General features: G+C 40.8%; 1 protein-coding gene across 1 annotated transcript; it reads left to right on the forward strand.

Moving 5' to 3' along the window:
• The first annotated feature begins 26,675 nt into the window (after positions 1–26,675).
• On the forward strand, positions 26,676–60,371 carry LOC134217913 (elongation of very long chain fatty acids protein AAEL008004). Its single transcript, XM_062696750.1, has 4 exons — positions 26,676–27,019; positions 58,542–58,816; positions 59,789–59,951; positions 60,027–60,371. Exons 1-4 carry the CDS (start codon positions 26,962–26,964, stop codon positions 60,329–60,331), a joined length of 801 nt encoding a protein of 266 aa, XP_062552734.1. The 5' UTR covers positions 26,676–26,961; the 3' UTR covers positions 60,332–60,371.
• The last annotated feature ends 8,618 nt before the right edge of the window (positions 60,372–68,989 follow it).

Raw genomic sequence — 68,989 nt, forward strand, 5'->3', positions numbered from 1 at the left:
TAGAAGGAATTCTTGTGGGAGTATTCGAAGGAGTTCCCAACGGATTTCCTGCTGGATTTCCTATTGTAAGTGCTGGAGCAGAGGAGGATTTTCAGAGGAATTCCTAGAAAAGTTTCGGAAACAAATCTAGGAGAAATTCTAAAAAAAGAAGTTTTATTTAAATGAAGTTCATAAGGAATTTTCAGAGAAAAATATTTTTAAATTTCCAAACAAATTTCAAATAAAGTTATGAAATAATTTCAGACTTTTAGTAGAGTGTTTAGATCGCCATCCAATAATTTAGTTTTTTGACCCCCCTTCACCCTTTAAAAGATTTTTTCATACAAATGATTTTTTATTTATATGGTGCCTAAGAAAATGGAGCCCCCCCCCCATAAGTGCTAACGTTATATGTATACGGCCCCTTATACTCATCTCAGTGTTAATACTCATATAATTACGAATCATAATGAAGGTTCCTCCAAACCAACGCGATGCGTCAGCTGCTATGGTTGGCAGTTTGTCGCTTTGGTAAGACATTCCAAATTCATTCATTCCCATAAAATCTATAGGGGAAATCCATAAAGTGCGTCACGTAAAAATTAAGCAATCTATCAACCACCCCCAATCGTCGTTTTTTGTATTAACATGTATAATCATGTACGATGTGTAACATATATTTAAAACATTACTCCTGCAAATGTCACGTAATTTATGGATGTTCTAAAGCATTAAAAACAGTACATATTTTGTAGAAAAAGCCTCACATGTACAAAGACGATGATTTAGCTCAATGCTACATGTAGGCACCATTTCAAAAAAAATATGGGTCCTGTTGGTTCCTTGTGTACTATACTAAATACAAATATGCTTAGAGCACAGAGCCTTCTATCGAAATTTTGACTTCCGGATGGTTTCATGAACATTCTGCTATTCCTAAATAAACAAAAAGGCAAAAAAAAATTTTTGATCGAATTTTTTTTTTGCTTCGATAGTACGTACGCTTCGATAGTACGTACACTAAAATTACGCAGGTGTACGTACTATCGAGGTATGCCTGTAATTTGATTGTAATGCGCTCGAGTAATCAACCCAAATGGTTCTCTACCCTATTATTAAGCCCCTGCTTTGGCAAAAAACGTATTAAAAATCTTAAACTTTTCTATATAAAAAAAATAGTTTGCATATCCTTTGAGGCAATATAACTATCGAACGGATGGATCAATTTACAAGATTTTCTCAGTAATTGATTCGTTTTGAGATCAGCTGTTTGTATTAATGAAAAGATGAAAACTCGCTTAACTTTTCAAAAGGACCTAAGTAACATTTTTTTCATGATTTAATTTGAATAGCGCAATCAACAGAAAAACGTGAAAGCTTTTGATTGCAGTACTCAAATTAATTCATGAAAAAATGTTACTTAGGTCCTTTTGAAAAGTTAAGCGAGAAAACTTCCACCGGGAAAGTTGAAAAATTGTCAAAATGCAACGTTTTCATGAGTTCTAAGGGAAATCATCAAACTTGAACTGAAATCGATCTACAGTGCGACGCTGTATTTAAATAAAGGATTAACAATTTGACAGGTTTGACTGGTAATTAAATTACATTATTATTTTTTTACTTGTTTAGAACGTAATAGAAATTATTTCACTAAAAATGAATATATAAATAAATCTTACTGAGGAATAATAAATCATTCGTCGAGAAATATTATAGATTATCTTGTGAATAAACAACTACATTGTGAGTGCTCTATCGATGAAACATAAGACCACATAGGAAATTCCAAGGGAAAATATGTAGTCCTTATTTATACACAGCAGATTATTAAATATATTTATGAAACAGTTTCCGTAATTCGAATCCGATCTCTTGATTAGTTTGTCAGAGCAGCGATTTCCACCACGGTCAAATGTATTAATTTTAAATAATCCTCCAACAAAGCGGTCATGTGCTTTTCCTGTTCAAGATTATGCGAGAAAACCGAACGGGTCCATTCATCAGTACAATCTCAGGTCAGGAAGTTACCCTGTGATACCGATCCTGTGAGTTTCCACGTTACAAACGATCCAAACAACCAACAAATAGTACTTGTTTGCGTCATGTTTGGAAACGAAGATTTGTTTGAAGGAAAAAAATGTATCGGAGTACAAAGGGTTATTATCCCTAATCTCCTGATGACCCACCTGTTTGGCGCTGCATGGTCTTTCCGTAGGTCCTCAGGACTATGGCCGATGTGATCGGATTGAACCCGATTGGCCAAGGAGATTTAAAAATATCATTCACATCATTGCTCTGTAAAATCATGAAATTTGAGATGTCACACTTAAATTTGTAAATAACTATCTTTTTCGGGGACAACTGACCCCAACGAAATTTAGAATAATTCTGAAACCGTATTGTGGATTGACTAGAAATATAAATCGAAAATTGGAATCCATCCTAATGAAATGCCGACAAGTGGACTTGTTTTACCATATTCCACCAAAAAAAATCACACTTGAGACAATCATTCCTAATCTTGATAACCAAGCATTAGCTGTTGAAATATGTCTGGCAACGCGCAATGAATGGTCTACAGTCCAGGTAACATTTTCCTGTTTTTCTCCCGTCTCACTAGAAAATGGTTTCGCTGGAAGACCCAGTTTAGTATGACGATAAATTTGTTCCGTTTTTCCTAGTTCCGTCCAGTGCATCCGGCCAGCACAAAGTAGGCAAGAGGCAATTAAACAGAGGAGCACATAGTTACAGTTTGCCCAGACGCATGGAAGCCCTGCAAAGCAGCTTACAGTAAGATTGAGTATTGCAAACCTATCAGCTACCACAGCATCAGTAGCCAACGCCGCACCGCACCATCGTCGTTTGGTTTGGTTTTGTTGTTGGGATTTCGATTCAACCAACAGGACAATGATGAAGCCCAACCAAAGTCGTCGCCGGACATACGTTGGAGGACAAGGAAATCGGAACCAGTGCAATCGAAGCGGGTGTAACAGTTGAAAGCAAAATGTTGTCAACACGAAACGGGGATTACATTTTAGTTGGTAACTGCTAGAAACCGTGTACGGCAGTGCTGTAAAGCTTTGTGGAATAGGAAAATACTGAATCTTAAAAAAATATTTGTACGATTTGTTGCAATAATGGTTATAATAAAATGTATTGACTTTTTCACAGAATTTAAATTGAAAAGTTCATTCCTTAAAATGATTTGCTGTCGCGACTGCTTTTTACATTTTGGCAACAATCCATACAGCAGGATAACGTTCGAGTACATGCTGGGTTGAACGGTTTTGCTTCAATTCAAGCCGACGCACGATGCAAGACAGATTTGCGTTCGTCACCTCACTAAACAAGAACAGCACTGGAACCGTCTGGATTTGAAATCGCTTTACTTACATGTCCCACTTGGTCACCCGTTCGAATAAGTTGAGATGTGGCATTCTGTCTCTAGACCTACCACACTGACTGGCCACTGGAGTTTGTACATGGCGAGCCCATGTTATTGTTCAGGGATGCGAAATGTGCATCGACAGTTCACAACACAGTGGTTTTAGTGGCTGTTGTTCCTGTAAACAGACCATTCAATGCTATCTGGCACCCCCTTGTGGGAGCGTTAGTTGAACTCGAACGCATTACGCAGCTCCCCGTGAACATCCGTTTGGGCGGCAGTAATCATCCACTTCCAGCTGGTTGGAATGTTATTTCATGTCGACAAGCGATTATTGGAACGGCGACTTTGAATGAAATTCTCGGAAGTGCGATAGTGCAAATATTTGTACGTCATTTACCCATTTGGATGTGAAACACATGAAGCTTCTCACCAAGATCTGTTTGCGAATGGATTTTGAAAACGGATGTCATCACGGTTTCAGACAATCCCGTTTTCTGAGGTCAATTGAAATCACGGGACTGACACTTGTATACCTCTACCACAGTTCATTTCGTAGCCAACATAGAAAATTCCGCACTGACAGCCATAAGAAGAATTATGGGAAAGAAGGAGATAGGTGCGTTCCACACTGACAGTTCCATAAACGACAAGCAGAAGAACGGAGACTGCATCTACACTACGAAAACACAACCAAACATCAGACCCCCGATTGAAATAACTTCAATGCAATTTAAAATTACTACGCACTTAATTGATGAAATCGTCTGGTATATGCTGAGATATGTGGATCAAGTTACACCTTTCGAGTAAGCGTGTATGACAAAGAATGATCTACATCTAGGCGGCGTGATTTAACATCGCACTCGTCCAAGCGCTGCCTTCTTGCATGCAACTTCTTTTTCGTGATCTGCTTTATTCATTATCATTAGTGGAAAAGGGTGGATCATATTCTTGATTTTGAAGAAGCAGGTAAAACCATTCTCGCAGAAAAATGAACCATTTATTTAAAAATGTGCTTACGCATGGAGTGGATTAATGAAAGAAACTTGCATACGGAGAAGTAAATGCGTAAAAAGCTTGTGTGATGTCGAACGACTGATTGTTGATTCTTTGAAATCAGAAGGTTTATTATAAACAACTTAAAAAAACTAGAAGTTGTGTTGTAACAATGAGCGAAGTAATCGCATAACAGCTATTTTGCAATGATTTTAGTGATAAGACAAGTGAATACATTCCACTAAAAGCTTAAAATAATTGTCTTATTTAATTTATTACGAGACGCAGAGAATACACTATCCGAACACTTATCAGAGCTAATTCAACAAAATATAGTCATGTTACTATTGTTCTGATGTTCATTATGGCACCCAATTGAGTGTTATAATGGATTTTATGCAACTCATTTGAGTTGCATAATGATCATAAGAGTATTCATTTCATTGGTATGGAAAAGTAGGCCATTTTATCACTCAAAGACGAACCATAAATCAAGTACCCTAGCAGCACAATCCAGATCGATTTGGTTGCAGCAACTCAAATGTGACTAAATTTGGTTGCATATGGGTCACAGAAACTTTTGTGCAACATGTGTGCTGCTTAGGTATTGTGATCAGGACATTAGAATCATTTAGATTTACATACTCATGCACTGCTGATACTAATACATTAATTACATTTAAGCTTGAGCATGATTGACTGCTCGTAGTTGCTACTCCATTATGACCAGATCAGCTGTTCTTGCACAGGGAACCAACAGATGTTTGCTTGGGACTAGCACACATCTTCAATGTACAAGTATTGGCGATCTCATTTGTTAGGTCATACTGCCGCCTGCCACGTCAGAATACAAGTCAATATAGGGAAGGGGGAGGAAATGATGATGCAATCACTCGCCCACTGCAAGCCGAGTATACCTCTGCACTTGCCACGAGTTCATGCAAAATTTGTTGGAATTTCTGGGTTAGGTTGGAGAGGCAGAGGTCCGTCTTGGTTAACGAGCTGCCAATGTGATAGATAGGAGAAGGTGTCAGGCCATTAGGCCGAATGGCCATTAGGCCGAATTAGAAAAAAGAAGCAAGAAGTGAAAAATTAAAAGTTCTTTCTTCCTCCACCCTTTCCTTGTTTCTTCTTCCTTCTTCCTCTTTCCATCATCCTTCTTTCTTCCTTCTTCTTTCTTTCTTCTTCCTTCTTCCTTCTTCCCTCTTCCTTTTTCCTTTTTCCTTCTTCTTTCTTCCTTCTTCCTTCTTCCTTCTTCCGTCTTCCTTCTTTCTTCTTTCTTCTTTTGTTTTCTTCATCCTTCTTCCTTCTTCCTTCTTTCTTCTTCCTTCTTCCTTCTTCCTTCTTTCTTCTTCCTTCTTCCTTCTTCCTTCTTCCTTCTTCCTTCTCCCTTCTCCCTTCTTCCTTCTTCCTTCTTCTTTCCTCCTTCTTTCTTCTTCCTTCTTCCTTTTTATTTCTTCCTTCTTCCTTTTTTCTTCTTCCGTCATCCTTCTTCCTTCTTATTTCTTCCTTCTTCCTTCTTTCTTCATTCTTCTTTCTTCTTTCTTCTCCCTTCTTTCTTCTTCCTTCTTCCTTCTTTCTTCTTCCTTCTTTCTTCTTCATTCTTTCTTCTTCCTTCTTCCTTCTTCCGTTTTCCTTCTTCCTTCTTCGTTCTTCCTTTTTCCTTCTTCCTTATTCTTTCTTCCTTCCTTCTTCCTTCTTCCTTCTTCCTTCTTCCTTCTTCCTTCTTCCTTCTTCCTTCTTCCTTCTTCCTTCTTCCTTCTTCCTTCTTCCTTCTTCCTTCTTCCTTCTTCCTTTTTCCTTCTTCCTTCTTCCTTCTTCCTTCATCCTTCTTCCTTCTTGCTTCTTCCTTCTTTCTTCTTCCTTCTTTCTTCTTTCTTCTTCCTTTTTTCTTCTTCCTTTTTTCTATTTCCTTCTTTCTTCTTCCTTTTTCCGTTTTTCTTCTTCCTTTTTCCTTTTTCCTTCTTCCTTCTTCCTTCTTCCGTTTTCCTTCTTCCTTCTTCCTTTTTTCTTCTTCCTTCTTCCTTTTTTCTTCTTCCTTCTCCCTTCTTCCTTCTTACTTCTTCCTCCTTCTTACTTCTTCCTCCTACTTCCTTCTTCCTTTCTACTTCTTCCTCATTGCGCTTTACTCACTTCTCACTCCCCAGTTCTTATTCGGCCTAATGGCCATTCGGCCTAATGACCGTTCGGCCTAATGACCATTCGGCCTAATGACCATTCGGCCCAATGAACATTCGGCCTAATGGCCTTCGGCCTAATGACCTTCGGCCTAATGACGCAGCATCATAGGAGAAGGTAACTGATGGAATTTCTAATTGGATGTAGGAAACGAGCTCTATAGTTCATTTCCAATTCTAGCAGATTACTGTTAGAATACTCAAGTTGAAGGTATAGGAATAGTAATAGAAATGGTATGGAAGTCCATTTCCAGTTCTAGCGATTGCTAGAACATGAGAAATAAAGAGAAAGATACAAAATAGGAGAATGGAAAGGACCTGGGATTGAACCCAGGACCTCCTGCGTATGAGGCAGAAGCAGTAGCCATATGACTACCAAGCCCGCTTTGAAACAAGAGAGATCACGCACTGAACTCTCAATTTTATCCAAAGAACTCCAGAATAAAAAAAAGTCAAGAAAATCTACGCGATGCTGCTGAACGTTCGGATCGAGATAAATTTGTCAAGGAAAATTCATCTAGGATGGTGTATCTTTGAATGTAAATGAACAAGAAGGATGTTATTTTCTGTTCGAAAGTCCGTTCCTTTTTACATCTATCGCGACAACGTGCCTACAAAACAAAAACCAGCTCCAACAGGGGGGCGATGCTGTTTTTGAAATCAGATGTTTCTTACGTCGCTTGTGGGCTCATATTAGCCCACCGACGCATTCCAGCGCCACTGATGCAAGCAGCGAATATTCTTCTTTTATTAAATGGCGCTGGATTGCGTTGGTGGGCACAGAAGAACTAATGCCATCTTTAAACAAACGCGTTTGCCCGGTATAAGGTGAAAGAGGAGATGATGGCTTCTGCATGCGTCTGCCAGGTATAACAAAACAAAATGTCTTCTTTGAATCAATGTGTCTGCCCGCAATAAAACAAAAAGGAAAAAAAATCTTCTTTGAATGATCGCGTTTGCTCGGTATAAGGCGAACAGAGCAGATGATGCCTTTGCGTTTTCCCGATATAAGGCGAACGAAGGTGACCCAGTCGACACAAACTCGTATATGATGCCACACAAGTTACCAAAGTGGAGGTAATATACGCTGATTAAAAATCTAAAAACCCTAAAATCTGAGAATCTAAAAATCTTAAAATCTTGGAATATAAACACTTAAAATATAGATATCCAAAAAACTAAAAATATAAAAATATAAAAATCTAAAAATCTAATAATCTAAAAATCTAAAATCTAAAATCTAAAATCTAAAATCTAAAATCTAAAAATCTAAAAATCTAAAAATCTAAAAATCTAAAAATCTAAAAATCTAAAAATCTAAAAATCTAAAAATCTAAAAATCTAAAAATCTAAAAATCTAAAAATCTAAAAATCTAAAAATCTAAAAATCTAAAAATCTAAAAATCTAAAAATCTATAAATCTTAAAGTCTTCAAATCTGAAAATCTAAAAATCTAAAAATCTAAAACTCTAACAATTTAAAAATCTAAAAATCTGAAAATCTAAAATCTAAAAATTTAAAAATTTAAGAATCTAAAAATTTAAAAATCTAAAAATTAACAAATCTAAAAATCTTAAAATCTTAAAATCTTAGAATTTTAAAATCCAAAAATCTTGAATTCTAAAAATCTAAAAATCTTGGAATCTAAAAATCTAAAAATCTAAAAATCTAAGAATCTAAAAATCTAAAAATCTAAAAATCTAAAAATCTAAAAATCTAAAAATCTAAAAATCTAAAAATCTAAAAATCTAAAAATCTAAAAATTCAAAATCTAAAAATCTAAAAATCTAAAATTCAAAAATCTAAAATCTAAAATCTAAAAATCTAAAAAATCTAAAAATTCAAAAATCTAAAAAATCTAAAAATCTAAAAATCTAAAAATCTAAAAATCTAAAAATCTAAAATCTAAAAATCTAAAATTAAAAATCTAAAAATCTAAAAATCTAAAAATTCAAAAATCTAAAATCTAAAATCTAAAAATCTAAAATCTAAAATCTAAAATCTAAAATCTAAAAATCTAAAAATCTAAAAATCTAAAAATTCTAAAAATCTAAAAATCTAAAATCTAAAATTCTAAAAATCTAAAATCTAAAATCTAAAAATCTAAAATCTAAAATCTAAAAAATCTAAAAATCTAAAATCTAAAAAATCTAAAAATCTAAAATCTAAAAATCTAAAATCTAAAAATCTAAAATTCAAAAAATCTAAAAATCTAAAATCTAAAAATCTAAAAATCTAAAATCTAAAAATCTAAAAATCTAAAAATTCTAAAATCTAAAATTCAAAAATCTAAAATTCAAAATTCAAAATCTAAAAATCTAAAAATCTAAAAATCTAAAAATCTAAAATCTAAAAATCTAAAAATCTAAAAATTCAAAATCTAAAAATCTAAAAATAAAAATCTAAAATCTAAAATTCAAAAATCTAAAAATCTAAAATCTAAAATTCTAAAAATTAAAAATCTAAAAATCTAAAATCTAAAAATCTAAAAATCTAAAAAATCTAAAAATCTAAAAATCTAAAATCTAAAAATTCAAAAAATCTAAAATCTAAAAATCTAAAATTCAAAAATCTAAAAATCTAAAAAATCTAAAAATCTAAAAATCTAAAAATCTAATAATAAAAATCTAAAATCTAAAATTCTAAAAATCTAAGATTCTAAAAATCTAAAATCTAAAAATTCAAAAATCTAAAAATTCAAAAATCTTAAAATCTAAAAATCCTAAAATCTCAAAATCTTAAAATCTTAAAATCTCAAATCTAAAAATCTAAAATCTAAAAATCTAAAATCTAAAATCTAAAAATCTAAAATCTAAAAATCTAAAAATCTAAAAATCTAAAATCTAAAATCTAAAAATCTGTAAATCTAAAATCTAAAAATCTAAAATCTAAAAATCTAAAATCTTGAAATCTAAAAATCTAAAACTTTGAAAATCTAAAAAACTAAGAATCTAAAAATCTAAAAATCAAAAATCTAAAATCTAAAATCTAAAAATCTAAAAATCTAAAAATCTAAAATCTAAAAATCTAAAATCTAAAAATCTAAAAATTTAAAAATCCAAAGATCTAAAAATCTAAAAATTCAAAAATCTAAAAATTAAGAAATCTAAAAATCTAAAAATCTAAAAATCTAAAATTTCAAAAATCTAAAAATCCAAAAATCTAAAAATCTAAAAACTAAAATTCTAAAAATATATAAGACCAAACATCTAAAAATCTAAAAATCTAAAAATCTAAAGATCTAAAAATCTAAAAATCTAAAAATCTAAGAATCTAAAATTTCAAGAATTCAAAAATTTAAATATCTTAAAATCAAAAAAATCTAAAAATCTAAAAATCTTAAAATCTAAAATTCTAAAAATCTAAAAATCTAAAGATCTAAAAATCTAAAAATCTAAAAATCTAAAATTAAAAATCTAAAAATCTAAAAATCTAAAAATCTAATCTAAAAATCTAAAAATCTAAAATTTAATAATCTAAAAATCTAAAAATCTAAAATTAAAATCTAAAAATCTAAAATCTAAAATCTAAAAATCTAAAAATCTAAAATCTAAAAATCTAAAATTAAAAAAAATCTAAAAAATCTAAAAATCTAAAATCTAAAAATCTAAAATCTAAAAATTCAAAAATCTAAAAATCTAAAAATCTAAAATCAAAAATCTAAAAATCTAAAAATCTAAAAAATTCAAAAATCTAAAAATCTAAAATCTAAAATTCAAAAATCTAAAATCTAAAAATTCAAAATCTAAAAAATCTTAAAAATCTAAAATCTAAAAATCTAAAAATTCAAAAAATCTAAAATCTAAAATCTAAAAATCTAAAATCTAAAAATCTAAAAAATCTAAAAATCTAAAATCTAAAAATCTAAAATCTAAAAATCTAAAATCTAAAAATCTAAAAAATTCAAAAAATCTAAAAATCTAAAAATCTAAAATCTAAAATCTAAAAATCTAAAAATCTAAAAATCTAAAAAATCTAAAATCTAAAATCTAAAAATTCAAAATCTAAAAATTCAAAATTCAAAATCTAAAAATCTAAAAATCTAAAATCTAAAATTCAAAAATCTAAAAATTCAAAAATCTAAAATCTAAAAATCTAAAAATTCAAAATCTAAAAACTAAAATTCAAAAATCTAAAATCTAAAAATCTAAAAATTAAAAATCTAAAATCTAAAAATTAAAATCTAAAAAATCTAAAAATTCAAAATCTAAAAATTCAAAAATCTAAAAATCTAAAAATCTAAAATCAAAAATCTAAAATTCAAAATCTAAAAATTCAAAATTCAAAAATCTAAAAATCTAAAATCTAAAAATCTAAAAATCTAAAAAATCTAAAATCTAAAAATTCAAAAAATTCAAAAATCTAAAAATCTAAAATCTAAAAATTCAAAAAAATCTAAAAATTCAAAAATCTAAAAATCTAAAATTCTAAAAATCTAAAATCTAAAATCTAAAATCTAAAAATCTAAAAATCTAAAAATCTAAAAATCTAAAAATCTAAAAATCTAAAAATCTAAAAATTAAAAATCTAAAAATCTAAAAATCTAAAATTTAAAAAAATCTAAAAATCTAAAATCTAAAATCTAAAATTTAAAAATCTAAAAATTTAAAAATCTAAAATCTAAAATCTAAAAATCTAAAAATCTAAAACTCTAAAAATCTAAAATCTAAAATCTAAAAATCTAAAAATTCAAAAATCTAAAAATCTAAAAATCACAAAATTCAAAAATCTGAAAATCTAAATATCTAAAAATCTAAAAATCTAAAATCTAAAAATCTAAAAATCTAAAAAATCTAAAATTCAAAAATCTAAAATCTAAAAATCTAAAATCTAAAAATCTAAAAATCTAAAATCTAAAATCTAAAAAATCTAAAAATTCAAAAATTTAAAAATCTAAAAATTCAAAAATTGAAAAATCTAAAAATCTAAAAAATCAAAAATCTAAAAATCTAAAATTCTAAAATCTAAAAATCTAAAAATTCAAAAATCTAAAATTTAAAATCTAAAAATCTATAAATCCAAAAATCTAAAAATCTAAAAACATAAAAAAAAATCTAAAAATCTTGAAATCTAGAAATTTAAAAGTCTTAAAAATTAATAATTTTAAAACCAAAAAATCTAAAAAAAAATATAATCTAGTAATCTAAAATCTAAATATTAAAAAATCTTAAAATCTAAAAAATTAAAAATCTAAAAATCTGAAAATCTAAAAATTTAAAAATCTGAAGATCTAAAAATTTAAAAATCTAAAAATTCAAAAATCTTAAAATTTTAAAATCTAAAAATTTTAAAATCTAGTGATCTGAAAATCTTAATATTAAATAATCTTAAATTCTAAAAATCTAAAAATCTGAAAATCTAAAATCTAAAATCTAAAAAATCTAAAATCTAAAAATCTAAAAATCTAAAAATCTAAAATCTAAAAATCTAAAATCTAAAATCTAAAAATCTAAAATCTAAAATCTAAAAAATTCAAAAATCTAAAATCTAAAAATCTAAAAATCTAAAAATCTAAAAATCTAAAAATCTAAAAATCTAAAAATCTAAAAATCTTAAAATCTTAAAATCTTAAAATCTTAAAATCTTAAAATCTTAAAATCTTAAAATCTTAAAATCTAAAAATCTAAAAATCTAAGAATCCAAGAATCTAAAAATCTATAAATTTAAAAAACAAAAATCTAAAAATCTAAACATCTAAAAATCTAAACATCTAAAAATCTAAAAATCTAAAAATCTAAAAATCTAAAAATCTAAAAATCTAAAAATCTAAAAATCTAAAAATATAAAAATATAAAATATAAAAATATAAAAATCTAAAAATCTAAACATCTAAACATCTAAAAATCTAAAAATCTAAAAATCTAAAAATCTAAAAATCTAAAAATCTAAAAATCTAAAAATCTAAAAATCTAAAAATCTAAAAATCTAAAAATCTAAATCTAAAAATCTAAAAATCTAAAAATTTAAAAATCCAAGAATCTAAAAATTTAAGTATCTAATATAAAAATCTAAATATCTTTTTTTAGTGTGTGTGTGTGTGTTTTTTTTTCTTCCTAAACAATGGAGGGGGAATCTGCTCAACAGACATCCTGGGTTGACCAGGAAGTGCTGGGTTAGGGGCCACCTCCAATGAGGGAGGCAGGGCTGCATCCCCGACCAGCTAAACCGTTTCCATTTCCGCCAAGCCCATCATCCCTTCGGTACAACCAGAAAGTAATGCTTCAAAGGGGGGCCAGTGCATGACGCACCCTCGAGGTTAGCTGCGTGTCCTTGCAGCATCGAACATCGTGACTCGCTTTTTTAGAAGAACACCATGGTATCGTGCCAGCGCATTGCCGGCTTTCCAGGTGGCCTTACCACGCCCTATGTCCTCGGAAGGTGGGCAGGGTCGACTTCGTGCCTGCTTCCCTCTGCACGACTGGTGTCAAGAATGATGATGCCGCGTGCACCCCAAATTGGCCTTTCCGCGATAGGGCCTAGTCGCCAGCACACAGAGGGACTTGCCGGCGCGAGGCCTACGCCTGCCCCAGCCTTGACGAGGACCCCTTTCCGTCCTCGGGCTCGGAACCCGCCCGGTTGACCGACGCCGCGAAAGCGACGATACCATGTTGTTCTTCGCGCGGCCACTTGTTCGATAAAAGGATCGAGTTCGACCACAGAGCATGACCACCGGTATGACCCATGAAGCCGACTCCGATCCCTTGGACCACCTCTTATTTGCGCCTGAACTAGCCATCCTTGAGTCCACGCGCCACCTTCTGTGTAGCTCCGAGACGATTTGGGCGATAGCCGATAAAACGGCGTTCCAGCCAACTCCGAACTAGGTTGTCCGGGGTAGTGTCCAGACCACATGTAGCAAGCATGTGGTCACGCATTGCGCGAAAACGTGAGCACACGAACAACACGTGTTCCGCCGTTTCCTCTAAACCTGCGCACACCAAACACTCGGGCGAAGCCGAGCAAGCCAGCTGCTTTACCTGCACTTTGATTTTGCAGCACGCTTAAACGCCGGGCACATCGAACCCCCCCTGGGGTGCTTGCTGTTCACAGCTTTGCTGGAACAAATCAAACAATTGGGAGGGTTCGTGCAGCATTGTGCCTTATGTCCCTCCAATCCGCAGCGTCGGCAGAGATTGCTTCTGTCAGGGCCTTTGCAGTCCCATTGCTTGTGCCCCGGTTCCAGGCACTTGAAGCAAACTTCGGGTTGCTCGTATATGCGCACAGGGCATACCGACCATCCCACCTTGACGCTCCCTAACTTGACTACCTTGAGGCGTCCGCTGCAGATAGCCGAACCAATGCTACCTGCGTCCCTGCCGGACCTTTCCGTAGCCGAACGGCTGCGGTGGGCGTCTCCACTTCACACTGTCGCCGCAGTGCCGTGACGAGCTCTTCGACTTCAGTGATCTCGTCCAGGTCTTTAACCCTTAGATTCACCTCCGTCGTGAGTGCCCTCACCTTGACCGTCTCGCCTAGGACCTCCTCCGCCAACTTCTTGTAGGCGGCGCCCTTTTGCGAGACGCCCCGCTTCAGCTCGAGTATCATCTTGCCCATCCGGGTACGTCTTATTCGACGAACGTCGGCGCCGAGTTCACCGAGCTTGACGTCACTCCTCATCGCCTTCAAAACATCCGAGTACTTAGCCTCGTCCGCCGTGATGACTAGGGCATCGCCCCTGGAGCGATTGGCGCCTACCCTAGACTTCTTGCTACCCTCATTCGCCTGGGCCTTCTTTTCGGCCCTTGACGTCTTCGGTTTCCGCTTGTTCTTGACCAGGGTCCAGGAGGCGTCATTCCCCTCTATTCCCCTGGTCTGGTGCGGCTGAGAACTTTCAGCCTGCCGTAACCCCTTACCACCGTCTTGCCTGAGTGGACGGACCTTTCCAGGTCCTTCCTCCCCCGGTTTTGGAGGTACCTGACCGGAGTTCAGCTTCCCAGCCCCACTACCCTTGTTCGGGGTAGTAACCCTCCGCGTTTTGGAGCTGCCCCCAGGGAGCTCATAACCTGGAGACTGTCTCCCCCGTTTTTGTGTCTGCTCCGTTGGAGTAGTCACCCCCGACGTACCCGCAAATACTTGAGCCTCAGTCTGGGTAGACTTTGGCACCACCGTCTTAGCTGGCACGCCTTCGGTCGATTCGACCTTGCCCGAGTCCGCGAATCCTTGGGCCTCAGTCTGGGTAGACCTCGACTCCACCGATTTCACGGGTTTACACCGCCCTCTCCAGCTTGGCGTCCAGCATCGACTTTCGAAGTTTCTGCAAGCTCCTCTTGAGGTCCTTGCTGATATTATGCTTCGATGACGCAAAGTCGATGATGGCGTCCAGCTGTTCCGTCGCCACCTCGAAGGCCGAAAGCCCATCGCGTTTGCGGTTCATCGCCTTCACAAGCCATGGGCCGTCAATAACCCCTTCCGGCGTTTTTATAGCCGAGAGGAAGGTTGAGTGACCCACGCTGGCGCTGCGCACTGAGCTGCCGACTATTGCCTCTGGCCTCCTAGGCGGAGACCTGAACAACTCACCTCTTGCGAAAGGGTTGTCGCCTACTCTACTACCACTAATTGAAGAATTGACTTGGTTTTCCATTTTGGTCCCACGAGTTGCTCGGGAAAAGAGGTCCACCACGCCAGAGCCCAGCATAACGCGGTAAGGGACAATTACTGTGGAGGGTGCCCAGGTACCCCACAGGCTCCGTTAAAGGCCTAGCTTATTATTTCACCCCCCTGGCCATGCATCCCCTCGGCACGGGTCGCTTGACGCCTTGGGATTAGGGGTTAGGGACGATGGTCCCGGTCTAACTCGCAGTGGCCATGGGGTCGTCAAGCCCTTGGACAAAGTCCCTGCTGCCCCCGTGTGTTTTTTTTTTTTTTTTTTTGCAAGGGTTAAAGGCCATCAAAAATCTGCGCGACAGACACCTCGAGCATCCACACTATGCTCGAAGGCGAACAGGGATGGGCTCCTCCCGACCTGCTAAAAATGTGCCTCCCGGATAACCCGGGTCCCTTATCCTCCTTGCCTCGATCCCCCCGGGACCACTGGATGCTGCGACTACTTCGGGGGGAGCTGCCCCCGTGTGTGTGTGTGTGTGTGTGTGTGTGTGTGTGTGTGTGTGTGTGTGTGTGTGTGTTTTCTGTGTGTTTCTAACTCATTTTATTGGCACTTATCCAAACCGATTTGCTTGTGACATTTTTTTCATAAAAAATGTGTAGAAATTACTCACTCGAAAGAAACGAGAAAGGGACCATCACCGCCAGGTGGATTGGGCTGGTTTTTTTGAGGGAAATAATTTTTTAGATCCCTAGGTTTTGAAACTTTTAGATGTTTACAACTTTAGATTTTTGTTTTTTTAGATGCGAAAATTTTCGGTAAGCAATTACAAAAATTTCATTACCGCAACGGGATTCGAACCTAGAACATCAACAAAAATGGCGATTGGAGACGATTTTGAATTCATTTGAATTTCGGTAGAATATCAAAAATTTTATGGCCTAATGTGGTACAAACTAATTGCTTCTTCCATCAGGAGCAATCAACACAGTTGTAACTTTTGATCCAGTTGAGTTATTGACGAAAATTCAAATCGATCAATGGAGTCACGTACGCGATGAACCTATACATAGCTAATAAAAAATCACGATAATAAAGGAGAAAAAGTGTAGTCACGACCTTTTTATGAGTTTTTTTTTACATTTTAAAATTTATATTTTTGTGGTTGTAAAATTTGTTGAACTCGACTCGAGTCGAGTCAAGTACGAAACACTGAAGACGGCCTTACTGTTGAGGTAGAAATACGTATCTATCTAATTAAGAGGTGGAATTAAATGGGATTGTGCAAACTCGTCTTATGACAAGGGAAACTAAAGATATGTTCTCTATCAAAATATAACAATTATAGCAATTTGGATGACGGACCAGAAAAATCGCCGATCAGAAGCTTACCTTTGAAACCGACATTCTGTTGCAGTTTACAAACAATGATTTCTTTTCCATAAATCGTTACTATACTAAGAGGTTCAAATTTGTCGAACGGAACTGGTGTTCATGGCGTCGATAAATTTTGACCACATCATGCTCGTGGAGGTTTCTTCAAACTTACATCTCATTGAACTGAAATTACTGAACTACTACAGTCGACTCTTTACATCTCGATGTTCTGTATCTCGATATCTCTCTCTATGTCGATGGTTTCCTCGGTCCCTTCAATTTACATACATTTGGTCATTCTACATCCCGATAACCTCCCTATCTCGATATCTCTCTATCTCGATGTGTTCTGATCATTATATTGTTTTGGATTCACTCTCCCTCTGTCGATATGTTCAAATTTTTAGGCTACCTGACCATATTAGGACAATAACAACATATCAACAACAAAAAATGACATTTGTTTTGTTACAGTTTTTCATAGCAACGAGCTTTTTTTGGAACTAGTACCCATTTAAATTTTTCTCCCATTCATCAATCTTTCCCTATTTCGATGGTCCCTTCAATATCGAGATGTGGAGAGGCGACTGTATAAGCAAATAAATTAATGCAAATTCCAAGCTTGACGTAAATTTAGGTTTTTCTCGAAGTAGGGAAATTGCTTACACTACTAAAAATCCACACATATTTTTTGGCAAAATCCATAGATTTAAATTATGATGTATATCAGCGCACACATAACCATTCTCCACGCGAACTACTAATAAAATATATCCAAATAAACTTTATGTGTATTCTCGAATTAGCAATTATATATTCTATATCGATTATATTAGGGTGGAGCTATTGCAAAAAATAATAACGGCGACACATATATCTTATATAGATATATTTGGCAATGTATATGTACGAAACGAGAACGAGAAATTAAATCTGTTTAAGGGCACTCCTGACGGAATCCAAGTTCCAAAGTGCTCGCGTTTTCGGGGGCACATCACTCGATTCAGAGGCGGCGCACAACTGTCATTTTTGTTGATTTAGCTTTGCTGCGTCGCAGCATGCATGAAATAATAAAAATGACAGTTTTGCGTTGCTTCCGTATCGAGTGGTGTGCCCCCGAAAACGCGAGCACTTTTAATCTTGGATTCCGTCAGGAGTGACCTTAATGTTTAACCACATTTCAAATAAGTAGCGGCAATTTTTTCACGTTTGGGTAAAACAATATAGTTGCTTCGGAGAGAAGTTAGCTGGAGTCTTTAGCTTTCGTTTGTTCATATCACCATTGACTTGAGAAAAAGTTTTTAGCGAAAAACGTAATTACGCCCGCAATTGGAGACACTTCTCTACTGTTGAGTTCGATATAATATATAGTGGTGCAATTAAATGGGATAGTTGTAACTCGTAATATGACAAGAACATAGAATAGGGGAAGATGGGGTAAAATGAACAGTTGGCTATATTTAGATTAAAACACTATTTATGCGTATGTTAAACATGCACAAGTCTCCTTGAAAATAAAAAAAGGTACCTGAGCTAATATTTTGGTTTTGAGAACGAACGAATAGCTATTACTATCCAAAATATCAAATGAGGCCGTAAAAATTGGGTCCGAAGTAATTTTCAACCATTTTTCCGTAAGCTTTAAATCTTAATAAATTCATCATAACATTGGTTCAAACTACAGCGGAAAATAGGACAACTTTCTCAAAGATATTGCAGAAGTAAATAGTAAAAATTTTGTTTCGTATCGTTATAGGAAGAGTTAATTATCATACATATATGGCATGTATGCAGCTAAAATGGACACTTGATTGAAACTTACACAAAATTATGATAAAAGTTGTGCAAATGTGGAGCGGAAGTTCGAAAAACAAACCATATCAAATAACTAAAATAAAACTTTGACAAACTTAATTTCAAAATAACTGATATTCCAAAACTTTATTCTTCTTTTTATTATTTTCAAAATTAAGAGCATTTCAAATGTTATACTAGTTATACCAGGCTCTCGTAATCTCAATTGGTTATATTTACGGTGTTGGAGTTAAAAAACTGAAAACCAAATGTTTCAAAGGGTTCTAAAGCGATGTTCATTTGTTCACTATCTTTGTTCATACAAAATTTCGATGTTTTTTTTATTTCGAAGAAAAACTATATAAAACAATGTTTATTTGCGAAACAAAATTTCAATACAATATAAATATGAGCTATTTTGTTGAACTAAGTGTTAAAACTAGCAAATTATCCCCTTTTTATGTTTGAATTCAACGTAAGTCCTTAACGTGTTAATTTTACCACATTTTCCCCTATAGATGGACCAACTTCCATACAATCCGTGGTTTGCGATGCCTAACTATTATAGAGCATAACAAAGAAAACTTTTCAATACTGCACTTTTGAATGACCCTGGTAATAAATCGATGAATGGATGCTTTTTTCCTACATACTTTTATATAATTGTGTTACTGAGAAACAGGTAGAACCAAAGAGAGCCCAGGGCTGCAAGCCTCTGAAATAAATGGTATTGAATCAAAATAACTATTATCACAGCTACTAGCGTAAGCATCCAATACTAATTTCTCCCTTATTGATTCGTTGATCTACAATGAAAATAAAAACTCTATTCAAGAACACCATCAAGCATGAGCGGTGAAACTCATCCACCGTCGAAGCATCGCGAACTCCTCGTTCGAGTGGTTCATTGAAACCAAGGCTTTACGCTCATAGCACCAACCACCGACGTACACCGTAAGGACAGCGAATTGGATAGACGGATGCAGATTGAACACTTCATCAATTCCACATTTTCCACTACGCTCTGGTAGGGAGGTACAAAGTGCATGCCGGTTATTGTGCTCTTGAGGAGTCGGAGAATGGGCGCTATGGAAAACCTTTCCTTCGCCCGGGGTTGCAACACACATCAAATCGCGCGGTGTTCGAGTAACATTGGCAGCGCACCCATCACCGGCGCCGCACAATAGCCGAGATAAGTATAATTGATTATATTTGCACGGTCAGAAAGTGTAATGGGCATGCATACAAAACTATGTTGGTCTGTGCACTTTTCTCGCAGCGACAAAAGCGCAACGGAAAACTTTCTTCATCATCGTCGTAAACTGATGACAATTGACGGATTGTTGATGACGGTCCTTTGTCTCGACTTGCAGAATGGTGCACTTTGTTGGATTGAATTTACAGGAACTATGGTTAAATTACTATTGCTAGAAAATTAAAAAAATAAATCACCTACATACAATATTCAGTAACTAGCTGAGATTTCTATATCGGCTGTAAATAATCTTCTGTGGTCATGAATAGGCACCGACGCTAAAAAATGTTAAGTTCACGGTATTTGTAGGTTCAGAACGTTTTAGACTATGAGGCATAAAATGCTACCACATTCAACATCTTCGGACTCGCGCTTCATCTATCACCCTTTCGTATAACAAAACTATTCTAATTATTCAATTTTAAAAACTACATCTATTCGACCTGTTGTACTTGTTGGTATTGCATGTACTGACAAAACTTACACATGATGATCTAATTAGTTATAACATTGAAAATGTTCATGAGGTTCAAAGCATCAATTCAGTTTTCGTTCTTAAGCATGTCGCACAAACGGTCTGTGCATCGGAGAATTCACCTAAATCAGCAAATTTACTCTTGGTTTATTTTTTTCCAACCGATTAAACAACCAACACCCCATATCCGTAAACAGTAAACTCGTCAACATCAATATGACATACATAATTTCCACTGACTGCCACCTGACCACTTCTGACCAGCCGGCCCCAGCTAGCATATGCATGGTCGGTCAATCAAAACCTGTCTCATCGAGTGCATGCGCAGTGCACTTACACAATTGTAAGGGAATCGCGCGGGGTGCTTCGTCGCACTTTGACCACAACCGAATCGCGAGCACACTCTAAAAAGGCTTGTGGGGAGCGACGCAAAGGGTGGAATAATTAACGGATCTCGTTCGGCTTCCCGCTTTGTCCTTACCGTTCCGACTGACTCGGCGCATTGTCCCGCGGAGGTCATTACACACCAGCTCAACCGGGAGGGACGAGGGGAAAATTTCACTTTCTTTCAGGAATTTTGCACTGTTAAGAGGTCTCCATGCACTATGAACTTGTTGCCGGCTCTGTTATGCCTGGTATGACGACATGGAGGAAGAAATGTTTTTTTTTGCAGATCGTTCGATCTGCTGGGCCAGTGCAGTGGAAGTCTTCATGGTGTTTTAAACAATGAACTTCGATTGAGTCACAGCGGATAGGAAGCATAGGTGGCTCAAGGGGACGTTACGTTCGAACAGAAATTTATTGCTTAGCAAATTTATCATTTTTAGGAGCGCTACAGTACGTAGACATACATAGACCACAGAATCCGGATCTCAATCATGTTATATGACGTAGTTCCCAGTTCCTCGTTTCCAGGCAGTTTTGTTCTACCTACCTGGATACCCAGTTGGCTACAGCGTATTGTAGAGCTCCTTAATCGTCGGTCTTGGGCGATGTTCCTCCAGTTTCCCCGAACGTTCAGGGTCCCCAGGTCCGATTCCACCGCGTGCAGCGAGAATGATCGAGGCCTTCCACTAAGTCGCCGGCCCCTACCGACATTCGCACTAAGTGACCAGCCCATTGAAGTCTGCCGTATTTTATACGAATCACAATATTTTCTTCCATGTATAAGGACTGTTCAGTTTATTGAGAGGACACTTTCACATAACAATATAAAACAGACAGATTGGTCAATTTTGATAGAGTTTGCTCTATCGTATATTATAATACACTGTCAATCATCTGTAATTTGAAAAGAGATTAAACAGTTTGAATCCAACAAAATGGTGTTTATTGTCAAAGCTCCTCGAATTTCGCGTAAACATAAGTTTCCCAACACATTTTTACAGTTGTAATAAAAAAATGTAAATCGGGATGTCAACAAAATCATCAAGAAGATCAAAAAGAAACACACTGTCATTGATTTGTCGATATCCACAAACATTGGAGCCTGTGGTAGCTCGAAAACGGAATATAAACAATTTGAGCTGTTGAAAATCCAATAAATTGAGTTTTTTTTAAATATCGCAGATTTCTGAGTAAGAATTGTTTCGTTGATAATTGGATTTTATTTCTAGAAGGTCAGATAACATATTCAACAAAACAAAATAGATTTCTAAAAAGATTGATGGTTTAAAAAACATCGACAATACAATGCGTCCTCTTTATAAACTGAACAGTCCTTACTTGATACAGGTCATGAATCCTGCGTCTGCGCCACACTCCATTTTCTAGTTTTCCTCCGAGTATTGTACGCAGCACTTTTCGCTCGAAAACTCCGAAAGCTCTCCGGTCTTACTTACTTACCTATGGATCCTGTACACCTCCGGTGGTGCAAAGGGCCGACTTGAAAGATCTCCATCCTGAGCGTCAGATTTCACGTTAGAGTGGAAAATTCGTTTTTTGATGCGTTCACTTATCTGCCTGTTTTATCCAGATATTTCTTAAACTCGCAAAGGCAGCCCTTGCTTTCGTGATCCGTGCGCCTATGTCGATCTTGGTACCGCCGTCTGACGCCATTTGGCTACCAAGATATTGGAAGCTTTCAACATTCTCCACTGGTTGCCCGGCTATTGTGAAACTGGAAGGAGTCACCGTGTTTACATCCAACGATTTGGTTTTGTTTACGTTGATGACTAAACCTGCCGAAGAGGAGCGCTCGGCAAAGTCGTTGAGCTTACTCTGCATGCAATGTGCAACGGAGTGCAACGTCATCAGCCAATTCGAAGTCGTTTAGGTGCTCCATGGTTATAGGCTGCCATAACAGCCCGCAGTTTGGTTCACGGTCAATCGCATCCACCAGAATCTCATCGATTACGATGAGGAACAGTAACGGTGATAGAATACATCCTTGCCTCACACCAGCTACGACCCGGATAGGGTCGGACAAGACCCCATTGTGCAGCACTCTACACGAAAAGGCCTCGTACTGTGCTTCGATGAGGCTGATGATTTTCTCAGGAACCCCCTTGCGTCTCAGGGCGCCCCACATATTCTCGTGATTGAGACGGTCGAAAGCTTTTTCGTAGTCAATGAATACCAAGTAAAGGGACTCTTGGAATTCGTTGACCTGCTCCAGAATGATGCGGAGCGTGACAATATGGTCCACACAGGATCTTCCGGCACGGAATCCAGCTTGCTGCCGCCGGAGAGTTGCATCGATCTTTTCCCGAATCCGGGCTAGGATAATTTTGCACAGAACTTTGAGAACGGTTCACAGCAACATAATGCTTCGCCAGTTATCGCATACAGTCAGGTCACCCTTTCTGGGCATCTTCACTAAGATACCTTGCATCAAGTCGACCGGGAAAGTTGCGGTGTCCCAGATATTACGAAATAAACGATGCAGTAGTTGAGCGGATGTCATGGGGTCAGCTTTGAGCATCTCGGCTGATATGCGGTCGACCCCTGGGGCTTTATTCGAATTCATGCTTTGGATGGCTGTTTGAATCTCTAGCAGTGATGGAGCTTCGGTATTGACGCGTGTTATACGTCGGGTCCTAAGCAGATCATGCCGAGGTGGTGATGGCCTGGCTGGCACTTGAAAAGTTGTTCGAAGTGCTCGAACCAGCGTTTAAGCTGGTCAGTTGGGTTGGTCAATAACTGATCATTCGCGTCTTTCACAGGCATCGTTGCATTCATCTTCGCCCCGCTTAAGCGTCGTGAGATATCGTAGAGGAGGCAAATGTCCCCGATTGCGGCGGCTCTCTCTCCTTCGTCGGCCAGAGAGTCTGCTCACGCTCGCTTGTCCCGTCGACATGAGCGTTTTACTTCCTTCTCAAGAACCGCATATTGTTGACGGGCTAAAACTTTGGATCCTCTGGCTTTCGATCGCTCTATCGCGGCTTTGGCTTCTCTTCGCTCCTCTATCTTCCTCCAGGTCTCATCGGTGATCCATTGTTTTCTCTGGGTGCGTAGTTCGCCCAGATTGTTCTCGCCGGTGGCGATGAAGGCATTCTTGATGGCGGTTCATTGGTCTTCCACGCTGCCACCTTCCGGAATATCTGCAGCACGCGTCTCCAGTTCTTCAACGAAGGACCGTTTCACCGTGGCATCTTCCAGTCGGCGTGTGTTGAATCGTCGTCCAACTCTTTCCTTCTGCCGACGAATCCGCGCAATGCACAGGCGTATTTCGCCGATGAGGAAGTAATGATCAGACGCGATATCGGCTCTACGTTTTTTCCGTACATCAAGAAGGCTCCGTTTCCATTTTCGGCTGATGCTGATGTGGTCGATTTGATTTTCTGTAAAGCCGTTACCGGAGACCCACGTGACCTTGTGAACCGGTCGATGAAGGAAGAGTGATCCCCCGATCACCATGTCGTTATTACCACAAAATTCTGCGAACAGCTCTCCGTTTTCGCTCATTTCACCGAGACCATGGCGTCCCATAATGCGCTCATGGTTCGAGTTGTCGGATCCGATCTATGCATTGAAGTCGCCCAAACAGAACTTGATATCACCTTTCGGAATTCTATCTACGACGGCATTGAGTTGACTGTAGAAGTTCTCTTTGTCTTGCAGATCGGCAGCATTGGTTGGCACATAACAAGAGGATGAATGAGTATCGATGAATTTTATATAATGATTCAGTTATGGTAAATTATTTTTAATCCTAGAAGCTTTATGTCCTTTATGTCAATGTTAAACTGAATAAAGATTATTAAAAGCTAGGCCGTAAATACTAAACATTTAAAATGTGTTTGTTTTTCTCTCTTTGGTGATGTTGACGTATTTATTCCAAGGTATTTACTCGCACTGTTTTCGGTCCATATAAAGATTTTTTTTAGATTGTTGCTCATCAACCTGGTGTGATTCAATGCCAACATGTCTGGATCCGGAAGTCAAGACAACATCGAAGTGTGTTTCTCATACCTATCATGCATCGACTCAACCGCTAATGAACAACAAGGACACGCAGTTCATCTGATTCATCTTTACGTCGGTCCTGCTGCACCTGATATATGTTTACTTCACTAATACAATCCCTGTTTCCCGTAATATTTATGAGAGGTCGTAGAGTTCTCTGCATCTCTCTCAAGTAAATGTTGAACTAACATTCCTTTCCCATCCTTACCAGTTGCAAGGACGTGGCCAGGACTATTCAGGGCTGTTGGAACAAGCAATGTCTTCGCCTAAGAGTTAATAATTAATACCAAATTATTACCTTTCCAAAAACGGGTGGAACGTTTGCTTTGCTCTTAACAATGGTCTTGAGTAGTACCACCTACGATATTGTGCAACTTGGGCAATGCTAATGCTAATTTTTATCTTTCACTCTGGCGAATGTCTTAGACTGCCAAGAATAGGTATTCTCCCCTACGTCTTTTTAACGCTGAGTTGAAAAAACGCCACGTGGGCATCGGCCCTAAGATGCGCTTTGCGCTTTGTTTATTGTTTTATTGCCCCCTCCCCCCGTGTGGCTTATCGTGGTTATTTTCCAAACCGCCCTCCCCCCATATGTGACCACGTGGTTTCTGGACGGCCCATAAGCCGTGTCACACCGAGAATTAGGGGTATGGTAGACTTTTACCACTGGAAAAGGCACTCCGTAGCGTTATTCCTTGCCAGATGTCCAGCTGCCGACATCACACGGCTATCTGGGCTGTTCGTGGAGAGAAGTTGACATTGACTTTACGTTAACTCTCAATGTGGCCGAACAGCAGTATATGCGACAATTGATCGAGAGAGCTAATTCATGAACACGGATTTCCGGATAAACTGATACGGTTGGACATAACGACGATGGATCGGGTGATGTGCGTAGTTCGAGTTTCAGGGGCATTCTCGAGTCCATTTGAAACGCGCATTAGAAAGCTGTTCATGGTTAACGAATTCAGGCTAGTACGATGCTGAAAAGTACTGTGCAAATAGATAGGGCACGGAATGGTCGTGGAATGATTCCGCTCTTGAAATTTGTAACGCTTTTAACGCCTGCTGGGTAAAGTAAATAGAGCTTTCATTTTTTCTTACGAAAAATATTGCGTACCATTATTTCGCACGGAAAAGTTACATTTATCCCATATGGAATCAGTTGTTCTTTGGCAATTTGATAAAATTTTTCCGTGAAGCCTTTCCGTATGAGCAGCGTACTAGGCTTTATGATTCAAGTGGAGCTATTTTCAGTATATTGATGTACAACTATTTAAAAATATATGCCTTTTCGACCTAGGATAAACAATGGATCGATGTGTACATTTCGGTATATATTTCTTGATGATCCGTTTGAAACATTCCCATTATGGGATTCTAGAGGCGTACTGCGTGCGAATAAGTCTTGTTTAATTATGATACTCATTCGAATCTATCGTGAATTCCGTAACAAAAGTCAATTAGATACAGCAAAAAAACTTAAATTATAATCGTATTCTAACTATCCCAATCACATGTTTTTGCGTTAGTACAGAACAAGCCTCCGCTAAATGCCGGTTGTTGATACATAACAGACAAGCATTTGCACATTAAACTACGCACGATACCGATGAAGATGATCAGAAGCTGAGATTGTATCTTGAGTGAGAAGATATTAACTCGTAACAGAAGACGATTGTGTTGATTAATCGATCGAGGACAAATCTACACTACAGTAATGGCGCAAGCATTTCCCATTGCGACCTCCTGATTGTATAACTGATTACGTCAGAACTTTCTATGGAAGAAGTTTCAACCGGATGAAAATTTACCTATTCATTCCTTAATGATATGCAACAGAAATATTATATGGTAAATGGAATTCGAAGAGTTTTGCTAAAACTAGTTCTATCGCCAACTCTATATAAGATGGTAGATAAACACCTGCCAATAAACAACAAAATGATGAAGCAAACAAAAAATATTCAAATTTGTTCGTGCCTTGTGCTGCCCTTTTTTTGCTTCCTTGTATGTCCACCGCGGTGTAAACGGCCATCATCAACCGGTGCCGGTGCTCGGTGGCTCTGACACTGACTTTAAGAGCGCGCGCGTCCTGCTTATGACCCAAGTCTAAGTACCAAGTACACGATGCGGCGACGGTCGGCGGCAGCGTCGCCATCGAACGGTTTAGCATTGAAATGGCCCCAAACAATAAATGGCTCCTCTCCCCCCAGGAACGAACCCCAATCATCGCCGATCGAGCGTGCGATGTGAGTTTGAGTGCCTATAGACAGTGTCGGTCAGGTCGGTGGCGGGTGCGCAAGTTTTCTGGTCAGCCTTGCAGGGAAATGCGTTGCAGTCTTAGCTGATGCTCGCTGGCGTGCGGATGCTCGCAGAAAACGAAAGTTGTTTGTCTTAGGTTATTGGTCGTTGTTGGTGTGGAAGAAGTGCTGACCTGTGCACGTGCTGCCTAGAAGTTACGCTTGGCGATTTGTTACCAGTCGGTAGTCGGTCGAGTAGTGCGTTCTGTGATTGAAGTGTTTGGTACGGGTGGCGAGTTGGCGGAGTTGGCTGTTAATCGGCAATAGGATGACGAGCTTAGTGGTGTCATTTTCCAGTCAATATGAGAATATCACCAAGGGAGCAGGTAAAAATGAAGTGCTAAATTGTGGCAGTTGTAATTACTTTTTTAATTAGGTTTACATAAACTTCACGACAGGGTGATAATTGATAAAATGGTAGCTGTGAATATCTCAATTGGATATCCCATTGATTCGTCAAGGCGATTTGAATTACTGCCAGATGTGTTTGTCAGCTAAGTTGTGTTGACATCTTTACCTCTGTCATAGAAAATGATGTACCGTGAAGCCGTAGGTTTGTTCACCGTTATGTATTTCGGGTGCGTTATGAAAAAAAAACGCATCCTTATTTTAGCAAGACAAGATACTTCATCAACATTTATTTACGTACTTACTTTTATTTCTACCCTGGGAAGCTATTGCGATTTTTCACAACATTTTAAAAGACAATTTTACGGTTAAAATCAATTTTTATCATTTGCATTTTAATTTGCAATTTTCAAGTAATCTCACATGTTTATGGTAAATATTTGTCAACATCTATTCCTATTATTAGGTTTTAATGCATTTACCGAAGGCAGTAGTTCCCAAGAAAATTTAGAAGACATTCATGGGAAAATTCCTTGGAAATTAAATTAGTTTTACATGAAAAATCATAAAAATCCACCTTGGAAGTTCCGAAGAAATGAAGAATTGCCTCAGAAATTATTGAAGAAAATTCCTTAATAAGATTGGACTCGGAAAAAATGATACATACAAAAATGTTCACCAAAAATTCATTTTAAATCGGATACTTCTAAAATTTCCAGGGACTGTTAATATTAACTATTAATATTAACTATGTTTTTGCATAATTAATTTATTGAATTTCCTCCCCCAAGCTGAATACTCGTACATTTATCTTAATACTGCTCATGAGATCTTGAGCGAGGCTTTGCCCATCTTCCTTACACAATTTCTCCCAGTTTTTCTTCAAAGCTTCATGTTTGATGCTTGAATGTTTTTCCGCTTTTCTTCAACTTCTTCTTCATTATCGCCCAAAACTTTTCGATCGGACGAAGTTCTGGTGTATTTGGCGGGTTCGCCTCCTTTGAGACCACATTAAGGCCCTTCGCTTCGTACCAATCCATTACAGGCTTGGCGTAATGACACGGAGCGAGATCCGGCCAGAACAGCGTGAAATCACGGTGAGAACGAAGGAAGGGCAGCAAGCGCTTCTGCAAGCATTCTTCTCAATAAATCTGCCCGTTTATGATGCTGGTTGTAACGAATGGCTTGCTGCACCGTCCGTACTCGCAGATCGCCTGCCGTGGCCAAGTTGCGCACGCAGAAGCTGTACCGTGATGTATGTCATGGAGGACGAGACATTCATCAAGACGGACACCAAACAAATCCCCGGCCTGGAGTTTTTTTGTTGGTACGTCCCGCATAGAGGTTCAGGAAAAGTTCCGGAAGAGAAAGATGGACAAGTTCGCGAAGAAGTTCCTGTTGTGGCAGGCGATCTACGAATGCGGACGGTACAGCAAGTCGTTCGTTACAACCGTTGGACGAACCATTTCGACGAATTGACCTTTTTGGCCACGTCTCGGGTGGAAAGGCTCGGGTTATTCTTACAGTACTGCCTTATCTTTCGCGCCTTCTCTGGGTATTCCGTTTTCGGTTTTTGGCCGCTTTCAGTGCGTCGCTAAATGGTCTTCGTCTCCTGGAACAACTTCACAACGCGGGACACGGCGGAATAGTGGATTCCAAGCTCTTCTTGTTTCGAATGCATCTTGAAAACTACTTGGCAGATCACGATCAAATTTTGCACACATAAACATAACACTCTAAACTTGTATTACCCAAAATTTCCTTCTACCACCGCGATAAAAAGTTACACCCAAAAGTGTCGCATTTTTTCCGAGTACAATCATGCTGGACAATAAATTTCCTGTGGAAAATACGATAAATTAATTTGAAAAATTTCCCCCGGGAATGCAGAAAAAAATCGAGGTATTCGATGTAAACTCTTAAGGTCACTCCTGACGGAATCCATGTTTCAAAGTGCTCGCGTTTTCGGGGGCACACGACTCGATACGGAAGCAACGCACGCACAACTGTCATTTTTATTATTTCACGCATGCTGCGACGCAGCAAAGCAAAATCAACAAAAATGACAGTTGTGCGCCGTCTTCGTATCGAGTGGTGTGTCCCCGAAATCGCGAGCACTTTGAAACTTGGATTCCGTTAGGAGTGACCTTAAGAGTTTAGATGTAGAGAGACTCAAGCAATTCAAATACTTTTCAGTGTAAATTCCGAAGAATGTCCATAAAAATGTGAAGAATCGAAGCCACGCATTATCCACGTATTCTGCGTATCCACCTTGCTCACTAAACAATTCGCCTTCTTGTGCCTTATTTCCCGCATTCTGTCGACGGTTCGGCCCACCGTAGTCTTCCTAATGTTACGGTGTAAACGATGGATTTTTGGAAATTTTGGAAACGATTATTTTGGAAATTATATTCCCCCCACAACCAAGTTCATCTTTTTGTATTGCAGACTCTTTTTTTGTGTAAACCGTGACGCTCTGCTTAATCTTTACCTTCCCTTTAGCGTTACGTGATTCGTGAACAGTCCCTAATAATACTGGCTCAGATGCACTAATTTCTTATATTTTTAAATGAATACAAGACGGACTCGATTGTCCGGAGACTCGTTTAACCGGAGAAAATGGCTCGATTATCCGGAGTCATATATTTATCCATCATACAAAGGGTAAAATATTAGTCGTGTTTGGCTAGGCTAATCAGACCAGAATATTAAATTAAATGAAACGGTATGAAAAAAATATCTCGAAAGACATTCCACTCAACATAATTAATTTATCACGGAAGAATCCGGAAGAACACTTTCTTTTCATTGATTGTTGAAAACCTGGAAATAACTGGTTTACTGGAAAATACATAACAGCATACATAGCATTTGTTTTACGAAAACATACACAGCATGACGCAGTTCAACATCTCATCCTTTTTTGGTGGTTTTCGTGCATTTGTTGTATATTTTTAATCTCAGCTAAAAATTTTGAATTTGTTTGTAAAAAAAATTTGAAGTTTTTTTAGTTCAATGAAAAAACGGGACAAAATGAGGATTTTTTAGATTACGACGGGACAGTACAATAAGGCCTGAAAAACGGTACTGTCCCGTTAAATACGGTACGTATGGTCAGCCTATGTTTGGCACAACATAAATAACACAAAATCAAGGCAAACGCAGTCGTAACGCACCCAATATGTGCCAAATTTATATCAAAAAGCCAAATTATTCCACTTAGTGGTGATAGTGCCTTTCTCGCTTTTCTAACGGATCCAAAATCAAACATTCATAAAAAAGGCAAATTCATGAACTTCATTTCAAAGCACCAATTTTTTTAGAAACATTTGTAAGTTCATTCTGAGTACGGCGTTGGTATTGAGACTCATGTCCAGAGTGTAAAATAATCGAAATTTTTTGGTGCAATCCACCTTTCTTCACTTGTCAGCTCACTTCCAGACACATTCATAGTCGGCTCTGAACTGTCAATATTCGGTTGAATATTAGTCATTGAATTTTTATGCACAGTTTACAAATTGATAAATTATCTGAAATCTAAACACGTTTCAAATGAGTAAAGTCATTTGTCACATAGAACTGAATCTGACTTTGATCCGCGAGGCACTTTCAACGGTAAACATCAACATAAACCATGCTAATTATATTTTTTTCTGCACATAGTAAGCACACTCAGTGACAGTCGAATGAATGAATTGGTGGAGTAATCGTCTGACAATGTTATTTTATGTTTTGAATATTCATGCGATGTTTGTCAAAATTTGGACCGAAGTTGCTTCATGTAGATGAATATTTTAGGCTCTGCGTCATGCCACCGAATGTTCCTCATGAATATTTATATGAAAGAAATGGCTAACCACCACAGGTGGGCCATGTATGAATTACAACACCAGCTCCACACTCATAGTAAGAAAAATTGTGCTTGTCATCACGATGAAATGGATGATCCGTATTTTCCAAAAGATCACTACAGAGACCACACTGGTCTTAGTTTGAATAAATGAAACATTCCATTCTATTAATGTCATTGAAATGATGCTTTGCAATAAAATTTTATAATTTGGCATTTCGTTGAAATTTCGAAAAAGCTTTCCATAAAAACTAAGAAGAACTTTCAATGGAAATTCCGAAGAATTTTTCGTCGAAATCTAATGAATTGCTTCAGAAATGCCGAAAGTACTGCAATTCAAATCCTAAGTACATTTCCGTTAAAAATTTGGAAAAGCTTACCGTGGAATTTATGGATAATTTAGGTGCTCTTTCCAGAAAATTCCGAACAATTTCCCATGAACTTTAAAAAAAATATCCGTGCAAATTTTGAACAATTTCTTTTGAAAGGCCTTTGTAAATTTCAATAAATTTTCTGTGGAAATTCTCAAGGATTTCTCATTAAAACCCAAAGAATTTCACTTTGAAGCCAAAATTTTTAAGGGAGAGGGCCGTTTGATCGAAGGTCATAAAGCCAAAAGCTGGTCGGACATGTCATTGCCGAACAAATCATTAGACCGAAACTCGTCTGATCGAAAATAATTTGGGAGAGATAGCCGTATGGCCAATAATGTCGTTTTTCAGAACAGGTCATTTGGCCGAAAAAGTAGTCTGGTGTAACATGTCATTTAGCACAAAATGACGTTTTGGACGAAATGGTCGTTTGGCAAAAAGGGCCATCTGACCTAAAATGTTATTTGACCGAAATGGTTATAGCTTAGCATAGCTTAGCTTAGACTGACTGTACATATCAATGGTTATAGGGCGAAAGTGTTGTTTGGCCGAACTGCTCATATAGCTTGAGCTTGAGCTTGATTGACTGCTCGTAGTTGCTACTCCATTATGACCAGATCAGCTGTTCTTGCACAGGGAACCAACAGATGTTTGCTTGGGACTAGCACACATCTTCAATGTACAAGTACTGGTGATCTCATTTGTTCGGTCATACTGGCGCCTGCCACGTCAGAATGCAAGTCAATGTAGGGAAGGGGGAGGAAATGATGATGCAATCACTCGCCCACTGCAAGCCGAATATACCTCTGCACTTGCCACGAGTTCATGCGGAATTTGTTGGAATTTCTGGGTTAGGTTGGAGAGGCAGAGGTCCGTCTTGGTTAACGAGCTGCCAATGTGATAGATAGGAGAAGGTAACTGATGGAATTTCTAATTGGATGTGGGAAACGAGCTCTATAGTTCATTTCCAATTCTAGCAGATTACTGTTAGAATACTCAAGTTGAAGGTATAGGAATAGTAATGGAAACGGGTATGGAAGTCCATTTCCAGTTCTAGCGATTGTTATAACATGAGAAATAAAGAGAAAGATACAAAGTAGGAGAATGGAACGGACCTGGGATTGAACCCACGACCTCCTGCGTATGAGGCAGAAGCAGTAGCCATATGACTACCAAGCCCGCTTCGTTGGGCCGAACTGCTCATATAGCCGAAAAATTCGTTTGGCCGAAAAGTTCATCGGGCCCAAAAATATCGCTTGGTCGAAATGCTCATTTAGCAGAAAGGGCCATTTAGCCGAATGAGGTTATATGTCTGTTCATATGACGATAAGGCAAATGACATTTTCAGACTTTGGGCCCGTTCGGCCTAACGACATTTTTGGCCAAACGCCAATTTCGGACAAATGATCTGTTGGAGAAAACAACCTTTTCAGCCAAATTATCAGTTCGTGGTTCGTATGACCACTTCGCCGGTATGTCACTTTCAGCCAAATGCCTTTTTTTGGCAAAACCGTTTTCGACCTTTTAACCGTTTCGCCCTAATTTCCACCCAACGACTTTCGTCAATCGACGAGAAGGACCAAAAGGCCACAAACCCTCCTGGACGACATTTTTGGCCGTATTACTTGTTCAGCAAGTGACATTTTCTGTGGAAATTCCGAAGAATATCCCTTAAAAATTTGGAGCCATCCAGAAACCACGTGGTCATATTTTTGAAGATTTTCAACCCCCCTCCCCCTATGTGGTTTATCGTGGTCATTTGGCAGACCCCCCCCCCCTTTGACCACGTGGTTTTTTTCAAGTACAAAATTTTTTTTAAAAAAACCTTATATAACTAAAACATATGGTTAATCCGATCAATTTTGAAGATGGACATTTTTAAATGATTCAAAATCAAACTAAACCTAGCATGGAAATTATAAATTTTCATGAATTCGAAGATTCTGATTATGTTATAAAGTTGTAATGTGTATTAGGTATCAGTATATCTAGAACTCACACACCTTCGATGCATCAGGAGGATACAAAAAAAATGTGGACTCGCGAATATGTTATAAAAATTTCGAGAAAAAATTGTAATGGTTTAGAAATATTCCAAAATATCCAAACATTCCATAAATAAATCAATATTAGAAAAAAATAATTACAAATTTTTTAACAAAATAAATGTTTTTTTTTACCTTAAATTAAAACCTTTCCACAAAAAAATCAATAAGGGGCATTAAAAAAAAAAGAAAATTTTCTATTAAAAAATATAAAAAAGCAATAAAATAAAGCATTTTTCCATAAATTACCCCTTCTTTAAAAGCGTTTGAAGCTCATGGAAAATTTTTTCAATTTGATTGCTTTTCTTTCTTATTTTTTATTGCTCTTTATTGATGTGAAAGAAACCCAGCATTGCCCAGGTGTTGCAAATGTCACAATGAACTATTTGCAGCACCGCACTCTAGATCAATTTGCGTGCGTTTGTTTTGTTTTCCTCAACAGCTGACCCAAAATTGTATTTTAATGACTTTTTACATTTCCCCGTTAAATTCACCAACTTTTTGTATTTATATACAAACCTTGCGGATCCCAAAACGAATCGACTAGGGAAATATCTTGCAAATCGGTCAACCCGTTCCCGAGTTAAATTGTCAGGAAGGAAATCTCAACTCATTTTTATTATACACAGGATTTTGTTTTTACACGATTTTTTTCGCTCGTATTTTAGATCGTGTGACTTCAATTTGCTACCAAACTCTTCGAAACATGTTTCAAAAAAAATAGAATAAATCAATGAAAAATCACATGATAATTAATGTGCGTTAAACATTTAGGATGAGTGGCAAATTGAGAAAATGTAAATCGTGTAAAGACAGAATCCAGTGCATAAAGATTATGTGGAGAAAAAATATTTATTTTGTGAAAATGTTTGTAATTGTTTATTGCTAATATTGATTTATTCATGAAAATTTTGTATTTTTTTTTTCGTGGAACATTTTGATTTCTTTATGGAAAATTCTTATTTCACAATTGCAATTTTTGCTTTTAAAAGTGCTAATTTATTATCGTTGAAATTTTTTTTCGGAATTTACGCTGGAGATGTTTTGTTTTTTTTTCGTTAACAATTTGTAGCAAAATTTCCAAGCAAAATTTTTCAGAGAGAATTGTTCTAAAATCATGCCAGCATTTTATCAGGATTGTATGAAGTAATGTCAAAGTTTTTACAGGAAATTTCTTTACTGGATTTTTCCTGAATATCCATAAGAAATTATTTTGAGGTTTTTCTCTTGGATTATTGTAAAAACATGAACATTTTTCAAAATTGTAGCCGCAGTCCGCTAATGCAAAATTGTCGGCGGCGTGATGCTAAAAGCCATCTGCGGCGGTGGCGTGGCGCGACGGATTTTTTTAAAAATATTTTCCCATTTTTCCTATCCAATTTTTTTATTGAAATTGAGACTGAATCGCAACCTGTTGTTTCGGTTTTATTTTTGAAATAGGCTAAGGCTAAGATGGTCAAATAACGCCGATATGCATCGGCGTTGCGACCGACGCTGCGTTACCGGTTATTTTCGATGCACACCTACGTCTTTTCAACGCTGAGTTGAAAAGACGCTACGTGGGCATCGGTCCTAAGATGCGCTTTGCGTTTAATGATTTGTATTTTTACACCGCTATTGTTATTCACCAAAAGCTTTTCGTATAAAAAAAAACACGTGGTTCGAGGGCAACACCCTCCCTCCTCCCATGTGGCTTAACGTGGTCATTTTCCAAACCTCCCGGTGGCGAAATGGTATTCGCCTTGACGCCGAAAACGCCGCCGACCAAAAATTATGACAAACGCTGCCGCCGAACATTTGCGGATCGGCGCATATCTCTAACGGTGGTCAAAACCGTCAGAACCAAGAGGCAAGTAACTCTAAACTTTGCGATAATGTCACGCACCGTCTCGCAATAGTAAGTATTTCATGATATGTCTAGTATCCACGATTTTCGTCAAACAATTAAACGGTTGCCATCTGGGTCCCTATCGCTATTTCCGGGCCCTATATAGCGACCCACTTCTACACCGGTAGTATATAAAAGGGAATGTAAAATGAGAACGCAACTCGAAATTAGCCGTGAGTTTCCAAATTTAGCTCCCCATATTGGGTTGCTAAGTTTCTATACAGGGTTGATATTCTGTGAAACGCAAGGTGAAACGTCACTTTAGTGTTGATAAAAATTGCAGAAAATCCGACTGAAAATCTGTATTTCTTTTTCAGCAGCAATGAATTATTGGCAGTGGCTGATTTTCTTCCCGCCGCTGTCACGTCCAGGCGCTATAGTATATGCGCAAAATAGTCAGCAAGAGTTAACCGCCAGAAATTTGTATGGTGAAAGTCATCTAACGCGGGTTTTCTCAAAATAAGAAACTTTTCATGAAAAACTATTTGGTACCGATTATGTAGGCTAGGAAGGTGTCCGCTACCATGCCCACCAAATATTTTTTTGATGAAAGTGCTTAATTTTGAGAAATCGAACCTTAGATGCCTTTCGCCATACTGATTTCAGAAAGTTAACTCCTAGTGTGTCGCTGTAAGCACGCTCAAAGCAGGCGATTCATTTCGGCGTATATAATCAAATACGAAGGGAAATAGAAGTAACTACAGTAATAGATCAGCTCGATACACAACGGTGCCCGCTAGAGCCCATAATATTTATGGATTTTCTGTGAAAGTTATTCAAGGAGGAGGTCTTTCAGGAATCCCTCAGAAGAGAACTCAGAAGGTTCTTTTAATAATTGTTTAGTATGTTCTTCAAGGAGTTCCTCCAGAAAATCTCCCGCAAGTTTCGCTCTTCTGTCGTTCATCATAGGGAAACTGTTCCGATCTCCATCTCACTGAACATATATTAATCTCATCGCGAAAGAAAGGAATACGGCATCAATTTCGTGGTTTCTTTTCAAAATCATAAAATTTAATATTAAAATAAATCAAAAATCTTTCCATTGCTTTGTTTTTGATGGGATGAACATCGGAGCCATGAGATGAAATCCACGAGCAGTTCCCCTATATGATTTGCTTTGGAAATTCAACTAGGATCCCTGGAAGATTTCCCGGGAGTTCCCTAGCAATCATTGAGTTCTTTTAAGTATCTTTAGCAGTTCACAGAATAGTTTAAGGGTTTTAGGATTTCTTCCAGAATCTCTTGGATTTTTTTATTGGAATTGCCCTCCCGCATAATTCTGGACTATAATTGGACCATCTCTCAGATCATTGCTAATAATAAATTACGTTACTTCTACTATTCAGTTTGTAGTTTGAAAGGATGATAAACCAACCTCTACAGAAATGGTTTTTACTGTATAGTATACTGTGTTTGGCAAATCAACCATATGAGTAATGGGCGGTTAAGTATAATTACTGTACAAAATAGGCTGTTTTCCAGTACATTTTTTTCGATGCACAATATATGCTATGGTTCACTTACAATCCTCGTTTTTCGATAAAACAGCATAGGTTATAATATAGATACAGTAAAATGATATATGGATAAAATCGATGGACCGTATCTCTTATCTTTAATTAGTAGGAGCAACCATTGGTATTTTTTCCTTTTTGTGATGAAAACACGATAAATATGCAACATGCTAATTATGCTTTATTATCCACAAACATCACTAGTATGAAAGGCGGAATGTTCCTGATTAAAGTAATTGGATATTTTATTATATATACTTGAATAGAAGCAATAGCATAATTTTTTGAAACCGGTAGTTTGATACCTGTTTACAACGACGAAAACCGCAGCCGTTTTCTTGGTATATTCGCTTTTCACCTTGAACAGAGTTGCTTGTCATCCAGCGGTACTGCGTTCCCGCGTCTTCATGCGGTCCTTGTTAATATCCAGCTTCAAAATGAGGCACCTCACCTTCATCTTCGATTGGCATCGATCGGACACTAAACTACAGCATCATAGTTCCTCGGGTAAAAACTTCCTGCCGTTTGTGTTTCTTGCGACGCGATGCGGTATCATTTTTGCATCAGTACCTGGGCAGCCGCATCCCTTTCTTCAAACTGCAGGAAACTGTGGGAAACAACAGGATGAATTATTTATTTTGTTAGAAATTGCTTTTTTTAGCAGACAAATTTGATAATATTCTTACCTTTTTAATGGCGCAACAAACTAATTACTCTGCACAAACATAAAGACTTGTTTGAGAAAACCCAGCATTAAACACATCAAAACAAAACATGACAGTCGTACGTCTTTCAAAAGATACACACACTTATTGCAGAAGAAAAACGCTTAACATAGTTTTATCATTGAACGATACGGTTTTGCAATGTATGTGTGGAATCGCAACGAAATATGATTAGCTCCAGAGGATACATGATTATATCATAGCTTCATTCAGTATTGTTTTTTGTTGGGGCGTAGAACCACTGCGTCCATTGAGTTGAACTTTTGTGGTAGCCAGTATTGTTACTATATCTGTTGATGGACAGCCACATTCAATTACCATTTTCTTCTAGAACAAAATCAAACATAGATTATAAAAAACTGTATAGTAACAATATATTACGAAATTACTGCATATGGTGTCGTAGATGAATCTATGACAAAAGGTCGAAAGACAAAAGGTCGAAAGACAAAAGGTCGAAAAGACAAAAGGTCGAAAGGACAAAATGTCGAAAGGACAAAAGGTCGAAAGGGACAGAAGGTCGAAAGGACAAAATGTCGAAAGGTACAAAAGGTCGAAAAGGACAAAAGGTCGAAAGGGACAAAAGGTCGAAAAGAACAAAATGCCTAAAGGGACAAAAGGTCGATAAAGAACAAGTTGGGTGTATTCTGAAGGAATTTGTTAAATGCATTTATTTTCAAGCAGAAATAACACACTCATCTTATCAATCAAAGTTGAAGAATGAGCAATTTTCAAAGAAGGAGTAATTACTATAAACCAATATTATGAATATTTAGATAGTCCTGTTAGAGGTAAAAAAGATTGCTTATTTAACCTTCTTCGGATATTAGAAAAAACTTACGAATAAGATGTTGGGGTCATATTGACCCAGAAATGTAAATGTTTATAAAACAGTCAAATTATAACCGAATTGTAAAGTTTATATACCGTTCGAAAGATAAACTCATCAATTTTGTGGCTATGTGGTGATATGTTGGTCCAGGAGACAATGGCCACTGGGAAACGACTTCCACGGGAACCTTGTCGGTCATATAAGGGGAACATAAAAATCGCACCATATATGCCATTCGATCGCTAATTCTTCATAGATTCTCTTAAAACGGTAATGTATGGTCCATGAGAGAGCTTCCGATGAAAGTGGCCACTCCTGGTACATGCAAGGTGCCCCCGGGGAACCCGCAGGAGGGGACATTTCCGTTTTAGCACCAAAATATGCCGTGCGGCGGCTCTGTCGTCGGGATTTTCCACCATACAGTTGGTTATGCGCTTGAAATCGATAAGTGATCACATTGGCCACTCCTGGTACATGCAAGGTTCCCCCGGGGAACCCGCAGGAAGGGACATTTCCGTTTTAGCACCAAAATATACCGTGCGGCGGCTCTGTCGTCATGATTTTCCACAAAATATATGATAATGCGCTTGAAATCGCTAAGTGACCACATTGGCCACTCTTGGAGCCTATGAGGTGCCCCGTGGAACCCGTAAAAGGGGACATTTCCGTTTTAACACCAAAATATGTCGTGCGATAGCTCTTTCGTCATGATTTTCCACAAAATAGATGATTATGTGCTCGAAATCGATAATTGACCACATTGGCCACTCTTGGAACCTATGAGGTGCCCTTGGGGAACCCGTAGAAAGGAATATTTCCATTTAAACTCCAAAATATGCCATGCGGTGGCTCATTCGTCATGATTTTTCACAAAATAGATGATTATGCGCTCAAAATCGATATTTGGCCACATTGGCCACTCTTGGAGCCTATGAGGTGCCCTCGGGAAACCCGTAAAAGGGGACATTTCCATTTTAACACCAAAATATGTCGTGTGGCGGCTCTTTTATCATGATTTTCCACCAAACAGTAGTCATGCGCTTGAAATCGATAAATGATCACATTGGCCACTCCTTGTATATGCAAGGTGCCCCCGGGGAACCCGTAGGAGAGGACATCTCCGTTCTGGCACCAAAATGTGCGGTGCTGCGGCTCTTTCGATAAGTGACCACATTGGCTACTCTTTGAGCCTATGAGGTGCCCTCGGGGAATCCGTAAAAGAGGACATTTCCGTTTTAACACCAAAATATGCCGTGCGGCAGCTCTTTCGTCTTGATTTTCCACAAAATAGATGATTATGCGCTTGAAATCGATAATTGACCACATTGGCCGCTCTTGGAGTCTACCAGGGGCCCTCAGGGAACCCGTAGAATGGGATATTTCCGTTTTAACACCGAAATATGCCGAGCGGCGACTCTTTCGGTATGTTTTCCCACCAAAGAGATGGTTATTCGCTCGAAATCAATAAGTGATCACATTGGCCACTCTTGAACCACATTGGCTACATTTGAAACCTATGAGGCTCCCTCGGAGAACACGTAGAAGATGACATTTCCGTTTAACACCGAAATATGTCGTGCGGCGGCTCTTTCGTCATGATTTTCCACAAAATAGATGATTATGCGCTTGAAATCGATAAGTGACCACATTGGCCAATCTTGGAACCAATGAGATGCCCACGGGGAACCCGTAGATGGTGACATTTCCGTTCTTATACCGAAATGAATAAGTGACCACATTTTCCATTTTGGAACCTATGAAGTACCGCCGTGGAGCTCATAGGAGAGGACATTTCCGTTCTTACTCTTACTTAGGGCCGATGCCCACGTAGCGTGTTTTCAAGCTGCGTGCACGCCGCGTCCACGCAAGGTATCCGGCATCAAATGTAGTCGTGCACACGTTTACGTGTTTTTTTTTTTTTTTTTTTTTTTTTTTACAAGGGAGAATGCATTTACACACTAACCCAGTACACGTGCATTGTAGTTGCCAAACTACCACACGGAAGTGTACTGGAGTGTCGGACTCGACCATACCGGTAATACCGACTAAACTCCCTTGGGCTCCACCATCGTTTCCCCCAGGAACTACCTCGCAGTACTACTTCTGGGGGGACGGCAGTACTAAGCGTACTCGCTCATTATCGCTCACACAGGCACTCGTCCCACGCGAGACTGACTTGGGTGCTCGCTCTATCGCACCCTCAAACACACCCTACATACTCTGTTGCACCTCTGTCATGCCGTGCGGGTCTAACTTGTGTGCCCACCCTTCTCATGCCATGTGGGTCTAACTTGTATGCCCACCCAAACCCTTGATTCATGCTCATACGCTCCATGCTTGCACACACATTAACGCTCCTATGGGTCTGACTTGTGTGCCCACCCTTCTCATGCCGTGCGGGACTAACTTTTGTGCCCACCCTTCTCATGCCGTGCGGGACTAATTCTATGCCCACCTTTATCGTACCATGTGAGACTGCTCACCTCTTTCATTCAGTTCGCGCTGACACATACTACTCGAGTCATTCGACCTAACACTCCCTCTGGCATCCCTTGTGGGACTCTTCGCTTAGGTTCCCACTTCTGACATACCATGTGAGTCTGACTCACCTCATTCATGCCATATGAGACTAGCTCAACACGACTCAACTCATTCCTTTCGTACCATGTGAGACTGACTTGGATGCTCCCCACACTCCTCTGCCACGCCACGGGGTATAGTCGTAGGAACCAACATTCCTGCGCTACTCCCAGCGCGGCGTGTGCAGTCCATGCATACACCTATTCATTCACCCTTCTGCCATGCTTCGAGGTGACGATCTCGGTTGCCACCCGCTGCGCCATTACCTCTGCATGGGCAGACCACACACTTCTTCGCGTTCGGCACTTTCGCTCTAACTTACCAATCATAAGTTAGTCATGCTTGTCGATTGTTGCTCGGCGCGCCAGATTCTCTGCAAGCTGCAGGCAATCTGAGTGGTTGCAGTCGAGACTGCGTTCCACTTCTCCACCGCTTGACACATCCTTTGGATAAGATTATCCGGAGTTGTGTCCCGGCCGCAAACGTCTAGCATTGCTCTTCTTTCGACGTCGAAACGAGGACATACGAACAGTATGTGCTCTGCAGTTTCGTCAACACCTGGGCAGTCAGGGCAGACGGGGACCTCCGCGTGTCCAAACCTGTGGTGGTACTGTCGGAAACAGCCATGGCCTGACAGGAATTGTGTCAGATGGAAGTGAACCTCCCCATGGGGTCTCCCCACCCAGCTTGATATGTTAGGAATCAGCCGGTGGGTCCACCTACCTTTCGAGGAGTTATCCCACTCGCGCTGCCATCTGGCAACCGAAGTCACCCTGGTACGCTCGCGAGCTCCTCTGGTGCCACGTAGGTCAAAACACTCCTCGTCCTCCCGGATGACCAGCCCGACTGGCATCATACTCGCTATCACGCAGGATGCGTCGCGCGATACCGTGCGGTAGGCCGATATCACCCTGAGACACATCAAGCGGTAGGTGCTCTCCAGTTTCTGCAGGTAACTGGTTACCCCAGTGCTTTTGCCCAGGACGGGCCGCCGTACCTAAGAATAGATGCGGCAACGCCTGCCAGTAGCCTACGTCTACTGGCGCACACCTTGGAGCTGTTGGACATCATCCTCGATAATGCCGCCACAGCAGTCGAAGCCTTCTTGCACGCATATTCGACATGGCTACCGAAGGTAAGCTTGTCGTCTATGATGACCCCAAGAATCTTCAGACTCCGCTTTGAAGTGATCGCGACGTCTCCCACGTGTACAACTGCATGTTGTGCCGACTTACGGTTGCTGACGATAACCACCTCCGTCTTATGTTGAGCGAGCTCAAGGCCTCTCGCACTCGTCCAGTCCGCCACAGTGCTGATCGCGTGTTCTGCGGTTAGCTCTACTTCGGGGATTGACTCGTAGACCTCTAGGGTTACATCGTCAGCAAAGCCGACGATCTTCACACCAGGAGGGAACTTTAGCTTCAGAACCCCGTCATACATCAGGTTCCATAGTACCGGACCCAGGATTGACCCTTGCGGGACTCCTGCGGTAATAGGAACACTTTTCTGACCGGCATCGGTCTCGTATAGCAGCACACGGTTCTGGAAGTAGCATTCCAAGATCCGGTACAGTCCCACCGGCAGGCTAAGCCGGTGTAACGAGAGCGCGATGGCATCCCAGCTTGCGCTGTTGAATGCGTTCTTCACGTCCAGTGTCACCAACGCACAGTATCGAATTCCTCGCCTTTTCCGTTGGATCGCTACCTCTGCAGTCTTGAGGACTGAATTGATAGCGTCCACCGTGGACTTACCCTTCCGAAAACCAAACTGGTTACTCGACAGGCCATCCGTACCCTCTGCATACGGGGTGAGCCTGTTGAGGATGATCCTCTCGAGCAGTTTACCCGTCGTGTCGATCAGGCAAATTGGTCTGTACGCCGATGGGTCACCCGGAGGCTTGGCCTTCGGCAGCAGTACCAACTTCTGCCTTTTCCATCTCTCAGGAAACAACACTCATCCAGGCATCTCTGCATAGCTAGCCTGAACATGTTCGGGTTCGCTATGATCGCTGCCTTAAGTGCACTGTTTGGAACTCCATCGGGGCCTGGAGCTTTGTTCATCGCAAGGGTGTTAGCCACTGCGAGTAACTCTTCGTTCGTCACCGGAGCCACCATTTCGGCCACACTCCCAGCGCCTTGCAGCGCAGGAGGAGGCCAGGGACTTGTGGCTCGGGACGGGAAGAGTACTTCGATAATCCTCGCCAACCGGTCCGGTGACCGTTCGGGGGATGAAGAGCCCCCTTTGGTCTTGGCCATCACGATCCTATAGGCGTCACCCCACGGATTCGCATTGGCACCCTCGCACAGGTTGTCGAAGCACGCTCTCTTGCTGCTCTTGATGGCCTTGTTAAGGGCCAGTCTCGCAGCTTGAAACACTTCCCGGCAGACCGCTCTTTCCTCCTCGGTGCGGGCTCGTTGCGTCCTACGTCTAGCCGTGAGGCAGGCTGATCGTAGGGCTGCAATTTCGGCACTCCACCAGTATACCGGGCGTCTGCCATTTCTTGGCAGGGCTTTCCTCGGCATAGTAGCGTCGCACGCGCGTGATAAGACAGCTATCAGCGCATCCCCGCTTAGACTGTCGGTGTTGGCCTCCAGTCCCAGGGCCGCGGTGAAAACTTCGCTGTCGAAGTGAGTGGTCTTCCACCCACGGACCTGACAGGGATCACCTGCCCTCGGACGCTGCACACCATAATTGATCTTGAAGCGAATTGCTAGGTGATCACTATGGGTGTAGCCCTCGTCTACCCTCCAGTCCAGGTCCGAGACCAGACTAGGGCTGACAAACGTTACATCTATCCATGACTCGACCCCATTCCTACGGAATGTGCTACTGGCTCCGTCATTGACAAGCACTGCGTCGAGTTTTGCAAGTGCCTCGAGTAACGCTTGTCCCTCTGATTGGTGCAGCGGCTGCCCCATTCCACTGCCCAAGCATTAAAGTCTCCCGCTATAACGAACGGGCTCCGACCTACTAGGTCGGCCGATAGCCTGTCGATCATCTGGTTGAACTGTTCCATTGGCCACCTTGGTGGGGCGTAGCAGCTACAATAGAACACCCCGTTGATCTTGGCTATCGCGACACCCTCCGCGGAGGAGTGTACAACCTCTTGAACGGGGTACCTGCCCGTTGTGCAAATTGCCGCCGACCTAGACCCGTCCGCCACCCAGTTGCCGTAGCCGGCAGGGATGTTGTACGGGTCGGACAGGAGGGCGACATCGATCCTCGACTCCGAGACCGCCTGCCACAGCAGCTGCTGGGCAGGTGCACAGTGATTCAGATTCAGCTGTGTTACTTGCACGGCTTTTTCCGATTGGCTTCTCCGAAGGGACACGCAGGCCCGCCCATAGCATGGTTCCGGGCCTGCTTCTTACTGGCGCAGATAAGGCACCTAGGTGCCTTGTCGCATTCCTGTGCTTTGTGTCCCTCCTCGCCGCAGCGACGACACATCTTGCTTCGGTCTGGGCCCTTGCAGTCATAAGACTTGTGCCCGGACTCAAGGCACCGGTAGCACCTGTCCACTGAAGGTGGCTGGAGCACGCTTACTGGGCATACTGACCAGCCGATCTTCAGCTTCTTTTCTCGATGACCTTTTGGCGTCAGCCACCGGTAGTCTGAGATAGGCTACCTGCGTACCAAAGAATCCCCTCTTAGACGTACAGAGGACCGCTCAACCTCTGTGCCGCACTGCTCTTTGACGGCAGAGACGACGTCTTCCGCGGTCGTGACCTCATCCAGCTGCTTACACTGGAGGGTCACTTCCGCACCCAACGACCTAACCTGAGCGCCGTCACCCAAGACCTCCTGGGCAAGCTTTTTGTAAGCCGCCCCGCTGGATTGCGCGCCACGCTTCAGTACCAAGATCATTTCACCGTTCTTGGTACGTCTAACGCTGCGCACGTCCTGGCCCAGGGCCGATAGGCTATCGGCCGCTCGCAGCGATTTAAGGACATCGGCGTATTTGTCCTTGTCGGTTTTCACCAACAAGGCCTCGCCTCTGTCTCTCACTTTCTTCATTGGTCGAGGGTGTTCGACTTCCGCCCCTACTGACCAGTTGCCAAGGCGATTCGCATCCCCTTCGGCGGGTACCGATGGCTGGCTGGGGCCAGCTTGTGGCTCAGCAACTTGTGCCTGTCTAGTGCCTTTCGCCTTCTTGGGCATACGCCCTTCAGGCTCCGGTGCACCATCCAGGCGACGCTTCGCCTTAATGGTAGCGCGTTTGGGTCGCTTCTTACTTGGCGTTTTCTTGCCCTCACTGGCCGTAAGGGCGGTCGCCTCTATCGCCGCAGTAACACCGCTAGGGGAGGAGAGGGCCTTGGTCTGCGTACCTTTGGCTATCCTCTCTGCTTCCGCTACACGCCTGATGTAAGCGACCTGTTCTTGTCTTGCGACACGAACAGCTCGCCGGAGCACCAACAGGCTCTGCTTGAGCTCCTTGTTAGTGTTCTGCCTGCCGCTTACGAACTCGATGATCTCATCGAGTTGCTCGGCCACCACCCGTATCCCGGGTAGTGGCTCGTCAGGCGTGCAGGCAGGGCTACTCCCCACCACCGCTGGAGACTCTTCGGTGCTGCCAATAGCAGCAGCCGTCACTCCACTTGCCCCCTCTTTAATAGGGGACCTCGCTAGGCCCCTTTTGGCAAAGGGGTCCGTCACCTCCAACTCCAAAGATAGGTTTCGTTCAGTACTCATTTCTTATGGGTCCCCTTGCGGCTGCCGCCGAATCCTACTGGAGTAGTCGCCTTCAGTGATCCCATGGTTATCTATGCCTGCCTTGCGGCAAGCAGGAGGCCATGCGAGGTTGACACTTGCGTGTTCAGAGCCAGATCAGCGCAAGTCAGGAAAGGGCATCTGAGCCTACTCCCACCCAGTAGGCAAAACTGGATGGCAGGATTGGGCAGCGTGCTACAAGGCCCGCCACGGTTTTATGGGACGGAAGACAGCCTAGCCATTAGCCCACTCGCCGTTTCGAGCCAGTGTCACCCGACCCTACTAAGAGAGTAGAATGTCAGACTGCCAGCCCTCACTTCACAATATAACAATATCCAAATACGAAACCAGTACACGCAACCAGTATGCCATAATCAGGGTCTTACTGATATCAACCCTGATGTGCCAGTGGCACTCTCTGGGCTTGTGCTTTTGAAGCGGCACACAGTCGCTTTGATAGAGTCTGCTTACGGGCACTTGTGGTTTTTTGGGAGGGATTTTAGCAGAGCCCACTGCTAAATCCCACCACGCCCTAGGCAGTTCTCTCTGACTCACAGACAGCTGGGGAGGGGTCGTCAAGCCCTTGGACATGGTCCCTGCTGCCCCCACACGTTTACGTGTGCATTACTCCATTTGATGCTGGGTACCTTGCGTGAACGCGGCGTGCAAGCAGCGTGAAAAAACTGTACGTGGACATCGGCCCTTAAAGACATGCCGTGCAGCGGCTCTTTCACTATAATTTTCCATTAAATAGTTGGTAATGCTCTTGAAATCTAATATCAACCCGGGGGAACCCCAGGCCCAATTTCGATAATTGTGGAGTGCCTTGAAGAATTCATTAAAAGTGTCTGTGCACACAAAATCTAACTCACTTTTGAGGTACTTTTCCTCAACCGAATTGCTCGCAGTAAATAGCATTCGACGAAAATCCTGCCCTATTGTTTCCTATTGAAAATTGGCCAGATCGGACTATGGGCTCCGAAGTTATGGCCAAAATACTAATTTCAGCAGCTACATGGGAAAATCACTTTTCTGGCACTTATGCTCGTCCGATTGGCTTGCAATAAGTTGCGTTCAGCAGAAAGTTTTAGAATGCAAAAAAACAAATATGAAAAATAAGAGCTATCTACCTATTAGTGTTATATTAGACTTTTCTTATATACTTCTCAACCCTTTTGAACGAACGATAAAGGCACCATCACCACTAGGTAGATTATTCTTGTTTTATTTCTATCAAATAGGTCATTCATTCTGAACTTAATATCTACAACCTACAAGGTACCCGCAGGAGTCTCACAGAAAGAGAGATTTTTTTTATATCAAAATGTTGCGTTTTCATATCATTGTCCACGGCGATCGATGAAAACCTCAAACTTCTATGAGTCGATATTGAAGGGACCATCGACTAATGGTAATATCGAGATGCGGAATAGAAAATCCTTGGAGAGCTGTTCGAAGGAATCATCACAGTAGCCCAGAAACTATTTTTTAATTTGACTCAGTATACTCAATTTCAAATGAAGAACAATTTCAAGCGCATAACCAACTTTTTGAAGACTTGTGGCCGGGGTAGACAATGATAGACGAAGATAGAGCTGCCGCAAGCGGCACAGTACATTTGATATAACCATGAAAATGTCCTCTCCTACGGGTTCGCAGGGCATCTCAAAGGTTCCGAGAGTAGACAATACCACTAATCAACTCCAAGCACATGACCATCTGTTTGGTAGAAAATAACAAAGAAAGAGCCACCGCACGGCATATTTTGGTGTTAAAATGGAAATATACTTTTCTACGGGCTCCCGGGGGCACCTCATAGGTTCTAAGGGTGGACAATATGTCAATAATCGATTTCGAGGGCACCTATTTGGAGGAAAATCACGACGAAAGAGCCGCCGCATGACATATGTTGGTGTAAAAATGGAAATGCCATCTTCTACGTGTTCTCCGAGAGAGCCTCATAGGTTTCAAATGTAGCCAATGTGGTCACTTATCGATTTCGAGCGCACGTCCATCTGTTCAATGGGAAAACACCAAAAGAGCCGCCGCACGGCTTATGTTGGTGTAAAAATGGAAATGTCCCCTTCAACGGGTTCCCTGGGGCCCCTTCATAGGTTCCAGGCGTTGCCAATGTGGTCACTTATCGATTTCGAGCGCATAATCATCTATTTTGTGGAAAATCAAGACGAAAGAGACGCCGCACGGCATATTTTGGTGCTAAAACGGAAATGTCCCCTCCTGCGGGTTCCCCGGGGGCACCTTGCATGTACCAGGGGTGGCAAATGTGGTCTTTTATCGATTTCAAGCGCAATATCATCTATTTGGTGGAGAATCATGACAAAAGAGCCGCCACACGGCATATTTTGGTGCTAAAACGGAAATGTCCCCTCCTACGGATTCCCCGGGGGCACCTTGTATGTACCAGGAGTGGCCAATGTGGTCATTTATCGATTTCAAGCGCATAACCATCTGTTTGGTGGAAAATCATGACAAAAGAACCGCCGCACGGCATATTTTATTGCGGGTTCCCCGGGGGCACCTTGTATGTACCAGGAGTGGCCAATGTGGTCTTTCATCGATTTCAAGCGCATTATCATCTATTTTGTGGAAAATCATGACGACAGAGCCGCCGCACGGTATATTTTGGTGCTACAACGGAAATGTCCCCTCCTGCGGATTACCCGGGGGCACCTTGCATGTACCAGGAGTGGCCAATGTGGTCACTTATCGATTTCAAGCTCATAACCATCTGATTGGTGGAAAATCATGACAAAAGAGCCGCCGCACGGCATATTTTGGTGCTAAAACGGAAATGTCCCCTCCTACGGGTTCCCCGGGGGCACCTTGCATGTACCAGGAGTGGCCAATGTGGTCTTTTATCGATTTCAAGCGCATTATTATCTATTTTGTGGAAAATCATGACGACAGAGCCGCCGCACGGCATATTTTGGTGCTAAAACGGAAATGTCCCCTCCTGCGGGTTCCCCGGGGGCACCTTGCATGTACCAGGAGTGACCACTTTCGTCGGAAGCCCTCTCATGGACCATACATTACCATTTTAAGAGAATATATGAAGAATTAGCGATCGAATGGCATATATGGAGCGATTTATATGCTCCTCTTATATGACCGACAAGGTCCCCGTGGAAGTCGTTTCCCGGTGGCCATTGTCTCCAGAACCAGCATATCACCACATAGCCACAAAATTGATGAGTTTATCTTTCGAACAGTATATAAACTTTGCAATTCGGTTATAATTTGACTGTTTTATAAGCATTTACATTTCTGGGTCAATATGACCCTAACATCTTATTCGTAACTTTTTTTGTGGGGTCGTTCCTGTTGCACCTTAAAATACTTTTTTCATGTCAGATGCTTCATTTCCACAAAATATTAAAAGTCAAGAAATTTCAGAACGATCGGATTATCAGGTAAAAAGTTATTCTACTTTGAAGTTTCGTTTTGGGTCATATTGACCCCAACATCTTACTAAGGTTAAGAAATGAATAAAACTTGTATTTCGCGAGACAGAACTGTCCCATACAGTTGGCAAAAAAATTTTTTTTTCATTTTCCACTATTTTTAACAATTGAACAAAAAATCATTGAATGAGTGCAAATAATAGATGGAGATCTAGATTTTCTAAATGTCACTTCAATCTGTCTAAATAGTGCACGCCGCAGCCACTCAAGTGCGCGCATTAAAAATACACCGGTTTGTAAAGGCTCCCCCTGGCCTAAGCAATTTTATTGCTGGGACGACGACAGCTTGTTGCCACGATTCTATCGTTGGGTGGATGCTGGCAATGCTCCATTTACGCTTCCATACCAACGGCGACAGAATCGCAGTCGCCAGGCAATAGAATCGCATCAAGATTGTCTCGTCGCGTGTGTTTGAGGGAACCTCAATACATGCCGGTGTATTTAATGTGCGGCGTGCGCCATTGTGATAGAACATTTTGAAAACTCAAACATCCATCTGTACTCATTGAATGAGTTTTATTTAATTGTTAAAAATTGTAAAAAATAAAAAAGCAGAGTTTTGCCAATTGTGTAAGGCAACTCTGGTGCGGGATTGATTCTCCCCGTTTCAGTTTCTTGTCTATTTCGACCTTTTGTGCCTTTTGATCTTATTAATCTTTTATTTCTTTCAGCCTTTTGTCCCATTCGACGTTTTTCCCTTTCGACCTTTTGTCCCATTCGACGTTTTGTCCTTTCGACCTTTTGTCCCTTTCGACCTTTTGTCCTTTTCGACCTTTTGTCCTTTTCGACCATTTGTCCCTTCGACCTTTTGTCTTTCGACGTTTTGTCTTTCGACCTTTTGTCCTTTCGACCTTTTGTCTTTCGACCTTTTGTCCCTAACCCGTCGTAGATTGAAAATTTAATATGGTACATTGTTTTAGATAAACTTACAATCATATTTTAAGTCGATTATTATACAGATAGTAACTATTTCGTTTAATTCATATGAATAATAATTACAGTAAGGCAAACTGTTTTTATTTATGCGGGGTATAATCTCTTTTGTGGTTTCAAAAAACTTTGCAAGAGAATTCGCCGGATTATTTCGGAAGTTGTTTCGAGGTGAAATTTCCAGGAGGAAGGAAATCCAGATGGAATGACTGTAAAAAATGAAAAAAAAAAGCTTGATATAGGGTGGGTGTACCAATTGTCGCCATACATAAGAGCAACTACTTTTCTTAAAGATAAGTAAGAGGCATGTGAGTGAACTTTATATACCAAGGGAAAGGTTTTATTTTCTGCCCCTTACAACAGCTGTGAAAACCACAATAAAATTTGTTATTATCCTCAAAATTAATTAATCCATAATAGGAACGCATGCACCAGTTGTGGCACTAATCTTAATTTTGGTTCCTTGTTTGGCAAATCCCATTGTTTTCATTGTTTTTTTATGGGATTGGCCAAATAGGGACCACTAGTGCGACAACTGGTGCAAAGGACGTCAAAAATTAAGCAAAATAAATTTTTACAATTATGCTTTGCTTGTTTTGGAGAAGATCAAAGGTCTTATCGTATCCTATGAATATGCTATATCGATATGAACTTGATGTTGAGCACCACCCTATAATTCCATCCATAATAGCTGGTGCTCACCATCGGCGCTACCAAACAGATTCCCGCGTTTTTATCAGCCTTTCCTTTTGGTTTTCTTTTAGTTTTCTTTGTGAAAAATGTTATATAATTAGAAGCCATCAATTTTTCTATACTTAGTCTAGTAACGTAATCCAAAGCCTAAATCCTAAATCCAAGAAAGAATTTCGAATGTAATTTGCAAACAAATACCTTTTGGAAATATCATATCCACAGGAATTCTCTCCTTAGCCGTGCGATAAGACGCGCGGCTACAAAGCACGACCATGCTGAGGGTGGCTGGGTTCGATTCCCGGTGCCGGTCTAGGCAATTTTCGGATTGGAAATTGTCTCGACTTCCCTGGGCATAAAAGTATCATCGTGTTAGCCTCATGATATACACCCAACCAGCGGATGGCAGATTTTAATACAGTTCTGCATAAGAACCTTACAGAAACTGTATAATAATTGGGCATATACAATTTCGGAAGATTTTAATACAATTGTTGTATTGAAATAATACAGATTTCTCGGGTACTCATTCAAAAGGACGTATGTGATTTTGTAATCAAAGATTCAATCGTCAATTTGTCCAATCTGATGACACTCCCACGCAAACCAACACCACCAACAGGAAGCCGAAGGCTTCTCCTATCTGTCTGTGGTGATGGTTTGCGTGGGAGATTGCGTGCTCTCAGATTGGACAAATTGACGTTTGAATCTTTGTTTACAAAATCATATACGTCCTTTTGAATAAGTACCCGAGATTTGTAATATTTTAATACAATATTTGTATGAAAAGCTTACAGAATTGTATATGCCCAGATTTTATACAATAATTGTCAGATTTGTTTTTTGGGTGTACGAATGCAAAAATGGTAACTTGGCTTAGAAACCTTGCAGTTAATAACTGTGGAAGTGCTCAATGAACACTAAGCTGCGAGGCGGCTCTGTCCCAGTGTGGGGATGTAATGCCAATAAGAAGAAGAAGAAGAAGAACAGGAATTCCTTAGGAAATTACTCCAGAAACTCCTGCAAAAATTTCTTCAGGAATATCTGAAATGTCTCCTTTCAAAAATCCGTACAGTAGTAAAACATAAACCTGTTTTGAATCTAGAAATAAAATTTCATGTCGAGAAAAACGAGAATATAGAGATAAAATTCTCAGCAAATGAATTTAAAAATACCTTGAGGAATTCTTTCGGAAATTGCTTCAAAACTTCTTCTAAAATGATATGGAAATGCCAATATCATCTTCCAAACTTAGACGTACATGTTCATGATAGAATTAGAGGCGAAAGTATAGAATTGATAGTTCCGTTAGGATACGGTAGGCATGAAGAATGTTTTTATAGAAGTCGATTTGAAAACGAGCGGAGGGCAATATTTGTGATGGCACATATCACACGACCTTCCTTCTGCCAAGCTCTCGTATGAAGGGGGAGGGAAGAATATCAGTGTGGAAGCTGATATATCTCCACTGGCTTCTAAGTTTGGAAGATGGTATTAGCATTTCCATATCATTGTAAATCGTTTAACTTCACTTAGAAGTAACACACACAAAATCATTAATTTAGTGTTCTTCTAAAAATTATTTCATGAACTCCTCCTTTTAGCAATACTTTTAGAAATTCTTCAGGTATTCCATCGAGAATTCAATTCCCTCGACTCCCGTAATTTGTCCGGAATTTCCTTCAGGAATTTTCGAATGAATTGCTTAAAAAATCCCCGGAATTTCATGCCATTCTTGAATTTCTCTGGGCATTCCTTCAAGAATTCCTTCAGAGATTCTTTTTGAAGATTTCCAGGAAATTACTTCGCTGATAGATCCAGAAATATATTTTGATATTTATTCGAAGAAAACAAAAATGGGATAATAAACAGTCATTCATAATTTCCCTTCATTCAACCCAACAGTCATTCATATCCCTTTAAAAAATCCTATAGGAAAACCTTCGAGGAATCCTTAGGGAATCCATGCGTCTTCAGAAATTCGTTCAGAAATTCTTTCGAAACTTCCTTGACGAATTCTTTTAAGAATTTCTTCGCAAATTCTTTTAGAAATTCCTTGACGGAAATGTGGTTGGAATTGCTACGGAAATGCTTTGGAAATACCTGCCTGCGGAAATTGTTGCAGAAAAACCTTCCGAAATTCCTTTAGGAGAATTCCTTCGAGAATTTCTTTGGAAACTATTTTAGGAATTTCTGGGCAAGTAGGTTAAGAATTCTTTTGAATTTTATTTTTTTTGGTATTTATGATAATTAACTTCAGCAATTATTTTTGAAACTTCTTAATAAAGGAATGAGGAATGAGGAATCTCTGAAGAGGATGGAATTTCCGATGGAATCCGAAGGAATTCTTGAAAAAAAAAAAATTGCCGAAGTGTTCCTGCAGGTATCGTGAAGGTATTTCTCAAAGAGTTAATTAGGATATCAACACAAAAATATCAGATGTTAATTCCCTAGGACAGCGGTTCTCAACCTTTTTCTTGAGAGGTACCCCTTTGAACTTTGTCATCAATGGAGGGGAGGTACCCTCTTTATTGCTGTAAATGAAAAAAAAAACAGCGTAACTCCTAACATATATGAAAAACCCTGATTAATCCACCTAGCGGTGATAATGCCTTTCTCGTGCATTATAAAAATAGTATTTTGCCCATTACTCTTGAGCCCATAGTCCGATCTGGCCAATTTTCAATAAGAAACAATGGAAGAGTATTCTGCGTCGAATGCAATTTGTTGCGAGTAAATCGGTAAAGGATAAGTGCCTGAAAAATGAGTGACATTTTTTACTCATTTTTTCTATAAAAAAAGTGGTATTTTGGCCATAACTTCCGATCCCATAGTCCTATCTGACCAATTTTCAATAGGAAACAATGGTAAAGTATCCTGCGTCGAATGCAACTTGATGCGAGTAAATCGGTTGAGAATAAGTGCCTGAAAAATGAGTGACATTTTTTTACTCATTTTTTTTATAAAAAAAGTGGTATTTTGGCCATAACTTCCGAGCCCATAGTCCGATCCGACCAATTTTCAATAGGAAACAATGGTAGAGTATCCTGCGTCGAATGCAACTTGATGCGAGTAAATCGGTTAAGGATAAGTACCTGAAAAATGAGTGACATTTTTTTTGGGTGGGTGCGCACAGACACACACACACACACACACACACACACACACACACACACACACACACACACACATGCAGTCCTGCCTCCCTCATTGGAGGTGGCCCCTAACCCAGCACTTCCTGGTCAACCCAGGATGTCTGTTGAGCAGATTCCCCCTCCATTGTTTAGGAAGAAAAAAACACACACACACACACACACACACACACACACACACACACACACACACACACATACACACAGACATCACCTCAATTCGTCGAGCTGCGTCGATCGGTATATAACACTATGGGTGTCCGGGCCTTCTAAAAAAAGTTTGTTTTTGGAGCGATCATATAGCCTTTACCGTATACTTAGTATACGAGAAAGGCAAAAATGGTATAATTTTCGATCCCATTGTCCGATATGGCCAATTTTCAATAGGAAACAACAGGACAGAATTCTACGTCGAATGCAACTTGTTGAGAGTAAATCGGTTAAGGATATGTGCCCGAAAAATGAGTGACATTTTTTACGCGATTTTTACGTATGAATTTGTGTTTTGGCCATAACTTTCGATCCCATAGTTCAATCTGGCCAATTTCAAATAGGAAACAATGGGACAGGATTCTGCGTCGAATGCAACTTGTTGCGAGCAAATCGGTTGAAGATAAGTGCCCGAAAAATGAGTGACATTTTTTACGCGATTTTTTCGTATGAATTTGTATTTTGGCCATAACTTCTGATCCCATAGTCCGATCTGGCCAATTTCAAATAGGAAACAATGAGACAGGATTCTGCGTCGAATGCAACTTGTTGCAAGCAAATCGGTTGAGGATAAGTGCCCGAAAAATGAGTGACATTTTTTACGCGATTTTTACGTATGAATTTGTATTTTGGCCATAACTTTCGATCCCATAGTTCGATCTGGCCAATTTCAAATAGGAAACAATGGGATAGGATTCTGCGTCGAATGCAATTTGTTGCGAGCAAATCGGTTGAGGATAAATGCCCGAAAAATGAGTGACATTTTTTACGCAATTTTTTCGTATGAATTTGTATTTTGGCCATAACTTCTGATCCCATAGTTCGATCTGGCCAATTTTAAATAGAAAACAATGGGATAGGATTCTGCGTCGAATGCAACTTGTTGCGAGCAAATCGGTTGAGGATAAGCGCCCGAAAAATGAGTGACATTTTTTCCGCGATTTTTTCGTATGAATTTGTATTTTGGCCATAACTTTTGATCCCATAGTCCGATCTGGCCAATTTCAAATAGGAAACAGTGGGACAGGATTCTGCGTCGAATGCAACTTGTTGCGAGCAAATCGGTTGAGGGTAAGTGCCCGAAAAATGAGTGACATTTTTTGAGTAGTTTTGCGCGCACACACACACACACATACACACACACACACACACACACACACACACACACACACACACACACACACACACACACACACACACACACACACACACACACACACACACACACACACACACACACACACACACACACACACACACACACACACACACACACAGACATCACCTCAATTCGTCGAACTGAGTCGATTGGTATATAACACTATGGGTCTCCGGGCCTTCTATAAAAAGTTTGTTTTTGGAGCGATCATATAGCCTTTACCGTATACTTAGTATACGAGAAAGGCAAAAAGGACCTGAAATTTTCATTACTCCTTAAGTTTACATATCAAGCTTTCTACAGGACTTTCATGACTATGAATTGAGGCTTCCGAGCCTATTGATAGAAGGCTTCCGATCCTCTTAAATGGTGGCTTTCGAGCCACTTAGAAGCTGGCCCCTGAGCATCTTGATAGATCGCTAGAAGATTTTCGAGCCATTTGAAAGAAGGCTTCCGAGTCTCTTGAAAGAAGTTTTTCGAACATCTTGAAAGGAGGGCCTCTTGATAAAAGGCTTCCGAGCCCCTTGAAAGGAGGATTCCGAGCCTCTTGATAGAAGGCTTCCGAGGCTCTTGATAAAAGGCTTCCGGGCCTCTTGATAGAAGGCTTCCGAGGCTCTTGATAGAAGGCTTCCGGGCCCCTTGAAAGGAGGCTTCCGGGCCCCTTGAAAGGAGGCTTCCGGGCCCCTTGAATGGAGGCTTCCGGGCCTCTTGAAAGGAGTCTTCCGAGGCTCTTGATAAAAGGCTTCCGGGCCCCTTGAAAGGAGGCTTCCGGGCCCCTTGAATGGAGGCTTCCGGGCCTCTTGAAAGGAGGCTTCCGGGCCTCTTGAAAGGAGGCTTCCGGGCCTCTTGAAAGGAGGCTTCCGGGCCTCTTGAAAGGAGGCTTCCGGGCCTCTTGAAAGGAGGCTTCCGGGCCTCTTGAAAGGAGGCTTCCGGGCCTCTTGAAAGGAGGCTTCCGGGCCTCTTGAAAGGAGGCTTCCGGGCCTCTTGAAAGAAGGCTTCCGGGCCTCTTGAAAGGAGGCTTCTGGGCCTCTTGAAAGCAGGCTTCCGGGCCTCTTGAAAGGAGGCTTCCGGGCCACTTGAAAGGAGGCTTCCGGGCCTCTTGAAAGGAGGCTTCCGGGTCTCTTGAAAGGAGGCTTCCGGGCCTCTTGAAAGGAGCCTTCCGGGCCTCTTGAAAGGAGCCTTCCGGGCCTATTGAAAGGAGGCTTCCGGGCCTCTTGAAAGGAGGCTTCCGGGCCTCTTGAAAGGAGGCTTCCGGGCCTCTTGAAAGGAGGCTTCCGGGCCTCTTGAAAGGAGGCTCTGGGCCTCTTGAAAGGAGGCTTCCGGCCTCTTGAAAGGAGGCTTCCGGGCCTCTTGAAAGGAGGCTTCCGGGCCTCTTGAAAGGAGGCTTCCGGGCCTCTTGAAAGGAGGCTTCCGGGCCTCTTGAAAGGAGGCTTCCGGGCCTCTTGGAAGGAGGCTCTGGGCCTCTTGAAAGGAGGCTTCTGGCCTCATGAAAGTAGGCTTCCGGGCCTCTCGAAAGGAGGCTTCCGGGCCTCTTGAAAGGAGGCTTCCGGGCCTCTTGAAAGGAGGCTTCCGGGCCTCTTGAAGGGAGGCATCCGGGCCTCTTGAAAGGAGGCTTCCGGGCCTCTTGAAAGGAGGCTTCCGGGCCTCTTGAAAGAAGGCTTCCGGGCCTCTTGAAAGGAGGTTTCCGGGCCTTTTGAGAGGAGGCCGCCGGGCCTCTTGACAGGAGGCTTCCGGGCCTCTTGACAGGAGGATTCCGTGCTCTTGACAGGAGGCTTCCGAACTTCTTAAAAGAAGCCCTCTACGCAACTTGAAAAGAATATTTAGAGCCTCCTGAAAGGAGGCTTCCGAGCCTCTTGAAAGTAGTCTTCCAATGCTTTTAAAAGGAGGCTTCTGAGCCTCTTAAAAGAAAGATTCCGAGTCTCTTGAAAGGAGGCTTCCAAAACTCTTGAAAGTAGGCTTCCGAATCTTTTGAAAGGTGTCCTGCTCCGAGCCTCTTGAAATCAGGCTTCTGAAATGCTTGGAAAGAGGTTTCAACAAGCGTAGAAGGATGCTCCCAATCCTTTTGCAAAGAAGCAACTGAGCTTTTCGAAAAAAAATTGTCATGCCTCTTAAGCTATGGCTTCCAGACCTTTAAACTCAAGATTCTAGTTTGGAAGCATATTTTTAACATATTATTCAAACATTTAGTCTCAATCAAATAGATCGCATTGATTTTTTTCTAATTTGTTCATTCGTCGTTTTGTGCTTTTGATATGTTGTCCACAGTCCTTCATACACTGGCGAGTTGTATAGGGCAGGATTGAATCAATAGGCTTTGATTTATAGATCGTCATGCATATTATGTACAAGACAATGTTTTGAAATTCAAAACATTACACTTTATCAATAAATTTGGATTTGAGTTGTAATACATCCGCCATTACGCATTTTTGCCCGAGGTACCGTCTAGGACCAGCGAAGGTACCCCCGGGGATACATATATCCCAGGTTGAGAACCGCTGCCCTAGGAGTTCTTGAGAACATCCGAAGATTTCTGGACAGAAGTTAAACTCACTTTTGTATCTGGCATTGCTTTCTAGAAAACCCCCCAAAATGTCGCGGTCATAGTTTATCCATTATCATACTTCTTCTTATATTCTCAAGAATTCCAAAAAGTTTTGAATAAATATTCCAAAGAATTCCTAGCCTTCAAATAATTACTGAATAATTTATAGATAATAGAATACAATTTAAATTTTGTTATATTTGAATCTGTATGACATTTTTTTAATTTGATTTTTCGCTTAACTGATTATATATACTATAGTGTGGCGCCGACCGTGTTTGAGAACTTACACTCTACTCATAGTGGAAACCTTAAATTCTCGAAATAATGACTGAATGATTCTCACAATAATAAATAATTCAGGGCTTTAAGAAAAATGTTTTATAGTCAATTATATTAAGTATGTAATTAATTATTATAAACGAAAAAAAAAGCATTGTTCAAACTAGATACTTTCTCGAAGCTGCAAAAAAATGTATAAATTTCCATGGCATATTCATAGAATATACAATTTTAAAAATTCAGTTAAATACAAATAACTCGGTGAGTTTTAACATAAATAAATTTATATCATTAATGAAAAATAAATCACGATGTTTTTCATTGTTTAAAAAGAACTCCCATGACACTTGTGCATTTCTAACTGCAATTTGGATTATCGAATGGTTGTTTTGGAATCCTCACTTTTACCATTTATAATTTATTGGAAACCTCCTCTATATGAAGAATTTATTTTCCAACCATTACGCTGTGTGTATTGAAAAAAAAAACATTACCAAAATGCACTTTAATCTAATCTACTTACTCTTGATTTTTGCAGATCCCATTATCGACAACTGGTTCCTGATGAGCAACCCCGTCCCCGTACTATCCATAGCCGCCTGTTACCTTCTGTTCGTCCTCCACTATGGCCCTCGGTGGATGGAACACCGAAAGCCTTTCGTGCTGAAGAACACCCTCATCGCGTACAACGCAGCACAGGTCGTCTTTTCGACGATGCTCTGTGTGCAGCCTTTCTTCATTGGGGGCCTGCACCGGGCACTGAACGTTTCCTGCAATGCCAACGCAGTCGTGGACCGTGATCTTCAGCTGACGGTGAGCGAACAACAGTCCCCCAATACAATATAATTGATTCATGGCCCGCGGAGATTTATTAGATTAATAATGCTTTAATTTGCGCGTGTTTGACGCATTGCTGGTGGAATGTAAGCACACTCGTGGCCGTAACCTTCATTACCGCGCAGCAAGTACTTAACGAACACGGATTCGGCCGACACGCGGCTTCTAATATCTGGCTTCGTCCATCTGTTCCTACGAGCTTGTAGCCGGTCGGCGTGAGATGGTGCTTTGAACCGGCAACCGGCAGTTTCAAAGTGGTGCCCACAATTTTTTTTCTCTTGTCGGCCGAAGGTCAAGATCATCATTGAGATGTGGAACCGTCTAGCAAGCAACATCCGAAATTCATCAGCCATCGACCACACTACAGCGAACATTGACGTAGCGAGAGGCAAAACTGGGCCACTCCTTTTTTCAGAAATTCATTAAAATGCACATTTAATTCTTACATTTTGGGATCAAGATGAAACTTTTGTGTGATATTCCTTAAATTGAACGCAGAATCCACATACACATACCAATGAAATGATTCTTATCTTGCCAAACTTTATGGTAAATTGCGTCACATTGCGATTGGCCTATATAATCATTAAAACTCACAACACACGAAAAGTTAGGCTTTCCACTTTCATATGATACTAAGTAACGAAACAAGATAATAATCATTCCATTCGGCGACTGTCTGAAAACAGTTAAAGCACCCGTAAATGATTCTTAAAACGGAGTATATTGCCCCCTTCTCCCCCACAGGACTGTTTTCCTCTAGACAACCTCTGAGGAAGAAGTAAATCTATGCCATTAACCCACGGGAATGTTTCTTTTCTGTATCATTCGCTCTCTGGGTAATCCAATAATAATGATATTTGCGTAATAATCCTTATAATTGTTGGGTTTTCCTTCCCGGTGGCTACAGATACTCGAATTAATCAATCTGTTTTTTTCCTCTTCCAGATTTGGAATGGTACCTGGTGGTACATGGTGCTGAAGCATGTCGAGCTGCTGGATACGGTGTTTTTTGTGCTGCGTAAGAAGCAATCTCAGGTGTCATTCTTGCACGTCTATCACCACACGATTATGGCGGTCTTCACCTGGGGCTATCTCAAATATCTACCAGGTATGGAGTTTGAACAGATGCCTCACTCTGATTAAGCGAATCCAAATTAACGCGACCGTTTTCCCAAATCCGCAGGAGTCCAAGGTGCGTTTCTCGGAATCCTGAACTCGTTCGTGCACATCATCATGTACACGTACTATCTGATAGCGGCCATGGGACCCCGCTACCACAAGTACCTCTGGTGGAAGAAGTACATGACGACGATCCAGTTGACGCAATTCGGCATCATGCTCGTCTATCTGTTTCTCATCATCAGCTTCCAGTGCAGCGTGCCCCGATCGCTGACCTTCTTCTTCGTGATCAACGTTACGATATTCCTGTTCCTGTTTTGGAACTTTTATCGGAAGGCGTACAATAAGGAGGAAAAGAAAATGCAGTGAGGGGCGGTGTGAGATAACGAAATAAACTTGTTGTCTGTTATGTTGCGCGTGGTTTTTCGTTGGCTTTTATTTTCTCTTCGAAAAGTCGATTATTGTTTGATAACAATTTTGTGGGTAAACATTCTTGTATTATAATCTGGTTATTATCTTTGAACCCCTCGATGTATTCAAAGGTAAGCAAAGATAGACCTTCATCTTCAACCTCTTTTTCTTCTTCATATTGCCCTTATTTCCCCATTAAGACATTGCCGCCTAGCAGCTTAGTATTCATTAAGCACTTCCATAGTTATTACTTAAAGGTTTTTTATGCATTCGTATATCATGAGGCAAAGACGGTGATACTTTTAGAACCAGGGAAGTCGAGAAATTTTTTAACCAGAAAAGTAAAATGACCAGATTTTTCTTGGATCAATCCGGGACACCTTTTGCACAGTGCTGTGATACTTTTATCAATCAAAAAATTCATATTATTTGATGCGCTCATTTGATACAGAATATCCTCAATGATTGCAATGTTTGTATTACGACTGTTTCTTTTGTATTTTATCAGTTAACGGTTACTCAGCCTTTATAATTAGTGAAAAGAATATTTTATTTTCTCGACATTTCAACCCAGGTATTATATATAGGAAGAACATTCATCAGGAGGAAAATACTAAAACATAGATAAAAACGACAGTAAGTTGCCCCTAATAAATTACTCATTTTATGATAACAATTATCATGGTGGAGAATTACTTGATGCCAATCCCCATACATGAAATTTTCTTTCTCCACTTCAAAACTATGAAGAAGACCCAATACTCATGTCGAAACGTTGGGTAAATAAAATATTCGTTTGATTAATTAAAAACTAATGAAAGACTATTCGATAAGCGAACATTTTTCACTCAGTAGTGTTCGTTGTCTTATGTAAGTGTTCTGTTTGAACAATAATATTGGTAAATGACGGTTTTTTAAAACGTTATTAAATTGATTTGTCAAATGACATCGAGCTCATCACTTGTAAAAGACCTTTAAATTTCGGAACTATCTTGGGAAGTTCCAGACTTTTTTTTTCTGATACTGAATTTACAAATTTTTAGATTATAGCAGATTTTAGAATGCTTCAGATTCTAAAGCTGACTTAGGTCCATCCAATTTAGATAATTGTCATGACCTAAATTTTTCAGAAAATCTTCAGATATGTTTGATTCCATAGATCATATAAATCCTTAAAATTCCCACATTCTCTACACCTTAAGTTATAAATCTTCATTCTCTGAGCTCAGTAGGTCCTTTAGACTACCCTTGGCTTTCTTTTTCTTCTGCTTATTTGGATCTGTTACAGATTTTCTAGACATCTCATTTCCTACGGATTCCATAAATTCTTCAGACATTTAATATTCATCATGGAATGCAGGACGTTTTCTGGGACGCCTGGCATTGCGGGACAATTAGGCTAAATCCAGGACTGTCCCGCATAATCCGGGACGTCTGGTCACTTTAGCTTAGATGATAGACACCTTAACCCGTATCGGACAGAGTGAAAAAAAATCAAATTGCTGCCATATCGTCAATTTTTGTCGTATTGGACTGGTTTTATCACTGTTCTGCTCGTATAGATCCTACAATTCAGAATGAATGTTGTGACTTGTGAAGTGGTCCTTCTATCCGGAATTATTCCGGTGGGTTCTCTGGATTTGGAATTCTATCCGGAATTATTCCGGTGGGTCTCTGGATGGTCTCAGATGCAGTAAATTTGACCACAATTTCCACAACTTTTTGGCGATAGAAGTCCATCAAAATTTTACTTTTTTCGTCTCTATTCATATCACGCGGGCAGCAGGGACTATGTCCAAGGGCTTGACGATCCCTCCCCAGGCCATCTGCGAGTTGTGGGGCTTGCCTAGGATGTGGTGGGGTTTGACAGTGGGCCCTGTTAAACCTCTATAAAAAGCTGCATGTATCCGCAAGTAGGCCCCACCAAAGCGACCGTGTGCCGCTCAAAGCGCACAAGCCCAAGTCCTGGTGTTAGGTGGGACGCTAAACAGCCCTGACACGACGGCCCTCCGACGAGACAGGAGGTTTGCGCAGGCCCAATAAGCCGCCTGGAAAACCAATAATTATGAACAATATAAGAGAAAATGCGACTCGATATAATCGGCAAAGACCTAGGCGACGAATACAGGATCACGATTGGAAGCTTGGAACATGGAATTGCAAGTCGCTAGGTTTCGCAGGTTGCGACAGGATGATCTACGATGAATTACATCCCCGCAACTTCGACGTCGTGGCGTTGCAGGAGATTTGCTGGACAGGACAGAAAGTGTGGAAAAGCGGGCATCGAGCGGCTACCTTCTACCAAAGCTGTGGCACCACCAACGAGCTGGGAACCGGCTTCATAGTGCTGGGTAAGATGCGCCAACGCGTGATTGGGTGGCAGCCAATCAACGCAAGGATGTGCAAGCTGAGGATTAAAGGTCGTTTCTTCAACTATAGCATCATCAACGTGCACTGCCCACACGAAGGGAGACCCGACGACGAGAAAGAAGCGTTCTACGCACAGCTGGAGCAGACATACGATGGATGCCCACTGCGGGACGTTGAAATCGTCATCGGTGACATGAACGCACAGGTAGGAAGGAGGAAATGTATAGACCGGTCATCGGACCGGATAGTCTGCACACCGTATCGAATGACAACGGCCAGCGATGCATAAACTTCGCAGCCTCCCGCGGAATGGTAGTCCGAAGCACCTTCTTTCCCCGCAAAAATATCCACAAGGCCACATGGAGATCACCTAACCAAGAAACGGAAAACCAAATCGATCACGTTCTAATCGACGGTAAATTCTTCTCCGACATCACGAATGTCCGCACTTACCGCAGTGCGAATATTGAATCCGACCACTACCTCGTTGCAGTATGCCTGCGCTCAAAACTCTCGACGGTGTACAACACGCGTCGAAGTCGGACGCCGCGGCTTAACATTGGGCGACTACAAGACGGTAGACTAGCCCAAGAATACGCGCAGCAGCTGGAAGTGGCACTTCCAACGGAAGAGCAGCTAGGCGCAGCGTCTTTTGAAGATGGCTGGAGAGATATTCGATCCGCCATTGGAAGCACCGCAACCGCTGCACTAAGGACGGTGCCCCCGGATCAGAGAAACGACTGGTATGACGGCGAATGTGAGCAGTTAGTGGAAGAGAAGAATGCAGCATGGGCGAGATTGCTGCAACACCGCACGAGGGCGAACGAGGCACGATATAAACAGGCGCGGAACAGACAAAACTCGACTTTCCGGAGGAAAAAGCGCCAGCAGGAAGATCGAGACCGTGAAGAAACGGAGCAACTGTGCCGCGCTAATAACACACGAAAGTTCTATGAGAAGTTAAACCGTTCACGTAAGGGCCACGTGCCACAGCCTGATATATGTAAGGACATAAACGGGAACCTTCTTATGAACGAGCGTGAGGTGATCCAAAGGTGGCGGCAGCACTACGAAGAGCACCTGAATGGCGATGTGGCAGACGAAGATGGCGGTATGGTGATAGACCTGGGAGAACGCGCGCAGGACATAATTCTACCGGAAATCCAGGAGGAGATTGGCCGGCTGAAGAACAACAAAGCCCCTGGGGTTGACCAACTACCAGGAGAGCTATTTAAACACGGTGGTGAGGCACTGGCTAGAGCGCTGCACTGGGTCATTACCAAGATTTGGGAGGAGGAAGTTTTGCCGCAGGAGTGGATGGAAGGTGTCGTGTGTCCCATCTACAAAAAGGGCGATAAGCTGGATTGTAGCAACTACCGCGCAATCACATTGCTGAACGCCGCCTACAAGGTACTCTCCCAAATTTTATGCCGTCGACTAGCACCAACTGCAAGGGAGTTCGTGGGGCAGTACCAGGCGGGTTTTATGGGCGAACGCTCCACCACGGACCAGGTGTTCGCCATTCGCCAAGTACTGCAGAAATGCCGCGAATACAACGTGCCCACACATCATCTATTCATCGACTTCAAAGCCGCATATGATACAATCGATCGGGACCAGCTATGGCAGCTAATGCACGAACACGGTTTTCCGGATAAACTGACACGATTGATCAAAGCGACGATGGATCGGGTGATGTGCGTAGTTCGAGTTTCAGGGGCATTCTCGAGTCCCTTCGAAACCCGCAGAGGGTTACGGCAAGGTGATGGTCTTTCGTGTTTGCTATTCAACATCGCTTTGGAAGGGGTTATACGAAGAGCAGGGATTAACACGAGTGGTACAATTTTCAATAAGTCCGTCCAGCTATTTGGTTTCGCCGACGACATAGATATTATGGCACGTAACTTTGAGAAGATGGAGGAAGCTTACATCAGACTGAAGAGGGAAGCTAAGCGGATCGGACTTGTCATCAACACGTCGAAGACGAAGTACATGATAGGCAGAGGTTCAAGAGAAGACAATGTGAGCCACCCACCGCGAGTTTGCATTGGTGGTGACGAAATCGAGGTGGTAGAAGAATTTGTGTACTTGGGCTCACTGGTGACTGCCGAAAATGACACCAGCAGAGAAATTCGGAGACGCATAGTGGCTGGAAATCGTACGTACTTTGGACTCCGCAAGACGCTCCGATCGAATAGAGTTCGCCGCCGTACCAAACTGACAATCTACAAAACGCTAATTAGACCGGTAGTCCTCTACGGACACGAGACCTGGACGATGCTCGTGGAGGACCAACGCGCACTTGGAGTTTTCGAAAGGAAAGTGCTGCGTACCATCTATGGTGGGGTGCAGATGGCGGACGGTACGTGGAGGAGGCGAATGAACCACGAATTGCATCAGCTGTTGGGAGAACCATCCATCGTTCACACCGCGAAAATCGGACGACTGCGATGGGCCGGGCACGTAGCCAGAATGTCGGACAGTAACCCGGTGAAAATGGTTCTCGACAACGATCCGACGGGCACAAGAAGGCGAGGTGCGCAGCGGGCAAGGTGGATCGATCAGGTGGAAGATGACTTGCGGACCCTCCGTAGACTGCGTGGTTGGCGACGTGTAGCCATGGACCGAGCCGAATGGAGAAGACTCTTATATACCGCACAGGCCACTTCGGCCTTAGTCTGAATAAATAAAAATAATAATCATATCATTTCAGTAGATTTGTATGAAGGTATTATAACAGTACCAAAAATCATGGTGACACATGTTCCAGAAATAGCCAACAACAGGTTTCTTCAAAGTGACCCTTTGATATGGTTTTGGGCATATTGGCCATCCTGAAGTCAGCTCCGAGATTCTTACGGAAGCGTTCGGAGGCATCAAAATCGGTCATTTTCAAAATATCACAAACTACGGCTATATGTGTAGCAAGCTTCAGCATTTGGCAGGGCAAGTGAAATTATGACATCCGGATATAATTCCGTGGATATTCGCCAGCCTAAGGCAGTTTCAAGGCCCTTGGGGGAACCTTCGTAGGCATCAAAATCGATTATTTCCAACAAATTACAAATTATGCCGACATGGGTTTCGGACTTCAGCATTTTGCAAGACAAGTGGAACTATGACATCCTGTAATGATTTAGGCCACCCTAGAGACAGTTTGGAGACCTTTGAGAAAGCCTTCGGAGGATCAAATCACCCATTTTTAAAATACTTCAAACTATGGCAATATGGGTATCGAACTTCAATATTTTGTAAGACGCGAAAATTACGACATCCAATATTGATGCCTTGGGGGGTTCCTCCTAATGCCTTGGGACTGTCCTCTGGATGGCTAATACCCCCAGAATCATATTTGGATGTGAATGTTGAAGTTTGACACCAACCTTGCCATACCTAGATTGTGATATTTTGAAAATGGTCGATTTTGCTGCATCCGGAGGTTTCCCCAAGGGCATCGGAACTGACCAATATGACCTGAATCATATTTGGATGTCATAATCCAACTTGTCTTGCAAAACGCTGAAGTTTGATACACATGTTGCAAATATGGAGCAAAAATATCGAGCTGGCCATTTTGGGGTACAGTCGAATAATGGCATGTGAGACGTCAAACTATCACTACACCAAGCTTCGAGACGGTGCCTATGAATGAATCGCCTACTTTGAGCGTGTTTACAGCGGCACACTAGGAGTTAACTTTCAGAAATCAGTATGGCGATAGGCATCTGATGTTTGATAACTCGAAAATAAGCACCTTAATCGAAAAAATATTTGGTAGGCGTTGTAGCAGCCACCTTCCTTCATAACTGGTACCAAATAATGTTTCATGAAAAGTTTCTACTGTTGAGAAAACCCGCGTTAGATGTCTTTCGCCATACAAACTTCAGGTAACTCATGCTGGCTATTATCACATCTACGTTAGCGCCTGAAGCTGGCAGCGGCGAGTAGGAAATCAGCCACTGTATGTGATTCAATGGAAAACAAGGTGATCCAAGCATTTAGGGGAAGGAGGGGCAATATGCCCTAGCTAAGCATAGACTGCTTTTATGCCTTAGCGATAACGATTTTCATGGGTTTTTCTACCTCACGCAACAGTTAAACAATATAACTAGCTGATGCCATATTAAAATTAGAAAAAATCTCAATCATATTCATAATATTCACATTTCAAAAATGTGGTGATATTTCGTTGCCGGAAAACTCATGAGGCAAAACGCCTTTTAGCTGGCAGCTCCTAGGGAACAAAGCACCATGCGTCGGCGAATCTGCATTCTGGTACGGATAGTGCATGGAGGTGCAATTACATTGTAGGTTAGTGCCACTAGGGCGTTTTGCCTCGCCAAAATGTTAGATGTTTCTTCAAAATGTGGAAATTTTCGGTTTTCCGACCTTCCCATATACTATTTTGAAACTTTTTTCGCCTAACCTACATAATTTTAGATCTAGTTTTGTTACAGCTATCTTAATGACGGTAAATATGAGGGAAACCACAAAAGGCGTTTTGCCTCGGGGGGGTTGGCGTTTTGGGGCCTCTTCCCCTAAATATAAGTGAATACCCGAAAGTCGTTTTGCCCCGGGGGGCAAAAGAGCCGCCTCGCAGCTTAGTGTTCATTAAGCACTTCCACAGTTATTAACTGCGAGGTTTCTAAGCCAGATTACCATTTTTACATTCGTATATCATGAGGCTAACACGATGGTACTTTTATGCCCAGGGAAGTTGAGACAATTTCCAATCCGAAAATTGCCTAGACCGGCACCGGGAATCGAACCCAGCCACCCTCAGCATGGTCTTGCTTTGAAGCCGCGCGTCTTACCGCACGGCTAAGGAGGGCCCCTAGCAAAATAATTTCTCTATTGAATTTTTTAACTATTATCTAAGCATTATATCCGTTATATCTACATTCTTCTTCTTATCGGCATTACATCCCACAATGGGACAGAGCCGCCTCGCAGCTTAGTGTACATTAAGCACTTCCACAGTTATTAACTGCGAGGTTTCTAAGCCAGGTTACCATTTTTGCATCCGTGCAATATGTGCAATATGATTATGCAATGAGGTTTACAATCAAAATAACATTTAACGTGCTCTTAGGGTTACCTTGGAGTTATAGAATACGGTATATTCTTTGTTCGCAGATTAGAATAACAAATTGTATACAACTCTAGGGTGAGACTACTTGTTAAGGATTGCATTGCGTTGGTAATATTAATAGAACAATTTTACAAAGATAATAGTTTTCTAGAAGGCGCAGCTGCTAGCTAAGTTGTAAATAATGCTTACGTTTAGTATTTCTGATCCTTCAGATCCTCCTTTCTCTCCTAATTCCTTTTAATTTGCCTCAAACGGGAGCAACGTTGTTTAGTTACGTTGCTCCCGTTTGAGGCAAATTAAAAGGAATTAGGAGAGAAAGAAGGATCTGAAGGATCAGAAATACTAAACGTAAGCATTATTTACAACTTAAACACTACTGAACTCTAATGCATAATGCTATTCACAGGAAGATTTTAATCCAACCTGAATAAATCGATTAAGATCTCGGAATCATTTCTTGTCCTGCCTTTACGTTGACGATTCGTCAACACATGTTGATGGGCATTTCTGAAACAGGTGTCTCTATGATTTTATGTTCTGTTATAATATCTTTAAACCAATCTACCGAAATGATATGAATAGAGACGAAGAAAGTGACATTTTGATGGACTTATATCGCCGAAAAAGGTCAGTTTTTGTCAAATTTTATTCAAGCATACTTCGACCCTTTGATGTAAACGAGAAATAGTCCATTTTCAAGCCGAACCCGGCTGGGGTGTAGTTAAGATCGACACCCTATGAGGGTGAAAACCGACACATCAAGTTGGGATGAAATTGAACATTGAAACAATTTCAAATGATAATATGTACAACGTAATTGAAAATGTATAACGACAATCTTTTAGATGTTTGAAATTCACGATGACGGATTTTTCGTTTATCTAGGCCGTCACGTCATATCATACTTTCTTTAGTTTTTTTTTATGGTCTGTGGGAAACATATTTAAAGTATATGAATGTTAGTACCAAATTTACTAACTAATGTAAATATTGGTTTACAATATAATTGGTATGAATCAGTGTATAACAGCGGTTCTCAACCTGGGGTACATGTACCCCTGCACTATGGGGAAAGTGGTGGCCAAAAATCGAAAAATTGACTTGCTTTGAATGACGTGTCTTGTATACCGTTTGAAAGAAGGATAACTCAAACC

Source organism: Armigeres subalbatus, chromosome 2 (assembly GCF_024139115.2).
Source record: "Armigeres subalbatus isolate Guangzhou_Male chromosome 2, GZ_Asu_2, whole genome shotgun sequence".
NCBI lineage: Eukaryota > Metazoa > Arthropoda > Insecta > Diptera > Culicidae > Armigeres > Armigeres subalbatus.

Coding starts and splice junctions, on each gene's coding strand:
- LOC134217913 (XM_062696750.1), top strand. CDS start 26,962: ATGACGAGCTTAGTGGTGTCATTTTCCAGTCAATATGAGAATATCACC. Junction 58,817..59,788: donor ACCGTGATCTTCAGCTGACG/GTGAGCGAACAA, acceptor TTCCTCTTCCAG/ATTTGGAATGGTACCTGGTG. Junction 59,952..60,026: donor CTATCTCAAATATCTACCAG/GTATGGAGTTTG, acceptor CCAAATCCGCAG/GAGTCCAAGGTGCGTTTCTC.